This window comes from Engystomops pustulosus, chromosome 6 (genome assembly GCF_040894005.1).
Source record: "Engystomops pustulosus chromosome 6, aEngPut4.maternal, whole genome shotgun sequence".
NCBI classification, from domain to species: Eukaryota; Metazoa; Chordata; class Amphibia; order Anura; family Leptodactylidae; genus Engystomops; species Engystomops pustulosus.
The window spans coordinates 44,301,328-44,373,416 of NC_092416.1; the positions used below are offsets into that span (position 1 = coordinate 44,301,328).

Sequence of the window (72,089 nt, forward strand, 5' to 3'; positions counted from 1 at the left end):
CTAACAGTGTAACACTGCTACATCTGTTGTAGCACTGGGAGCTGCTTAGATTAGTAAGCTGATCCGAGTGCCTTTTTCTGGGTGACAGGTCCTCTTTAAACCCAAAATTCTGCTATTAAAAACTACATTTAGACTACATTCACGCGGTCATTTGGGGTACGTATATACAGTCGACATATACACTCCCTATATACGTCCCACATAAACGGCAATGGGCGCACAGCGCCGCACCCACGCGTGCAGCACCGTACCATTCCATAGCCGGGAGAAAAATAGGACAAGTCTCTGTATGTCCATGATAAGCTCAGTCTCTGACTCTATCTACATGCTTCAGTCACAGCCTTAGTCATGACAGGCAAAAAATAAAAAAGTTATTCATTTTTTTAATCGAAAGTAAAATGGTAAAAGCCCATCAGAGGCAAGAGGTTAAAATGCCCCCCTATACCACATGATAAAAAGTTTACAAATTATTTGGGATAAGGGGTTTGTGGCACCTGAGGCCAAGTTCACACGTGGCATTTTGGTTACGTTTTCAAATGCAATCCAAGGGATCCACTCGGGATCACATGTTTTGGTAACATTGGGGCAAATTTACTAAGCTGCGTGCGCCAGTTTTCTGTCAGATTTTGTACGTTCTATCTAGTGCAAACTGCTTTCACAAGTATTTAGGAAGTGCCTTTGCCAAATAAGTGTCACACAAGACCCTTTTGTGTTGCAGCTGCACTGGTCTTCATGTGACACAAATTTATGCACTGAAAGGGGGAGTTCCGGTTCTCAGTCAGACCGTGCGCCACATTTAATATGCAAAGTCCAACAGAATTGTGTTGCATGTCCCATGTTGAAGGTGCACAAAAAAAAAGTGGTGCACTCTGTCAGAGCAGCGCAGAGGGTACCATATTCATGAGGAACGGGCACCAGAAATCCTGAATCTGGGGTCCTCTGCACACTACACAGGCAAACTGCATATTCCCAAGCGTTAACTAAACATGAAGGAAAAGCAATCTTACCTCAACATGCAATCGCAGGTTTAGCTTTTGAGTTGCGTTTCTAAATGCACCAAAATGTAAAATGCTTGAAGAGTTAGCAAGCTTCCTACATGCTGTTTTGAGTGGTGAAATAAATAAAACAGGGTGATATGTGCACCCCTTCCCCTAAAAACGCGGCAGAATTAGGGCTGATCCTAATGGGAAATATTAAATGCACCCCATAAAAAATAATAAGAAAAGTTTCCAACTGCTATGGAAACATCTATAATAAAACCTCCCAGCCATGGATAGAGCGTAAAATCGAAAAATATGTTCCTCCAGTGAAAATACCTGTGATGCTTATACCAAAAATAAAGACCTGAAAAGAATTTAGCAAGTACATAAATATATCCCTGCAATAAATAAACCAAACATGTAGATACCAATGACTAGGATGCACACAGAAATATTTACCAGCAATGAATAAACAGCACATAATAATATCCTGCGCTTATAAATATAGATCAAAAATGAATTTGTACAGATAAAAACAATAATAGACAATAAAATTAAAAAGTTGTGGTTCCTATAAGGTGACAATGCAAAAGGTTTATTTCTAGAGATGAGCGAGCACTAAAATGCTCGAGTGCTCGTTATTCGAGACGAACTTTTCCAGATGCTCGAGTGCTCGTCTCGAATAACGAGCCCCATTGAAGTCAATGGGAGACTCGAGCATTTTTCAAAGGGACCATGGTTCGGGAATAAAATGTGTTAATTAATTGAAAAAGAATGTCTTCTGATAAGTTAGCAGATGTATGCAAACATCTGCAATCTATTCTTCACTGTTCCGCGCGTATATTATCTCCCGACAAGTTAGCAGATGTGAAGAACAGTGAAGAATAGGATCATTTAAGTGAAAAACACAGTGAAGAATAGATTGCAGATGTTCGGCACATCTGCTTACTTGTCGGGAGATACGCTGTCTCCGTGCCCCGCTGTCTCCGTGCCCCGCTGTCTCCGTGCCCCGCTGTCTCCGTGCCCCGCTGTCTCCGTGCCCCGCTGTCTCCGTGCCCCGATGTCTCCGTGCCACGCTGTCTCCGTGCCCCGATGTCTCCGTGCCCCGATGTCTCCGTGCCCCGATGTCTCCGTGCCGCTCCGTGCCGCTCCCCGATGTCTCCGTGCCGCTCCGTGCCGCTCCCCGATGTCTCCGTGCAACGATGTCTCCGTGCGGCTCCCCGCCGCTCCCCGCTGTCTTCGTGCCCCGCTATCTCCGTGCCCCGCTGTCTCCGTGCCCCGATGTCTCCGTGCCCCGCTGTCTCCGTGCCCCGCTGTCTCCGTGCCCCGCTGTCTCCGTGCCCCGCTGTCTCCGTGCCCTGATGTCTCCGTGCCCCGATGTCTCCGTGCCCCGATGTCTCCGTGCCACTCCGTGCCGCTGCCTGATGTCTCCATGCTGCCGCTGCCCCATGTCTCCGTGCTGCCGCTGCCCCATGTCTTCGTGCTGCCGCTGCCCCATGTCTCCGTGCTGCTCCCCGGTGTCTCTGTGCTGCTCCCCGGTGTCTCTGTGCTGCTCCTCGTTGTCTCTGTCCTGCTCACCGTGTTCTGCAATGTGTTCTACACACATATATATTGTTCTTCACATACTATTTTGTTCGCACCGTTCCGCGCGTATCTCCCGACAAGTAAGCAGATGTGCCGAACATCTGTAATCTATTCTTCACTGTGTTTTTCACTGTGTTTTTCACTTAAATGATCCTGTGGTCACTGTGTTCACTGTTTTTATTCTATTCTTCATTGTTCTTCACTGTGTTTTTTTAATTAAATGCTCGATCTCGAGCAGGAGAAATACTCGTCCGAGCAACGAGCCGTTTCGAGTACCTTAATACTCGAACGAGCATCAAGCTCGGACGAGTATACTCGCTCATCTCTATTTATTTCCTTTAAAAATAAAATCATTATTCAAATGAGGGTAATTTTTTTTTAAATTCTATCCCTGTATTAGTTATTAATAGAGATGAGCGAGCACTAAAATGCTCGGGTGCTCGTTATTCGATACAAACTTTTCCCGATGCTCGAGTGCTCGTATCGAATAACGAACCCCATTGAAGTCAATGGGAGACCCGAGCATTTTTTCACTAAAAGAACACATTAAAAGAACAGCCCAGAATAACACATTACTAGAGATGAGCGAGCACTAAAATGCTCGGGTGCTCGTTATTCGAGACGAACTTTTCCAGATGCTCGAGTGCTCGTCTCGAATAACGAGCCCCATTGAAGTCAATGGGAGTCCCGAGCATTTTTCAAAGGGACCATGGTTCGGGAATAAAATGTGTTATTTAATTGAAAAAGAATGTCTTCTGATAAGTTATCAGATGTATGCAAACATCTGCAATCTATTCTTCACTGTTCTGTGCGTATATTATCTCCCGATAACAGATGTGAAGAACAGTGAAGAATAGAATAAAAACAGTGAACACAGGATCATTTAAGTGAAAAACGCGGTGAAAAACACAGTGAAGAATAGATTACAGATGTTCGGCACATCTGCTTACTTGTCGGGGTGATACGCTGTCCCGGGATCGGCTACTCTTCTTCCTCTGAAGTCTCCCCATGCTGCCCGATGTCTGTCTCCCCCGTGCTGCCCGATGTCTGTCTCCCTGCTGCCCGATGTCTGTCTCCCTGCTGCCGTTCTGCGCGATGTCTGTCTCCCTGCTGCCGTGCTGCGCGATGTCTGTCTCCCTGCTGCCGTTCTGCGCGATGTCTGTCTCCCTGCTGATGTTCTGCGCGATGTCTGTCTCCCTGCTGCCGTTCTGCGCGATGTCTGTCTCCCTGCTGCCATGCTGCCCGATGTCTGTCTCTCTGCTGCCGTGCTGCCCGATGTCTGTCTCCCTGCTGCCGTTTTGCGCGATGTCTTTCTCCCTGCTGCCGTTCTGCACGATGTCTGTCTCCCTGCTGCCGTTCTGCGCGATGTCTGTCTCCCTGCTGCCGTTCTGCGCGATGTCTGTCTCCCTGCTGCCATGCTGCCCGATGTCTGTCTCTCTGCTGCCGTGCTGCCCGATGTCTGTCTCCCCGCTGCCGTGCTGCCCGATGTCTGTCTCCCTGCTGCCGTTCTGCGCGATGTCTTTCTCCCTGCTGCCGTTCTGCACGATGTCTGTCTCCCTGCTGCCGTTCTGCGCGATGTCTGTCTCCCTGCTGCCGTTCTGTGCGATGTCTGTCTCCCTGCTGCCATGCTGCCCGATGTCTGTCTCTCTGCTGCCGTGCTGCCCGATGTCTGTCTCCCCGCTGCCGTGCTGCCCGATGTCTGTCTCCCTGCTGCCGTTCTGCGCGATGTCTTTCTCCCTGCTGCCGTGCTGCGCGATGTCTGTCTCCCTGCTGCCGTTCTGCGCGATGTCTGTCTCCCTGCTGCCGTTCTGCACGATGTCTGTCTCCCTGCTGCCGTGCTGCGCGATGTCTGTCTCCCTGCTGTCGTTCTGCGCGATGTCTGTCTCCCTGCTGCCGTTCTGCGCGATGTCTGTCTCCCTGCTGCCGTTCTGCGCGATGTCTGTCTCCCTGCTGCCGTTCTGCGCGATGTCTGTCTCCCTGCTGCCGTTCTGCAAGATGTCTGTCTCCCTGCTGCCCTTCTGCGCGATGTCTGTCTCCCCCGTGCTGCCCGATGTCTCCCTGGTGCGCGATGTCTCCCTGCTGCGCCCGATGTCTCCCTGCTGCCGTTCCGCGTGTATCTTCCGACAAGTAAGCAGATGTGCCGAACATCTGTAATCTATTCTTCACTGTGTTCTTCACTGTCTTTTTCACTTAAATGATCCTGTGTTCACTGTGTTCACTGTTTTTATTCTATTCTTCATTGTTCTTCACTGTGTTTTTTTAATTAAATGCTCGATCTCGAGCAGGGGAAATACTCGTCCGAGCAACGAGCCGCTTCGAGTACCTTAATGCTCGAACGAGCATCAAGCTCGGACGAGTATACTCGCTCATCTCTACACATTACAGATGTTTACAGATGTTTTCCTTGTAAGAACACATTGAAATAACACTATTCTTCACTTTGCAGGTGTTTGCGCGTGTCTTCCGCTAAGTTAGGAGATGTGCGCGCACATCTGCAAAGAGAAGAATAGAATAAAATCAGTGACAACAGTGAACACAGGACCATATAAGTGCAGAACACATTGAAAGAACACTATTCTTCACATTCCAGATGTTTGCGCACATCTCCTAACTTAGCGGGAAACACACGCGAACACCTGCAAAGTGAAGAATAGTGTTCTTTCAATGTGTAATGTGTTATTCTTCACTGTAAACACTGTTCTTCACTGTCTTTTATTAATTTAATGCATATACTAGAGCCGGCGAGATACTCGTCCTAGCAACGAGCCGGTCCAAGTATGCTAATAGTCGACCGAGCAGTTTACTCTGACGAGTATACTCGCTCATCTCTAGTTATTAACCCAAAGCAAAATCCTTTTCTGTTATTTTCATTGCCGGATAAATGCATAAATGTTTTATTACAAGAAAACAATGCCAGATGTGTGGTTTTTTTAAATATACGGTAAGGAAAGGGTTAATAATAGTTCCTCAGAAATATATATTAAAGAGGACCTGTCACCCATAAAAGGCATTAGGATCATCTTACTAAAGTAAGCAGCCCCTTGTGCTAAAACAGATGTAGCAGCGTTACACTGTTAGGCTATATTCACACTGCCGTTGCCCGCCCGTACCGTACCGTAGCGGGCAACGGCAGTGTACGGGGAGAGGAGGAGGAGGTGAGCGCAGCTCACCCCCGCCCCTCTCCATAGCAACCTATGGCGCACGGCCCCGTATTACGGGAAAAGATAGGACAGGTCCTATCTTTTTCCCGGGTACGGAACGGTACGGTGCCGCACGTGTGCGGCACCGTACCGCTCCCGTAGGGTGCCGTGCGCCCATAGGAGTGTATGGGGGACGTATATCGGCCGTATATACGTCGGCCATATATACGTCCCCCATACGTTCGTGTGAATATAGCCTTAGCGTTATCGGAACCCTCCCCCCTAGCAGACGCTGGCCGCGCTGTACAATAGAAATGCTGGACCACACTGTAAGCGTTCCGGCGTATTCATGAGAGGGCTTATGCCATAGGCTGGCGGTGACTGGCGGGCTTCATGTAGCAGTCACCACCTCCTAGTCCCGCCCCCTCATGAATATGTCCAACTGCTTACAGCGCATTTCTATTGTACAGTGCGGCAGTGTCTGCTAGAGGGGAGGGTTCCGATAATACTAACAGTGTAACACTGCTACATCTGTTGTAGCACTGGGAGCTGCTTAGATTAGTAAGCTGATCCGAGTGCCTTTTTCTGGGTGACAGGTCCTCTTTAAACCCAAAATTCTGCTATTAAAAACTACATTTAGACTACATTCACGCGGTCATTTGGGGTACGTATATAGAGTCGACATATACACTCCCTATATACGTCCCATATAAACGGCAATGGGCGCACAGCGCCGCACCCACGCTTGCAGCACCGTACCATTCTGTAGCCGGGAGAAAAATAGGACAAGTCTCTGTATGTCCATGATAAGCTCAGTCTCTGACTCTATCTACATGTTTCAGTCACAGCCTTAGTCATGACAGGCAAAAAATAAAAAAGTTATTCATTTTTTTAATCGAAAGTAAAATGGTAAAAGCCCATCAGAGGCAAGGGGTTAAAATGCCCCCCTATAACACATGATAAAAAGTTTACAAATTATTTGGGATGAGGGGTTTGTGGCACCTGAGGCCAAGTTCACACATGGTATTTTGGTTACGTTTTCAAATGCAATCCAAGGGATCCACTCGGGATCACATGTTTTGGTAACATTGGGGCAAATTTACTAAGCTGCGTGCCAGCCCCCAGTTGTATATAGCCAGATAGCCCCTAGTTATATATAGCCAGCCAAGCCTCAGTAATATGTAGCCAGCCAGCCCCACTGGTGTATAAGCAGCCAGTCCCATAGCATATAGCCAGCCATTGCCACCTTCATAGTATACAGCCAGCTCCCAGTAGTATAAAGCCAGCCATTCCTATATTATATTGCGAGCCAATGCCCAGTAGTATATCGCCAGCACCCATTAGTGCATAGCTACCCCTCAGTAGTATATAGCCAGCTCCCTGAGGTTCAAAGCCAGCCCCTCGTAACATATAGCCAGCCTACCCCCTATCCCCAATATATATTCAGCCACTGCCAGCCCCCAGTAGTATATAGCTAGCCCTTAGTAGAAAGCTAATAAATACCAAAAAAAGATAACCCAATACCTAATATCCAACTCCTACTACTAGTCAAACACATAGAATACCAATGGAAGTAAATAGGATACCCAAATGAATATATAAATTTGCAATAAAGTTAAATACTCAGTTTACAATAAGCAATATACGTCTTTATTTAATCAGTCACCACAAAAACACGGTTAAAAACTTAACATAAAAACCACAAAGGTGTGGCGGTGGTCTGAAATAACACAATACATAGTAAGTACACTCAAAGTATCGAACAAACATCAGTAAATACAATTAGGCTGTAACCAGTTCCATTACCCACCAGGGCGTAGTATGTAGCCAAAACAGATTGTTTGGGATAGTAACTCTGACCACCGCCACAGGGGGTGTGCTGTGGTATGGTCAGTGTCCTATATATATATCCCTCAACCCCAAATGAGTGGTACCTTGGGGCCAATCAAAAGTGCAGTGTGCTTCTTACCAGGATGAACAGCAGGTGTACGAAGTAGCGCATCACCGCGGTCTCCAGACACGTGTCAGGAGGCGGGGCCACACTCCGGAAGACGCACAACGTGCATACCCTGCGCGTCATCGTGAACCGGAAGTGCGGCGCCACCATCGAGACCCGCGCATGCGCCGAAGTGATGCGCATCCCACCGCCATCTTGGAAGGGAAAGGTAAGGGAAAATGATCTAAAGTCATCCTTATATTGTTTTAGACAGTATAAAGCTGTCCAACCCCATAGTATATAGCCAAGCCAGCTTCCAGTAGTTTTTATCCAGTTCCCAGCTCCTGAGTTGTCGCAGGCGTCCTCTCACTCTAAGACCCAGGCGGCGCAGGCAGAAGTGCACCTCTGTCATTGTGATAGCTGCCTACGTCTAGCAACCAGAAATATGTGGATCTTAAAGATACATATATCGCTCCTGAGAGACAGGACGTAAGGCGAGGGTTGCGCCCAAAGCGATCGCCTACCTTTGCCTACCCCACGTCACGGCCCTGGCTGCTTGATTTGTGATCTTTCTAGCATCATAAAAAAAACAAAAGGACACTTATAATATGCTGAAATATGGTAAATGTTATTTAGTAACTAATTTGGGTAGTAAAACTATCAGTTTTAAAAACAGAACACTTTGAATTTCGAAAATAGCTATTCACATCTTTTTGTCATAAATAAATGCCAAAAATATCGACCAAAATTTCCCTCTACCTCTAAGTACAAAATGTCACGAAAAACACGTGGGTTATTGTAAATGGAGCTTAATGGACCTAATATAGAGACAAGCATATTGAATAATTTCTCCTCTAGTAAATTTTTCAGACAAACAAGTAATTGGGTTTTTCTTATAGGTAACATTTTTTAAATTAATTGATAGTTGATACAAAACTGTGCCAATTATTCCCATTGCTGTAGGAGATAGGATGAGACCTATATCATACTCTGCCCACTGTACTTGAGTTTCGCCTTGTCATACACTTTTGTAACATGGGTTTTTCAGGTGTAATGACTTTGAGTCACTTAAATTACTGTTCACCTTTACCTACAGTATAATAATAATCCTATTTCTTCACAGTAGGATCAGCACATTCTCATAGTATGAGAAACATGAGGAAGTATGGAGGCGAAGGGCGAGCTATCATCCAGAGCCCTGCCCTTTTTACATTCTTACAGCAGCTGGTTATAAAAGATCCCAAGCACTTGGAAGAAGCACCAGCTGCTGAGTGACTACACAGAAGACACAATGTCCATCGCCAGATCTACCTTTCTTCTCCTGCTTGGAGTATTCTTCACTCCATTCTGTGCAAAGGCTCAGAGTGTGTGCTCACTGTCTTCTAGTGTTAATACTAATAACTACACATTGAGTGTATCTTCAGGGAATCTTCTGAACAATTCCATCTATACAGGTGAGTGAAACCTAATTTTGCCAACTCCTTCTATAAATACTAATCTGTAGGGGTGAAAATGGAGATTTACATTTAGAAGTTCAAATTGCACCAAATTTTTCCGAATTGTAGTTTCCATCATCCGTGCCAATTATATGGCACGGAATGCACTTAATATGGAAGTATTTATGTTTGGAAACTGTGTCCACTACGCTAACACATTACATGATAGAACATTATACTATCAGGTCCCAACATTGTGTGCAGATGTGAGTGTAGTGGATTCACTCGGACTACATCTATATGGAGAGCCAATGTCATTGGACCAGTGATGTGTAGATACTGGAGATCTCTAAGTATCTCTTAGAGAAAAAAGCTGTCATCCAATTTTCAGTGGCCACTTTTTTGCCAATGTGTCACATCGATAAGATGGTTCCATAATGTAGTATGCAAGGTAGAACTCTAACATAAATGTGACTAATAATAATATTCTAATAATAATAATAAATATTTTTTTTGATAAAGCGCCATCATGTTTCCGTAGAACTTTACAAATCATTGGAGACAAATACAAATATAATATTATGTTACGGAGTACAAACCCTGTTCTATATTTTTACCATTAAATAAGTTTTCCATGATTTTTACATTCCGTTAATATCATTCCTGTGGGGTTCTATCAATTGGCATCACCACCGATTTCCTAGGAACACTAGTGTATCGATATAATAAGGTGATAGTTTCACTCACTGTGTAAAATCAGCTCCAACCTGGCATGGCTACTGCACAGTTGAATTGGTTGAGGAACCAGGCATTGGACCCTCGCCCACCTGATTTGAATCATCTAACCTATTAATCAATATAAAAATAATGGCAAATTGCTTTTGAAGGTGTAGTCTCAAGTTTAGAATCATCGATCACAAGAACAGGACCCTCAGCTCTCCAGTAACTGATGGAACAGCATGACAAGCATGTGTCCTGCTGCCCCACCCATTAATTAAAACTGGATCCCCGTATCTGGAGAGCTGCAGGCTCCGTTATTGTGATCGTAATAGTCAGCCCCCACTGATCTAAACTTGGGGCTACCCCTTTAGTAAAGCAAAGAGAGTGGTCAGTGTCACTAACGTTAAATTATTATTTTTTTTTTACAGTCACGCTGTCTTCAAACTCAAATACAACTGTTGAGGTTCTGTTCCAGGTTATTCTTAACAACAATTCTGTAGGAACCTGGTCAGCTGCAAGTATTTCTAACAACACATGTACCAATGGATTTGGAGTTTCTTTCACATTTTCCAGTAACTCATCCCTTTCTGTCAACTGGACTTCGCCATCCAATCTTGATGCAACTACTCTTACCATCAGGTAAATGATGAGTTTTGGTTTTTAATATATATATCAGTCTTATGCAAAATAGGGAAATATAAAAATCCTTTATTTATTTACAAAGATTGTATAGAGACAAAAATCTTGGAAAGAGTAAAATTTTTGATGTCTTTGTTGAAAGATAATAGATATTGTCCATTATTAGCTGGAAATTAGGTAAGGTCTTCAGGCATGCACTACCTCTACCGCATTCAACCAGGCGGTTTGGGATCCCCAAATCTTAAGTATTAAAGGGGGCCAACCATTTGGACTGGGTAATATTGGAATACTCCTTTAACAATTTACAAAAGTGGACACATTTTAAATTGTATAGAATATTAAAAAATTTTCACAAGAAAAATGTTTTCCTGTCCACCAAAACTTTTTTTCAAATCCAAATTGTTCAAATGTGATCACACAAATAAAAGTGATTATCCACAGTCCAACTTTAAAGCACATTTCCTGCTGAGAATGTTCCAAAATTCTAGCATAATTGGTAGCCCAAAACAATATGCCTTTCAGCTTCCCCAACAGATTAGTATCGGTTATTTTGTCCCATGCATTTCCTTATTCAGGTCTAATACCGCATTAGGTGCAGACATTTCTGAACAAGTCGTTTTTTTTCCAATCCACCTAGTTGAACTTATGATAAAATTCAAAGATAAAAATTTTGACTTCCCACTTTTGTCATTAGAGGGCGCTGGAAAACTTTCTGCATACTGTCTGGTTCTTAGTTTTGCACCTTCCGAATTCAACAGCTAAAAATACATTTATGTTAAAAGTTCACTTTAACATAAGTTGGTGGACATTCACTTTATGGAAACATATTCGTAATTATATATAGTTAATAACAGCCACATATTTCAATTCTTACTTTTATGTGAAATAAATACTTTTATGTCCAATCAAAAGCATTGTTTTCATTTTTTTTTCATTTTATTTTTTTTCAGTGCTTTTATAAATGAAAGCAATGGTGTGTTCAAGACTGAGAAAACATTGAGTGCTAATAGTACAGGTACGTAAACGTTTACTTTTCTACAAATATATGCAGAATGATTGAGATTTATAATCTATTGACGCTAACACTGGGGCTCAGTGGTCAGCACTAGTGACAAGCAGACAATCGCAATGTTCAGCTTTACCCCTCCCCAGATAACACCTGTAGTTGTTGCCACCAATCTTAAAATGCTGCTGGCAAAGCCACCAACAGCATGTAAGTGCTGTTATTTGCATGGCAGTGGGGTATCATCGCTCCCCATGACGTCATTGGGGAATGCTGATCCTCTGGAAAATAAACGGTGGCACTTAAACAATAACAACTGCGATCATCCAGCCCCCCCCAACCCAATTAATCAATGTGTGCCTAATCAGTTAGTTCTTTAGCCCCACTGTGGACAAATAATACTCTTTGCGCAAACTCCAGATGGTAAAATAAAAACCCAACATACACTGTCATATCTGTCAGATTCCTTAAAGAGGTATTCCCAGGAAGACAGCATTCTTAAATATACTCAGGATATGACCATAAACTTCTGACTATGGTCCGCAGATTCCTCTGGCATGTATAGCTTCTCTTGTACTGTAGAGGGAGGGACAGCAGGCAGAGAGCACTGCAGACAGAGGTGCTTCTTGACCAGCAGCATGTAAAGGAGACAGCAGCAGCTCTACAAACAAGATAAGGTCTTGATCCGAGGGGAGAGGGTGCATAACAGTTCTGACTATGATTTATTGATTAGGTGAAGTAGCAATGCTGAGTGTTTCAGTGTGTTTTTTATGAATCACAAAACTCTGATCTGTCTCATCTCTCTTTTTCTATGTGTCAGATTCAAGTAGAATCTTCAGAAGCTAAATGATAGTGTAGCTAAACCCTGTATCTAGAGCACATCTAAGCACATTGTCAACCCACAGAATCTCATAGCACAGAGGAAACATGAAGTGTCTGATCAGGTAGTGCCTTCCCACAATGCTGAGTTTTATACAGACTATGAGTGATAGGCCCAAAAACAACAATAAAACTGAGTAAAATTACAAAGTAAAGGGGCTAAAAATGATCTTTTTTGTGTAAACATCACTAGGGGATTAAAATTTGAAAACTTTCTTTCATGGGCAAACCCCATTTCTGTCATGCAACAGATCCATGCTGAGTTTGCTTCCCATTTTTTGGTATCTATGATAACATTGAAAAACGGAATGACTACCGCAGTTCTGAGCCTGAAGAATTAAAAGAATGGATAATATATATTTATATGTGGATTTTCATTTCTAAATATCAGCTTATGTACATCTTTTTATTTCACATTGCAAATTGTCTCTACAGCTGCTACAAGTGCTCCAGCAACAACAGACGCTTCAGCTACTGCAAATTCTATAAATTCTACAAGTGCTCCAGCCACGACAAATGCTTCATCCGTTGCCAGTGTTTCGGCTACTGCAAATTCCACAAATTCTACAAGTGCTCCAGCCACTTCAAATGCTTCATCTGTAGCCAATGTTTCAGCTACTGCAGATTCTACAAATTCTACAAGTGCTCCGACCATTGCAAATGCTTCATCTGCTGCCAATGTTTCAGCTACTGCAAATTCTTCAAATTCTACAAGTGCTCCGACCATTGCAACTGCTTCATCTGCTGCCAATGTTTCAGCTACTGCAAATTCTTCAAATTCTACAAGTGCTCCGACCACTGCAAATGCAACAGTAGCTTCAAACACTTCAAATTCTACAAGTGCTTCTAATAATGCGACTACTAGAATTGTTACTACCGCTACGACAAACGGAGGCCATACCAACAACCCTAGCTCTGTGGTTTTTGCTTTTTGCCTACTTATGATCACCAGCAAGTTATTGTCTTAAAGAACAGAAGAAAAAAGAACATTTGATGACTTTTTCAATAACAAGTGTATATATTCTTCATGTATTTGTCAAGTGATGCAATAATATAAAATGACATCATAGTGCAATCATGTGACATCTAATGATACAATATCCCATTTAGAATGGGACATAGTTTGGGGGTGCTTGCGGGCAGGCAGTCCGGTGGCTACAAGCTGGCACAGGCCATCTCTCTCCTTTAGCTAGGTTAATCAAAACTACATCTATGGCAATGAACTAAATACTAGCTGCAGGTAGTGGAAAGTCTAGCCAATATTCTGAATAAAAACATGGAAAATATATAGTAGAATTAGCACTAAGTAATCCGTTTACAAAAAAAGCTAAGGCCACCCAGATTTCTCCATTTTTAACTTTCAGATGAAGTATTAGGCCTGTGTCTTGAAGTGTGATTGAAGCTGTGGTAGCCTACTACCAATAGCTGTCTTTTAGGGGCGTAACTAGGAGAGACTAGCCCTATAGCAAACTTGATGAGGCCCCCATTTCCCTTCAAATAATATAAGTTTATACAATCACATTTATGCACTCATATACACACTCATAAAGTTCTACACTCATACACACGTCTTAATTCTTACACACATACATACATGTATATACACACACAAATGTGCACTGCTACCTTAATATTATGCTGTCTACTGTACATCATAATATGTTTATAATGGTGCACATCCTCCATTCTTTTGTGAGAATGACCAGGCCCCCTGACAATGTAGGCCCCTTAGCAGCTGCTATGGCTGCTACCCCTGTAGTTACACCCCTAGTGTCATCCACTCATTGCTTTACTCAGGGTTCTAAATCTAAGATATGTGTATAGAAGATGTAACTTTTATAAAAGTTTCAAAAGATTTGAAGTGTTCTGTTTTTCCTGTCTAGTTTTATAGGGTGTTTAATGGGGAATGTTCCTTAAGTATGACATGTTATGCATGTATGATACATGTATAGATTCACAATCATACATGTTTAGGTGCAACATGTTTTTGTTCTATATTTAAAAGAGTTTGTATGTGTATATCTAAGGCAGGAGCTAAATCATTGTGATAGTGGAGGCACTGAGGAGCATTGAAGTGCAACTTGCCAAATGTGCTTTGTCTGAACTGAGCTCAGTGCTTTTTTCAATCTGCTCAATGCATCTCCTATGGTCAGCAAGTTTCCAGACAACCCCAGAATAAGTAACTTAAGTAATTTTTTCGATTCATGTATTTTTTTAACTATAAAAAGTTTTTGGCTATAGGACATCTAACTATCCCTTTGTCAAAATGAAATATTTTCTTATAAAATGGAAAACAATAAAAGTTTACAAAATATAAAGTGATTTTGTGTGCATATTTAAAGGGAAAATATCTCTCTAAAGCAATAAAGACTGGGATTTTTATAATTAAGAACAAAGTCGTCTTTCGTTTATGCAATTTCATTTTTCGATCCCCATTTTCAAAAATCCATATCTTTTGTTTTTTTTGTGTAGATAGCTTTATAAGTTTGCTTTCTGCATAACAAATTGTACTTCCTAGTGATGGTAATATTCTTGGAAACTTCCAATTTTTTTTTTTTTTACAGTTTTTACTGTGCACTTTAAAAGATACCTTCCCTTTATCCTTTGGGTTTTATTATGTTTTAGTAAATTTTAAAAATGTAAATCATTTTTTACATATTCTTCATTTTGCCAAATTCTGAGGCCAATAACTTTTTTCTACTTGGGTGTACGGAGCTGTATAAGGTGCCATTTTTTGCGGGATGGAATGGTATTTTCAATGCTACCATTTTTGGGGCTGTATTATTGTTCTTCCCAATTTGTAATTTTTTTCCTACAGTTGATGGAAGATATAATTTTATCGCCTGTGAGGTTTGCAGTATGAAATAAAGCAATTTATCAAACAATTTACAATACGTTTTCCAATGGGATGCATGTTTTAATATGTATTTTTACTGGATTTACCAGCCTTAGTACCTTTCTGCCCTGGAAAAAGGCAAAAGTGGAGGAGAAGTGTCTAAATGGATGAGAAAAAGACACAACACAATCATTTTTCATTTTTCTCTGCTGCAAAAAAAGGATGGACACATCTCTCCATCATGTGTGATAGACATTTTGATGCATGCTCAAATGGGGAAACAGCAGGCTGCAAGAGTAGAAAGGTGTATTATTGGGGCATCCCACAGAATAATAGCCATTGGGGTCCGTAGCTGCATTATCCGACTTTTCTGGGATTTTTGCCGCTGTGACAGGTGTTTAACTGGGGATTGTGACGCACGCAATCGGATTGTTTTTGCGACTTTTATCGTATTAGCGACTTTTTTTTTTGCAAATTTTTTTGGCGCTCTTCAAGTGCACCTCGGTCTGCACCTTTTGCAGTGTGCCTCATGTATCTTAACTTTCCAGAAGTTCCTTGCGACTTTTCCCTTTTTTAACGGCTTTTTTGCGACTTTTTAGGTGCAAATGAATTTTTTTTTCATGGACCCGATTTTAACATGTATATTGGAATTATTTCACACGCTTTAAATGTTTAACATTTTGCACAGTAACCTCTTTTGTCCAAACTCTTACATTTTTGCATTTTTTTTTTATTGGTTACTTCAAGGGTGAGGTCACATGTAGCGGTTTAATTGCGTTTTTAATGCATTTTGAAACTAATTACAACAGCTGAGGAAAGGTGATTTGCCTTATTTCATTACTGTTAACATTTCCGTCGCGTGCATGCCATCGCCGATGCGCCACAATCCGATCGCGTGAGCCAAAATCCCGGGGCAATACAGGTAAAATCAGTGCAAATCGGAAATATTCGGGTAACACGTCGGGAAAGCGCGAATCGGGCCCTTAGTAAATGACCCCCAAAGTCTCAAAAAGAAGCCAAAATTTGCACCTGCCCGGACAGGAAAAACTGAACATGTATCACCAGTAAAAAGACAGGATCATACATAAGGTGCAAAAAGTAGCCGCCAAAAGTCTCTAAAATTCACCTAAGAGAGACCAAACTATGATACATGTGGCCCACTGTGTTTTCAATAATACCATTCACAGCCATTGCTGGAATATGTAGGAGGGGAAAAATTGCCTAACTAACTTGCAGCATTGGTGCCTATTTCAGAACCACACCAGGATTCAATTATATTTTTAGAATGACCCATTTTATCGCAAATACTGGTAAAGGCCTGGATTTTATACTCCTTGGACAATGCAATGATTCATTTGAATTTAATGATGAAGAGGCGTGTCACAATATTACTAGTCTGGTCCCATAAAAGCGTAAAACTAACAAAGAGGATCTGTTCTTATTACACATCCTGAGAGTCTTGGGAAATGAGCTGTAGAAATTTTACTAGTAATTATTAGTTGTAGGTTTCACTGCCTGTGATGCCGTAGTTAGTATGGGGAAGTGGGAATGATTTATAGTATTTTTTATTATATTTACTTATTTGTATAAGTGTTTTATAAGTGTCTGGAGATGATAATCTGAGCTAAACACTGATCAGTGGACAATATCTGTGACAATCTCTATGGCTCTGCTGCCTTTTCTTGGTGTATGTCCTCTCCGTTTTTGAGTGGGTTTAATCCGTGTCCTCCGATTTCCTTCCACACTCCAAAAACAAACTGGTAGGTTTATTAGATTGTGAGCCTCATCGGGACAGGGACCGATTTGGCAAGCTCAGCGTAGTGCAGCGTAATCTATGTGCACTATATAAATAAAGGAATTATTATTAGACACAATTGAGTGCAAGTTCCAAGCATCATAACAAGCAGAAGCAATAATTATACTCTGCTACTGTCACTGCCCATTCTCATCAGTGGCTTCAATTACACCGGTGAGAGCTCCTTGTCCATAAATCTTGGTACCAGGGGTCACGTTGTTTAGATGGAACAACAGTTACATACTATAAATTCACTGTTACTCTTCATCTTACTCTTACTCTTACTCTTCATCTTAAAATATATTACATGGAATACAAGCAAGTTACAGCAAGTGACAAACCCTATAGGGGACTTTTATTTTATTTTGTGGCTTGTAGCTCCTTAAAAGTTTTACTCTATCTTCAGATCCCTCCTGTTTGCAGTAGAGGAAATCCTATAGTTTCCCACCCATCAACAGAAGAAGGTGGCATAGGATAATAATACTAAAAAATTTCATTTTCCATCCCCCCCCTCCCACAGAGCATGTTTTAGACCAGGGGTCCCCAAACTTTTTACATAGGGGGCCGTTCATTGTTCCTCTCAGACCGTTGGAGGGCCGGATAAATAGCAGTACATGTGACCGCATCTGTAATACACTGCCCCCCCAATTAATTATTTAATATACTGCACCCCCTTGTGAACTATTTTATATACTGGCCCAATGAATTAATTAATTGGGACAATTAATTATTAATATACTGGGACCCCTCTCCATTAATTATTGAATATGCTGCCCCCCCTATTAATTACTAGACTGACCCTCATAATTAATTATTACCTATACCCCCACCATTAATTATTTCCTATGCTGCCCCTCCACCATTAGTTATTTTATATGCCCCCCACCATTAGTTATTTTATATGTCCCCCCCCACCATTAGTTATTTTATATGTCCCCCCCCACCATTAGTTATTTTATATACCCCCCCACCATTAGTTTTTTTTTTTTTTTTTATTTGCCCCCACCATTAGTTATTTTATATGTCCCCCCACCATTAGTTATTTTATATGATGCTCCCATAATGAATTATTTCATATATTAGGGCCCCCCGCTGGCACAATGTTTTTACTGCTGCTTAAAAAAAATGTAAAAACCCTGTACTTACCTCTGGCTCCCGCGTCTTTTTTCTTCTTGCGGCTGGCGGACAGGAAAAGGTGCGCGGCCACGTGATGACGTCATCACGCGGCCGCGCATGCAGGTTCAAAGAGCGATGTGCGCCGGGGTGGTTTCCCGGCCACATCGCTCCACCTGCAATAATAATGCTCGAGCGTCCGTTTCCGGCCGCATCGAGCACTATACTGTGACGGGCAGGAGCTTCCTGTCCGGACGGAAGCCCCTGCCTGACTGCTGGAGGGCTGCCGGGGGCCGCATAGAAACGGTCCGCGGGCCGCATGGGGCCCGCGGGCCGTAGTTTGGGGACCCCTGTTTTAGACAAAGTGGGGACCTGGGCAAAACTAAAGGTGGAGCCTCAAAATAAAAATACTGGATGTGACTGTTCATACAATAAGAGGGTCCTTTTAGTTCTGCACAATAACACATATGTGCAATCTGTAATATGTAGGAGAATATTATAGGAGACAGACAGATGATAAGTAGATTGATGATAGAAGATAAATATAAAAGATGATATAGATTTATAGATGCAGAAATATAAAGCAGATTATATATAGATATCTAGATGATAAAAGGTCGATAGATATGAGAGATAGATATAATAGAAGACAAAGAGAAGATCAATTGATATAGAAGGGAGATAGATAGGTAGATAGATAGAGGATGTATAGATTGGAAATAGACAAATTATAGGAGATAGATAAATAGATGATTGATATATATGACACAGGAGATAGACGATAAGCATCTTCATCCGGGCATTCAACCAAGGGGTATTAAAGGAGCAACACATCCTATGCCCAAAAAAGTCCACATGCAGGGGGCCCCTTTAGGAGAGGGGGCCCTGGGCAAAAATGTTCAGTTTGACACCCCTAATGCCAGCTCTAGTATGAATGATAGTATTAGAGTACCTCTATTTATAAAAGTTTTTCCAAAGCAAAGCAAAAAAAGATACAAACTGCTATATTTATGTACAGAGCCTGGGTCTGTATTTCTTTACAAAGCCTGATTTTAGTGCTATATGTCTGTACAGAGCTTGTTATTTTTCTGTATTTAAGGTAGACATATTGTTCTGGTGCCATATTTCTGTATGGAACTATGATCTGACTATATTTTATGAACTTAGCCTGGTTCTGGTTATGAATTTCTAAAAAAAGCTTGGTTCTGGTGTTGTTTTTCTATACAGAGTCCTTTTCTAGGGCTAAAATTCTATACAGAGCTTGGTTGCATTGCTTTATTTATGTACAGAGCCTGGTTCTGAACCTGTATTTCTCTACTGAGTTGGGTTCAAATACCATAATTATATACTAAGCATGGTTCTAGTGCTTTATTTACGTGTCAACCTTGGGTCTGCTACTGCATTTATATAGTGAGATTGGTTTGGTTGCTGTATTTATGTAATAAGCTTGGTTCTGTTTGTGTGTTTATATGTTTGAAGAAATGGAGGGCACTTTTTTTGATATTCACTTTGCAGGGTATATAACCTAGAAACTGTCCTGGGTTTCATACATATTCCAACACTTATTTGGTGCCCATCACTGCAGTCCACCTGCACCTCCCTTCTTAGGTGGCTTTCTCAGTAGCATATGCTATGCCAAGGATATATTCCCTTCTTAGGCACCTTTCTATTCCTCATCATCTTTTGCCTAAGGTTCGACTATAGCAGAGAGGTGCTCTCGTGTTTGACTACTCCATTTCTGACATTCTGGCATCGTCGGAAAGTGACATTTAAGCTTTTGTTAACAAAGAATATTCCTTGACCTAAAGTGATCTGAAGATTTCTTATGTTACATGTTGTATCCAAAACTGAGAATCAGATTGAATACTTTACACTCTGATTCTTGGTTTACCCCAAAACTAACAATATTGCAACCCATTGGGTTCACATCTACTTGTTCCCGTACAGTAGTTATACTTATATTGCCATTTGATAATCATCTATAATGGTGGTCACTTGGATACCACTGTAAACTACTGTATAGCTTCTCCATACTGAAAACTACCCAGTAGGAATTGAATGCTGGAGAGCTGAAATAATAATTGCACACGTCATACTCTAGATAAGGGCTTCTGCTGATGTTTTTTGTTGAGTTAATGAATGACCATTCTTTAAATCCGGCACTTCCATAATTGAGTGAGTCAGCCCTGCCCTTAATTTGCATTGAAACAGCTGAATAAAAGATCCAAGGTTTCCGAGTCAGTGCTTTTCCAGTGCTGGTGTGCTCTCATTACACAGGAATAATCTCCCCATCACAAATGGCACAGAGTGGATTTGCTGCTCTCTTCCTTTTCCTTGGGCTGGTGGTTTCTGATGTTTATGGAGAAAATGCCACCATTTGTGAAACCATATTGAATGCCACCTTGAGCAGCGCTAACCTCACAGATTTTAAATTGACCGTCTCTCCTACTACATTGTTAAGCAAAACCGATTACACTGGTAAGTTTACCTGTAGATTCTTCTAGAAAAAAGGGAAATCTTGTAGAACTTGTATCATCTTGATGCGTCTTGTTATACAATAAACTTATAGGTGTAGTTTATCTAAGACATTGCAAATACATGTTCTTCAATAGGAAAATCAAGTATGTTGCACAGGTGCAGGCTGGTACTTGACCATCAGATACTGATTTTGTAACATTTAGGGGAAGTGCTGTATTTGTAGAGCCAAATGTTTCATCAAGATCCTTGGGGCTGTATTATTTGTACAAAGTGATGATCTATTCAGCTAAAACAATGCTGTAAATTTGCCTACAGTTCTAAGTAAAAACCACATCGGAGTAATGCAAATAACAGAGCTACTTGTGCTACACCCAACAAAACCAAGTTTGCCTAAATATCAGTATTGAAATATGTTACTATTGTAATTGTTTTACAGAACATTTGCTTAATTCTACATAGAATTTAGATACATTTTGGAAGTTTTTTTACACATATGTTGAAAGAGTAATATTTTCACTTTTCAACATTAATTGTGTTGGCAAAAATGTTAGCAAATTTTGCTTGAGTTTTGAACATTTTGGCACACAACACAAACCAACCCACAAAGTACAACAACATTCACGGCTTTCTCTGCCTTGTGTCTTTTTTGAAGAGCTGCATATAATTGTGTTAAAAAGTTAACAAAATTTTGCATGAGTTTGTGTTAAGAAACGGTTGTATTTTGACGCAGGGTGGAGTTGGAGTGCCATAATTTGTGTTCCGACATTTGAAATGTTGCACTTCATAAATTTCACACACCCTAATACGCCATAGAAAAGAAGACAACTTTACAAGACAAATTTATTGGAGTATGATACAGCTATCCCACAAAAAGTCCGAGACATTGGGACTTATTTACTAAGGGTCTTGCGGCTGCATTTTCGTCGGGTTTTGCGACTTTTTGGGGATCACACGGAATCAGATTTTGACACATCAGCGCTGGCTTTCATGTGACAGAAATCGGGTGGCAGGCCGCCGGGCGATCCGACAAACCGTGGGATTTAAATTTGAATTTGTGTCGCAAGATCAAGCACTTACATGCAGCGGGAAGAAGAAGGTGAACTCCGGCGGACCAGATCGTGGAAGCGACACATGCAGGATATCAGGCGAATGCACGTAGTGAGCCACGGCAGCTGTGCATTGGAGTTGGGGAACTACCTGGGGGATCGTGCAGGGATGGGTAAGTAAATCTGCCCCATTATGTGCAAAGTTTTTTTTAAAAAAACTCACAAATAACACTGCACTATATTGCAATGCATACTATGAGTATGATGAAGCTATCAAACCAAAGCATTATGTGCAATGTTTTAAGTATTTTCCATTGCATTTCATCTGCTGCTTTTATAATAAGGTTCCTCAATGGCACGTCCTTGATTTCTCTGATTATCAATTTATTTATCTTGTTTTCGGCCATCTAAATTGTTTTCAAAACTTTATGGTGACGGGAGTACTTTGTCATTGAAAAGACACAAAGATATACAGAGATCTATTTCACTAGTGGGTTCACAGTTGCCAAACCAAAGACACCCATGAGCATATAGCTTACATCTAATCCAAATGTATCGGGGGGGGGATACCAAAAACATCTGTCTACCTAGTAGTACTTCTATTTTTACTGGTATAAGGTAGTTTCATCAGAATGGAATGTAGTAACGATCAATCCCCACCCAAAAGTTGTAGTTGTGGTATGTAGCAAAACTTGAGGGTACAGTATAGAGTCGGAAGCATAGATCTGGGGTATAATCAGGTTAAACATTAAAACAAACATTGATCCTTAGTCAATTATTATGTGGTATGGCAGATGAAGTTAACAAATGAAGACGGATGTCATGTGGATGTAATGTTCCAGTTACAGTTCTTGGACATAATGGTTTGCTGTACTAGAACTTTAAAAAGGTTTGGTATTTTCATTACATGTGGCTGCATTTTTTGTTAATATTGTTGTCAATGGCTCCATTTTAGGGATCCTTAAGAATGGATGTGATGGTTCAATTTTTATTTTATTTTTTTTTTACAAAGAACTGTAGACTGAAACAGAAGCTGACGTACTTCTGCTCAGTTAAGGGGAAACAGAAGCATGGTGGTACTCAACCATGACACTGGTATGAGCAAAGCCTTACTGTTGGCTGAGTAATAGTTTGTTTTACAGTTATCTCTCCCCATTTCCTCACACACATGCATGATTGACTTTGCCAAAAGTAATGTGAAGTTATTGGAGAGAAATGCTGCTCGAGGCATCTGGCACTGGCTTATCTTTCAAGAACATGAAGATGTTGATTTCAATTGATCCCATACAAACTCCTATAATTGGGAGAGAGCCCCATAGTCAGTCGAATCCTGCAAAATTGACAGATCCATATGTGCTTAAATTCCTGATTGATCAATTCTGTTTATAATAATAATAATAATAATAATAATTATCAATTTATTATCAAGACCAATTGCTCCTTAGAGGGACATGTGTGCTACAAAAGGAACATTTTGCGACAAACGCCAAAAAAAAACTATATTATCAGATTAAAAAAAACAACATACATAGACTCGCTTGATGAATTCAGATAAAACAAAAATGGAAATTGTAATGATAAATCCCCCCATATCAATCCCCCTTATTATACTGTGCTCTCTATTATATAATTATATGCTATCTATTCTCTTACACAGGACTATGTTCAGTGAAAACTCATGTTTAGTGGCTCGGAGTGCTACTGCATTTCAACCTTAAAGGGGTTCACCACTTTACCCTATGTATTTTGTAATGTGTGTGTCAGCGTGGGGGCAGGATATTAGGTAATTTACCAATATACATCTATTAAAATTTCTGCCCTGCTTTCTTGATATGTAAAGTGAAGCCTCTTGTCTTTTACCTCATCAGCCAAACATTCCCGACCATAAAATGGCTGCAGATTTTATCTGTCCACGAGCAATCACCCTGCCAGGAATACTATATTCATGAATACTATAAGGTCCTGGCAGGGCAATTGCTCATGGTCAGATAGAGATCACATGACCCTACATCTGCAGCCATTTTATGGACAGTAATGTCTGGCGGATGAGGTAACAGACAGGAGGCTTCACTTTACATAACAAGAAAGCAGGGCAGAAATTTTAATAGATGTAAATTGGTAAATTACCTAATATCCTGCCCCTACACTTACACAGACATTACAAAAACATGAGGCAAAGCCTATAAAATATGAAGTACACAAAGAATATTAATTTTCATTTTATTTTATTATCCAAGTAACTTAGTGACTACACAGTAATTAGCTTTTCTAGGTTACTGCTCACCTAAATATACATGACGTTGTTTACTTAGCCATAAAATCTTCAGTCTTATGAGATCTGAAATAAAACTTACTTAATATGGATTTGGTTGTAAACCTCAGCTATCAATTAATATATTTTTAGACACATGAGTAAAGGCAGTCCCCGGGTTAAGTACAAGATTGGTTCTGTAGGTTTGTTCTTAAGTTGAATTTGTATGTAAGTCAAAACTGTATTTTTTATAATCGTAGCTCCAGACGTTTTTTTGGTCTCTGTGACAATTGGATATTAAAAATGTTAGATTTTCAGAAGAACCAGGATTAACAATAAATCTTAATTGCAGAGACATTTAATAACTATTATAGCTGTTTATTTTAGCCTAGGGCTAAAGTAGAGTAAATTACCAATTACCAGAGGTCTGTTTGAAACTAGGGGTCGTCTGTAAGTCAGGTCAGGGGCTTCCTGTATAAGTAGAGCAATTCTACAGGTACATAACATGCCCAATGCTAGCCATTAGCTGTACAAGTTCTGAGCTCTTCGGGCAGCTATGGGGAGAGCAGATGTTTAGCAGCAGACACACCCAGACCGTGTTCTTCTATTATATCTACCCTTTGCCAAGACTTGAATGTTGTTATTGCTTGGTTTTCAGCTAAAGAATTTATTCTTGTCTCTAAACCCGTTCCTGATTTGGCATAGATCCATGAAAGTCATGTTCACACAGCACCACCCCTACATTATGGTGGTTTTCCATGCCATGTACAAATACTAAGGATTCATGCAAGGCAGAAACTCGGCAACTGGGTTCTACCTTACTCACAGCCTTTATGTATAAGAAATAACTCGTAGTATGACTTACACCGGTTTACCTATTCATGGTATTGTGACTTAATTCCTCCCAATTTTGAGGATCTTATAGACCTTTTAGTTTGCACCATTTTGGAGCATTGTATAGTGGGGTAATTTATCATTATTATTTGTCTTTGACTTGGTTGTCTATTCCATTTCCATTCTTAGTTTAACTGAATTCATCAAGTGAGTCTATGTATGTTATTGTAATTGTTTGTCGCATAATTTTGGTGGGTAGTTTTTTGTGTTTTTCTTGAAAGATTTGATTTCTATGCCAGGGGGTGACTGGAATCAGTTTGCGCCAAAACATGTGCATGAACAGAAAGTCGCAAAACGTAAATGAAGCCTAAAAAGCATGGAATAAGCAAAGACAAAGTAATGAATTTGGCGCAAACAAGTTCTAGTTAAAAATCCCTTTCAATAGTTCTATTTCTGTTGACGCAATTAAAAGGCGCAAAAACAGGGTAAAAACCCACTTGTGCCAAAACAACTCCAAAAATAGACAAACGTACTAATGTTAAATTACTTCTTGATATCTATGACAGAGTTTCCTCCTCTGAAAAGAAATGGTGAAGGTTTATATTCAGTTACGGCAAAACAACCCGGAGAATCTTCTTAAAGGAAACCTACCACTTGAAGTGGCAGGTTTCAGAAGAAAACACAGAACACCAGCTCAGGCTTATTCCTGTTTTAAACCGCGGTATCTCGGTTTAAAACACTTTTTAAACTTTATAGCCGGTGCAGGGAGGTACGTGCTCGGCGCTTACCATGCGCGCGACCGCGGGCCCGGCTACATAGGAAGTGAAGGAGAGCCGTGCGCATGGTAAGCGCCGAGCGTGTACCTCCCTGTGCCGGCTATACAGTTTAAAAAGTGTTTTAAACCGCGATACCGCGTTTTAAAACACTAACAAAAATAAGCACCGGCACCAGCTCAGCCTGAGCTGATGCTCGGTGTTTTCTTCTGAAACCTGCCACTTCAAGTGGTAGGTTTCCTTTAAATTAATCCAAAAAAAGGAAGATATATCAAGAGACATGTTCTCTACTCTTTTTAAAGGGGTTGTTCAGGTACGGGCCCCATGTAGGGTAGAAAGTTACACTTTCCTCTCTCCTATATTCCAGTCCAGCATGGCTCCTCTGGTCACTGTCGGCTTGTTTTGGTATAAAGAGACTCAACAGTGACGTAACATTAACAACATGCTCCTAATATGCCCTGCATTAGTCTGTAGCTGATGCACATTATTGATATGACATTATCGCCGAGCCTCTGTATACCAACACAGGTCATTGGTGATGGGAGGCTCTGTACTGGACCCGAGAGCTGGAGAGATGTAATACTAAAAAACGTTCAATCCCAAACAACTCCTTGAAAAGTAAGAGCATTAAATTCACTTTGACATTTGGCTCATGTTCTTCCAGTCTATGCTCCAGAATAGAATAACTGAATAAACTGCTGTATGCCCTTTGAGTTTTGAGAATTTCTGTAATAATGTATATTTTAATACAGGACCCAACTTAAGGACACAGGACTTATAGACAAGCCCTTGTTACAGATGCACCTGTCTGGATGCTCTCCTTTAGTCCCAGACTGCGATGATCAGCTGTAAAGTGTCTGTAATTAAGTTTTATTGATAATCCTTGTTCTAATAACAGCAAAAAATTTTGATCCAATTGTCACTTGGCCAAAAAAAATGTTTAATATATACTTTGAAAAATACTTCCGACTTACATACAAATTCAACTTAATCTTTATTTAAATTATGGTTGTACCCATGCCAGAACGTTGAGTGCTATATAATATCCGGAGAAGTGCTATTGATAGCCCATCGATACCGATGCGATACTTTCAAGAAAAGAAAACAGGATTATCTGGATTCAATGTTTGCCATTTCACGGGTGTTTACATTGCATTTAGAAACGCAATGCAAACATCTGGGGGCGGGGCTCAGCCCAATCACATGTGAGTTTCTAATGAAGCTCATTGAATCAGTAATGATCAAGGTGAAGGTTGTCCTGGTAAAGAGATCTCTGAGAAGATCTATCTCCATATATCAGTGCATTGAGCTTGTGTCACAGTGTAACTCTAGTTAGATTACATCCTCCCATGTTACAATCAGTAAGCCCATACTCTAGTGGATAGAGGCTCTGTATCTCTGTGGGAGGGTATGATACTGTACTGTATCTCTATGGTAGGTATAGAGGAGGTTGTGAGTTCCAATCCTGTGCTAAAAAATAATTTAATTGATTAACATGAAATAATTTAGAGACCTTGGGAGACATTTATCATACACTGGTGCTCGGCGCCAGCGTATGATTGCCCCAACCCTGCATGTTCTCAGCTGGATACATCAAGAGGCAGAAGCCTGGTGTAGAAATAAACGCAACCGGCGACAGTGCGCCGGGACAGTAATGTGCCTCCCGACCGTCCGCGCCCTCCGCTCACGCCCCTTCACGCCCCACTGGCGTGAAGGTGGCGGAGAGGTCTAAATAGTCGCAAGTGCTAGCAATAGGCTTGCATTTGCAATTATTTCACGGCGTCTGCGCCACGTCCTGATAAATATGTCCCCTTGTATCAGGGGAAGCCCTGGGAGATGTACAAACACCATATATGAATGGATGATTGTATTTTTACCTGACATATCTATTCAAAGGATTCCCAGACCCAACACATCTATTCAAAGGATTCCCCAAGAGACAGCTACTAGCAATCTATATAACAGCAGAAGTCATTCAAAATTACAAAATCCCAGTATTGAACCATTCTGAGTATCAAAGTATCGAGGTTGTGATACATCATGCAACCCTTATTTAAATTGTACCGTCTTATTCCATAGTGCTTTACAAATGATGAGAGATTATAAATTCTGTAAGGCTTTGGAAGGCCAGGTCCTACTGCTAGGTCCTGCTCTCTTTCAAGAAAAATGTCGGGCGTAGAAAACAAAGGGTCTCAAATATTTTATGCTAAAACAGTTTTACTTATACCAGAAAAGTAAAAGCAGAACTTTCAGTATAGAAATGAATAAGCCCAATTTGCATCAAGCAGATTTACCCTTTTAAAGCCCAGAGAACATAAGGCAACATAATGTACCTCCCAAATTTCGCAGATATATGATAATGGTTTAAGGAAGAATTGGACATGTTGAATTCTCACAGTATCTAGCCTTTTACTTTGTTCTACTAGAAAAAAATAATTGAATTACGGTAATTTAATTGAGCGTGGATATATGGGATACACAGTTCTTATTCAGTGTATATCCATGCAATATAATAACATCTCTTTAGAGTAACATTTAACATTTGCTTTGTATCTTTTATAGTTAGTCTGGAAGGAACTGGCAATTTCACCATCTTCTTGCAAGCAAGTTCTTCATCTAACCCAGTAGGAAATTGGTCTCAAGATGTTACTACCTGCAAAGGAAGTCCTTTATTCAATGAATCTTTCCCAAATGGCAAAAGCATCAACACAACATGGACTTCCCCAGAAAACGTGACAAGTGTTACTATTAGGTAAGTGGTCAGTGCCTATCAATGCAGACTGTAATATACATAGCTCTCCTCTCTGTTTCACCTGGTACAGCCTGTATTCTGCAGTAAGCCATATTTTATTGATAGACACAGTGGGGCACATTTACTTACAGTGCCGGTGGTGTTCAATAAAATTGCATTTTCAGTCTATAATGCTGGATGTGGCGATTCACTAAGATTGTGCCCCCCCACTCAGGTCTGACAGAGTTAACCATCTTTTTTGCGGTGCATCTTTAACATACAACATGCGGCACAATTTCAAAGTTAAATACGGCGCATTGAAGCCAGGGGGCTGCGCTACAAAAGTTTAACGTGCGCCACAATCCCAGCGCAGACACTTCTTAAATACTTGTGCAAGATATTTTAGCCATAAAGAATGTGAACAGTCCGATTAAAATGCACAACGTGACGCTTAGTAAATGTGCCCCAGTATCTACCACAATACAATTGAGGTGGTCAAAGTAAAAAAAAAAATATATAAACACCAGGACTAAATTATTAATACGCCAACAGTATCAGATCAGTTGGAGCTTGTAAAGGTCAAAGCAGTTAGATAAACACATCTCTTCACTGCCATCTAATCACAGTCCTGTGCATTGTATTGTGGTGGTGCTAGGTATTGCAGCTCAGCTCAGGCCATGATCGGCCATGCAATTGATGAGCACAGGTCTATGAAGCAGAAATGACACTCACAAGAGGGCCCCTGCCACTTTACAGAGCTGATTGGACTCTGATTTGACCACTGATATTGCTGAACCAAATGGATATGGCCAACTGTTCTGTCCTGTGGCAATCAATCGAATTGAGAAAATCCTTAAATTGAAAGTTCACTGTTCTAGGATTTAGGTTAAACATATTTGGGGGAGTGTATTAATACTGATGATTTAAACGCAATTCTTAAAATTCCTCTCGCCAATGCTCCTCCACACTAATAAGCCAAAAGTGGCGTGATGTGCGGAAAACGGCTCAGAACTGGGCTGATTTACAGAAAACAAAAAAGGCATAGTAGATCTCCCCTACTTTGTTGAATGATTATGTAATATGTTTTATCAATATTTAGAGCTATTTTTATAATACAAATCTTCAAATGCCCTATGTATCTCTGGGGAAATAGAGATATAAATTTATAAATAATGAAATTTCACCTCCTATAGTGCAGCCGAGACACATGATAAATACATGTGCAAGCAGTTTGCAGTGAAAAGAACATGCAAAGACAAACAAAAAACTGGTACAGGGGCTTTAATAACTGTTGGTCCAGAATGTTGAAATTTCACAGCATCAATAGCCTATATAAGAAAGAAGCAATGCTCCATCTCTATAAAGAGTAAAAATGAAATATGTTGAACCTAGTAAGATCCAAACAGATGTTCAATATCAGATATAGAATTCTTTGCCCTAAGCTAATATAAAAGCAAATCAATGGTTTAGAACGTGCCACAAATGTCCCAATATACTGCACAGAATATACAATTTTAAGTTGCTTGTATTGAAACTGATAACATTTTTTGTTTATTCTTTCAGTGCTTATATACAAAATGATACAGAAACGTTCCGACTAGAGAAAATATTAATCCACGGTGAGTTACAGATCATTTGTAAAATTGCTCCATTAGTCTACTATAAAAACGAAAATATGTAAAAAGGGAGTAAAAACTACAAATCATGGCTCAGTGTTCCAGTGACTCATAAAGGTAGCATGAACCACTAGACTGGAGTAACTGGTGAGAATAGGTCTCATCTCACTTACTGTAGGATCCTTGGTTTCCATTTCTATGTAGCGACTTTTGCCAATTTTTTTCATTGGGTATAAATATTCCATCTTGACAAACAGACAAGCTGTTGCCCTTAATCTTTTAGTGTGGTCATATGAAGATATATCTGTAGCAGTTCAATATATCCAAATTTCCATAGTTTAACATAAGAAAACCATTGAAATTACTGTAGCTAGAGGAAATAGAACTGATAAAAATCCTTCGAAATTAGAATCTCCATGAAACCATAGTGTCCTCTAAAAAGTAAGAGACATCTGTAGATGTATCATTGTTATTGCTGGTCCTACAGAGCAGGATTTTGTCTGTAGTTAAGGATACTTGTGAAACCAAAGTTAACGGGTAGTCTGTGGGGAACGGAATGGGGAACGGGAGACTGATTGCAAATAGATCCCCGTTTCTTTTAGAGAAGACTATGGTTTGGCTATTATCTCAAAATATATTTCAAGAAGCTTTCTTGGGTCATAAAAAAAATTATATACATGGTAGCTAAGCTCTGGATATGATAAAAATGTTCTTCCTCCTGGAGGAGGCCTAATTTTCTGAGAAGCATTTCAAATAAGTGTCCATGTAGGGCTGCCAAGCTTCTCGTACTCATGTCTTTGTTTAAAGCGTCCATTGGCCTCTTACGAATTTGGACATCTAGCAACCTGCTTCCAAACCCCCTGCACCTGTTCCTTTTATAAAACAGCTTATCTCACAAGAAGCGGGTGGAGCACATGTTCCCGTCTCTTGCTATGTGTGCTTTGTTTTTGGTTTGTTACCTGATTTTATACCTGTTGTGTGTCCTGACTGATGCTGCTGTGGTATGTTTTTAATTTTTGTTCCGATTTAGATCTCTCTGGTATTGTCTAGTTTTGTGACCTGTCTTAGTCTGTACTGGTTGAATACTGTTTTTTAGTCTTAGCATGTTCTGGTTTTATTCTATTTTGGATCCCAAAGACCTGCCTTAGCCCATTTCAGTTTTAGGCTTCCCAAGGATCATTATGATGTTTCCTGTATTGCTTTTAATGCCTTGTTGCCTGTGTATATAGTCATACCTGCTGTGCTATTTGCTTGTGCCCTCAAAGCCACACATGTTCCCTGCTCCTCTCGTGTCAGATGTCACCTGGGACTACGCCAGGTGAAATTCGCCAGATGGCTTGCTACAGCGTAGTCCAAATGCCTGTAATGGGGTAAAATAATTACTTACTTGGATAACTCCTGTACAAATAGTCAAAAGTCAAACTGATTTGTACCCTACCCACTCCTCACAGCTCTCTGAACACCAGTAGAGGACCCTACATGGAGCAACAGTACCCCCATAAACATAGTAGCTCTAGACATGATAGACAACTTCATATAAGGCCTTTTCCTCTGCTAGGTACATTTCGTATCCATTCTGCATTTCCTGAAACAGAAATAAAGTGATGTTAATGTCCAGTGCTAAATGCTACTATAAAATTAATTATCTTAAACTGCTATTTAAATTTTTTTTCAGTCTCCAACGAAACTACCAGTGCAACAACTGTGGGTAAGTAAAGCCTTCTATTCTTATATGATGTTTTTTTTTTATAAAACTTGATGCAATAGAATGAAACATTAAAAAGCTATTGGGGTCAGTGTCTCAAGGGTTAGGTTGACTTGTGGTAAGTATATACATATAGACAGTTAATGTGTGTAGCTATTAAACTGTTCTAATTTGCATAATAGGAAGTTAGAACATGTACCTAAGGAAAGGAATGTGCGAAATAGGAAGTGCGATTAGTCAGACATTCTCCATGCGTAAAATCATCTTAGATTTTCCGAAGTCATATTTTTAAGTAATGAAAAATCACTTATAAATGTCATAACCTTATTAAATGAGCTCACCAACTTAATAATATAGCAATGCTCATTGTCTGTCAACAGTCCTGAATATGTGGATTCAAGGTGAATCATCCTTTAATTATTACAAAATATATGATTTTCATAAACCTTGTGGTGGAGCTGTAACTATAAAGTATATGATATGAATTAAATGAAAATTTCAAATTCAACACAGGATGTGTGCTATGGAAATCCCAAACATCAATCAATAAATAAAAATATAATTGTTAAATTTTCATGCATTTTGTTTTCTACTTTACAGCAACAACTTCAGCAACTGTTACCAGCCATACAGAAAGTACTCAAACTGCCAAAGGTATTTGTTATCTGAAATTATAAATCCCATAAATACTATCTTTTCATTTATTTAATATTTCTCAAATGTTGAAACATAACTCCGATGTCATAACGATAGAATAATAATAATAATAATAATAATAATAATAATAATAATAATAATAATAATAATAATAATAATATTAATAGTAATAATCACTTTATTTCCCTCAAAGAGGAAATACAGTTATTACACTCTACTCCTTTAAAAGAAGAAGCATATTGATTTTGACCAAATTGTCATATTTCTCCTGTATCTGCCCTGAAGCTGAGTCAAATTAACGCTGCCCACAGTTCATATGATGCCTTGTGTTTTCTAATTAAAGAAACCTAACCATCAAGAATAGAGTAACTGAGGTATTCATGGTGGTAGATTTCTTTACCTCTTCTAAGCCAAACAATGTCTATATCTAACATTTCCCTCCTAGCTAACTAGCTAAATTATTTTTTTGTTTATGTAAATAAACTTCAGAGGCTACTGGGGTATGCCTGGCAGAGCGCTGAGAGCCAAGGCTACTCCACGCCTCTGTAGCCTATGAAGTTTTACCTCACAGCATGTCCCTACAGTGGTCTGCAGCCCATGCTCATGCATTCGGGGATGCACCGGTAGGTGAGACTTTTGAGGCTACAGGGGTGTAGAGTAGCCTTAGCTCTTGGTGCTCGGCTGGGCTACACCAGCTTATTTACATAAACAAAAATTTTTAGTTAGGGGTAAAGGTTAGAAAGACAATGTAGGGCTTAGAAGAGGGAATTTAATCTTCCATCAGGGATACCTCAGTTAGTGTATTTCTGATGGTTGGCTTCCTTTAAGAAAATAAGAGATTCCTACAAGTGAATCCTACAACGTGCACAACAAAAACTCCCGAACATGCACACATTTGGGGGATGCAGCATACAGCCAGATGCTGTGCAATGCTTAATGCGAATGAGCAATCCCAGCAAGAAGGAGGAGGAAATAAATCATGGGAAATGTAGCATTTCCACAGAGCAAGGCTAGCAGTGGGTCCGAGCAAGAAAGCACATCAAATACAGACAAAGCACAGGGCGGTTAAGATAATAATGATTATATACAAAATATGAAGAGGGCTTGAGAAAGGCATAAAGTAATCCCCTTTGAGATGTCAAGATATGAAGAGGATATAACATGCTAAAAAATTCCCTTTATACAACCCCTTTAAAGGAAATCAACCAGCAAAAAAAAAAACCCCTACACATACTCACCTCTGCTTCCTTTCATGCCAAAGGATTCAGTCATCTTAACATGCCAGGATCATCTAGAAAAGAAAGTTATAATTAGCAGCACAGAGCATGGGGACAAGATCTCCAGCACTTTGGTCTGCTAATTATGCAAACCCTCGCAGAGCGCCTATGCTGGGAGCATGGGAAGGTGAGATGAGGTCTCCCAAGAGGTGTGAATTCAGGCCTCTTGCATGAGGTCACCTCCCACTCCCAGCATTAATGGGCAATAGGTTATGCAGTCTAACAATATGATAACACCAAACTATACTTTCCATTTTGAAGTCTGTGCGTGATTTAGGCCACTGCTTATTTGTATTTAAAAACATGTTTGTCAAATTACTGAGTAATATCTTTTATATAGTTTCAGTTGCCACATCGGCTGATTCTCCTACAAAGACCACCAATGCGGGTCCTATAGAACAATCAAGTCTTCTGTCTATGGCTCTAAGTGTGATCCTCAGCCTGCTCCTGATTCCCAATGAGCGTCTCTCCTAATGCTTTACATGCAACAAGATATTCCGTGGACTTTTAAAACAATATAAATGTATCAATCATTAACAAGATTTACCTGTTTCAGAAAACTGATGTATAATATGCTACAAAATCTAAATGTTATAACAATAGGAATTTAACAAGTTCGAAGGATTGAAGTGAAAAAAGTCGTGTAGTCTTTTAGAAGGAGAATTAACCAAACCCAAATGTTTTCTTATTGCACAATAGCATCAGAGGATTTATCTAACTTTATGGCAATAAATCTGATCCCTTCAATCAGTTTGAAAAAATTAAAAAGTTCAAAAATGTTTGCCCTGGCATGGCGCCTGCTATAGTACCTGCCCAAGTCATAGAACTTATTTGCATATCTCTGTTAGTGAAATGTGGGCGTGTTTACCACTTTGTAGGAATGTTAACCTATTTTGAATGTATTTCCATACTCTTCAACCTTTCTTTTTTTGTAACAAAAAAAATGGAAAATGTTGTAGCCAAAGAAGAGTCAACAATTTCATAAAGGAAATTTTGAGGATCGAGAGTCAAACATAAACATATTTCATAGTAGGGGGATTTAAATATCATGAAACATGTCTACTCCAGGCAACAACCTAGTAGATGACTAAGTGGTTGGAGTGGTTGAAAGGTCATTTCCTGTTTTTTTAGGGTAAACAGGAAGTGTAGAACAGAATGAGATCTAGAAATATCACCCCAAGGGATTCAGTCATCTAATTAATACATGATTTTTTTCTCCCATGTTCTCACATGTATTTTGTGGGTCGCAGGCGTTGGTCCATGTGTCATTGTTTGTGGTCCATCTGAATTTGCTTGTCTCTCACTCACCCTGCCGATGCCTATACTAAGTGACTGCCCAGGCCGTAAAGACTTGCCCCATCTTTCGTTGTGCAGGCATATGGGCATCCGGCACATTCATGGCACAGTGATGCAAAGTGCCTTATACCATATCTTGAACGTTATAGAAGTCACTGGAGCTGTGTGTTACCCGCTGTGCGACTAACTCACAGCCAAACATTCGTATTTCGAGGCTTAAATTTGATTCAAATTGTGTTGAAATTGTATAAACTAGTTACAATATGATACTATGTTATAAATCAAAATGCAAATATTTGCCATTTCTAATTTCTGCACAATTGATATCAATGTAATATTGCTATAACTATACAGTTAATTGCAAGTTGAACTGAATTTGCATATTTGCTTAAAATGTAAGTTTTGTTTTCTGGTCCTGCCATTGCCTTGTATTATGTCTCTGCTTGGTTAAATATTAAGCTAGGTAATGGTCTCTGTGTTAGTGGGAGCAGTGGATTTGTGTGCATTCCTGGTATGATCGCTAACATAGTTAGCTAGTTAATATTTAATTTTATTTAACCAATAAAATATATAACCAGTGAGATATAATATGTATTTCTCATGCTCTTATATATTGTAATAAAGAAACCATCAATTATTAGGTGATTTATAATTTTTTCGTAGATAATGTATCTAACACTGCCAGTCCGCTTTGACGTGAAGCAATTTAGAGTTAAAATGTAACCATGCATCGCTAATGTGGTGTACAGAAGGAAATTAATACACTGACCCCTGTCTACCTCAGGGACTCAACATGCGCTCAATGGCTTGAAAAGCTTTGGAAGATTCCAACTGGGCAATAGAGCAGAAATTGTATTTATATTCCAGACTCCGAAAAGGCTTCAGTAGCCATCACAAACCCATAAGTAGGGACACAAAGTATAAACATCTTGTGACGTTATCACAAAATTGTGTTTTTTTCAAACCTGGTCTTCTTGTGACACTTATCAGGAAATGTAGCACCAGGTCAGTTGCAGAATTTTCAATTCCAAGAACCCCCTAAAAGATTCCCCAGTCACTTATTTAGGTAGGAACGAAAAGTATGTCAATAATCATTGTACTATTTCTCGCCTACTATTATTTCATCCCTATGCTACCTATAACTATGTCTAGATTCTATAGTTCAAAATATCTTCAAAAAGACTAAATTCTTTACATTTAGTATCTTCAGAGCTAAAATCAATTAATGCAAGGAAAAAACAATTAGCACCTATTCTATATGTAAAATATTTTCATCAATATATATTTTGGTCTATCCATTATAAAGAATTTGCCATTTTTTAGGGAACAAATCAAAGCTCAATTCTTCTGCTTTTCTTTGGACACATCTTAGAGAATGGCGGATAGCTACTGCTGTCATTCATACCAGAGCTTGGGAATAGAACATGGGCAATTTTAGAAAAAATAAATAAATAAATAAAAAAAATCTGTGTTGTAGAGGACTATAGGGGGTTATATACCATTTTCCAGGAAAATTGGAGCAACATCATTTGGTCCCAAACAGAATCTTTTGAAAAATCTATTGAATCATGGATTATTCTCTCATCTCTACTGATTAATGATCCTTAGTTATCAATGTATGTCTATACTTTAGATATTCTGGACTATAGATGGAGTGTTTTAGATGGAGGTCCACAGGTATGATCTATACTTAAACCACATCCGTAGACTGAATGAGCTAAATGTATTAATACAACTTCAATCTCTAAGATTTTAGCCGAGGAACAACATTTCTGTGTAATGTAATGTAGCTGGGGGACTAGAACAGATTATTTAGGTCTCTGGGAAAAGAAAGTTTTGCCGCACCCATGTCATTTACAATATACACCCATAAGTTATACAAGGACAGAATTTATTTCAAATAGAGGTTGGTAAAACTTGGATGTAAAAAATAAATGCTGCCGCTCTTCTTGTATTCTATAAATCCTGTACTTAAATGAAGCACTTATAGCATATCATTGTGTAAGATGTGCATGTTTATTGACTGTATTGCATTTGCTTATACCTAATTAAACATTTATACTCTTACTATAAAAGTTTCAGTTTATTGAGCCCTTAAATATTACATATGCCATGACAACAACAAGGTTACTTTTGCTGACGAGTTAAATGTAAACTTTTGTTCCCTATTGAGATTTATTTGCAAGGTAAGAGGTTGACTATGGTGTTTTTACACACAAACATTTTCCAAGATAAAATCACAGTGTAAGGGGTCCAAAGAATTAAGACTTTTCGCAACTTTTGCTACTTTTTTGAACGTTAACATCCACTCTCCAAAGATAAATCAGGCACAACACTGGAGAACTTGGTTGCTGTAAACTTAGCTTGGCGAGTGAAATAAAATGTAAAAATGCACCCAAAATAGTCACAAGAATATAATAAATTAGTGCTTACAACTTGCAGCTGCATGTAAGTAAAGGCCAGTCAGTTAAAGGAAACCTGTCAGCACATACCCATAAAATCAACTTTGTTATATCACCTGGCATACAGCCAGATTCCAGCAGTGAGTTAGAGGGAGCCTGTCCTGCTCGGTCAAGTCCAATGACCCCTCTTCAATCCTCATTCATTTCTACTCCTCCCAATGAACCATATCTCCTTCTCACCATTCAGCACTTCATGTCATGTGAGTAGGCTAATGTCATCAAAGAATCTTTACCTAGTAACATTTGTAAAATCCACATCATTTATGTATCTGATCACATGAAATCACAAGATGCCTTCACGAACTTCTACTCCTCCCATCCTTTATGGAGGCATGCTGTGACTTCATGTGATCTGATACATACATGGGGTAGATTTTGAAAATGTTAATGGGTAAAGGACCTAAGATGACCTCATACTGATAACACCAGTATGTTTAGCTAGTTCTAAAACGTTTAAACTAGACTACAAATTTAGTGGCTACAATTAGCATGACAGTTATAGTTTTCATTGAGGGTAAAGGCTTTGGAGGTTAAACATCTGAACAGGAGCAACATTTCTTGTGGTTTAAATGTAAGCAGAGGTATACAGTGTAGTACAATAGTCTATCTATGAAAATCAGTCCAGCTACTGTCATTAGAAATGGTGCACAGTTCAAAGTTCTTGAGTTTAGGGTGAAAACAATATATTTATCTCTTCAAGTTTAAAACTCAGATCACATATTTCAGATGTCATGACAGTACCAATTTCATATAGTTGCAGTTTTATAATGATTTGTGAGAGATGAAATTCACCCATGCCTATGTATGTAATTTCATCTCTGTGAGGTTATCTCTAGTCACCATGAAGCAGTTACAGGCTCCTTTCTCTCAAACCTCAAGGTGACAGGTTGACTGATCGCTCACCTTAACTGATGTGATTCATCTGTTCAAATTCTCACACCAGCCACAAGGCATCTCAGTACTGAGCATGGGTAAGGTATAAAACTGGATGACCTGAGATACACTTCAGCAGTATCCATCATTACTTTATAGTAATTTAGAACATCTACAATTTAGAACATCTTAGATATGTTCACTCTCCAGTTTCACCTACTACTTCTGAATCTATTCCTGAGCTACTCCTCACTTGTCCTACAGTAGGTTCATGGTTGTCCTTTCTTGAATCTTATTAGATACATACAATGAAGTGCATAATAGAAACAACTCATAAAAACTAATACCTTTTTGATATTCTGACCCAGTTGTCTAGTTAACATGATGAGGCCCATGTCAAAGTTTCTCTGGCCATTACACTTGCCCAGTTGTCCAAATTACAGTGCTGAACTTTCTTTGATGACTGTTTACCTATTGACCATTGTCATAGTAGGATCCAGGTTCCAGTAGGCCCTGGGCGACAGAGCCTCAATAGGCCCATTGGCAGTAAACTTACTGCATTAAAAATTCTGAAACAGTGTCCTGTTCCCTAAAATATTCCATAGTTTATCATACCAAACAGCTACCTCATGGTTATTTTATATGAAGCCCCCCTCTATGGATTCAGCCCCCCCTCACACCCATGGATTCCTAATGTAAAGCCTGATGTGGGCCCCTCCCAGCAGTTGTGGGCCTTGGAACTTGCCCAGGTAAGCCCAGTGCTGGCGCCGGCCCAAACTATTGTGCAGAGATAGATGTTAATATAGTAAAATTCAATGGTATAGCAGGTTCTGTGAAGCTCTAAGGCTGAGAGGCATAATGTGAAAAAATAATTGAACCTACAAGCTTCAGAGCGGCACACAGAAGAGAAAAGGGGAACAGGGAGAGATAAGAATGATTTTTACCCATCCTGATACTTCTGTCCCTGTTTCAGAGTTCTTAAAACTGAGTGGTATGCTTATATGAATTATAAGTGACCCTTTAAATGTCATATGCATTATAAGGAAGAAGTATTATTCTGGGTCATCATAGCCGGCTGTGGCAGTTTTAAAGATGTTTAGAAGTAATCATTGACAAAAAGTGACATCTATAAAGAAGAATGAGGAAATTAACTCATAGGATTTAAGAAGGAAGCAGAAAAGGTTCACTAAAAATTACCCTCATACACACAGAAAAAAACATGAGTCATGTGGCATCTCTTTTGACACTGATTGTTTTTCATTTTTCAAGAATATCTTTTTCCATTGACTATGGAGGTTTATGTTTTATGTAGTTGTAAATTAATAGCTTCATATAATGAATGTTTTCTTTTTTACTTACTGAGCTGTGGAATATTTGTGGGGGGAAGTAATTTGTAATTAGTGATGAGTAGACCCATATTTGTTTGGGTTTGGTAGAACTTGGCTAAACCCAAACTTTAAATTTTGTTCTGGTCCGGGTTCAGGTACTAAACATGAAACACCCCCCAATATCACCAGTGATGGGTGTTTAACTGTTTTAAATGCTTTTAAATGGAGCAAGTGTGCTGTATCTCCTCATTGGGAGTATGACGGCATAGGGGAGTGTTAATGCTTCCCAAAACGGCCCTGGATCAAATGCCAAGAGTGACTTTTGTTGCAGCTAGAGATGAGCGAGCACTAAAATGCTCGGGTACTCGTTATTCGAGACGAACTTTTCCCGATTTTTTTAACGAGCCCCATTGAAGTCAATGGGAGACTCGAGCATTTTTCAAGGGGACCAAGGCCATGACAGAGTGACAGAATGAAGCTAGATAGCATCTAAAACATCCAATAATTGACCCTGACACTATAGGGGACGGCATGCAGAGGCAGCGGCAGCAGGCTAGAGAGTGTCATGGCGACATACCCTAAATGGACTCAGGCTTCAAACCAATGGGTGGCAGAGAGGAACCAAAGGAGGTGAGCAAGAAGCGCTCAAATAATATCGGTATATGATAAAAGTTTGCCAGTATATTTTGTGGATTACACAGCAGGGTGGCGACAAAGTTAACATGGAAGCCATGAAAACAACCCAAAATTCTGCCTGACACAGCTCGTTTGATAAGGGGACCATGTATGGAGGCAGTGAACTAGTAGTAGATTAAAGGTGCTGCAGTTAAAACTATGTTAGTTGGATCTTGGCATGGAGCTGGCGCTCCGCTGCCAGGCGAGCTTTCGCCAATCCAAGCCCCTGTCTCTAGGCTACTCCCCAAACAGCACTTCTAAGAACCTTTTGTATAAGATCAAGTGTAGTAGCGTTCTTATAAGTTTAGGATATGCCGGGTGAGGGGAATGTAAACAGATGCGCAAGAAGCGCTGAAATAATATCGGTTAATCATAAAAGTTTGCCAGTATATTTTGTGGATAACACAGCAGGGTGGCGACAAAGTTAACAACTTTGATGTGGAATCCATGAAAACAACCCAAATTTCTGCCTGACACACCTCGTTTTATAAGGGGACGATGTATGGAGGCAGCTATATGGACGACTTTTGGAGGTAGCAATGGAGACAACGTGTGGAGGCTGCTATGGAGACAATTTAATTTGGATAGTGCCTGTATGTGGCAGTCCAAAAAAGTTTTCAAACCAGAGGAGCAGGTAGGTGGCCCTCCAGAAAAATTGAATAGATTGAGTGCCTGTATGTGGCACTCCCAAAAATTGTTTAAAACAGAGGACCGGGTAGGTGGCCCTCCAGAAAAATTAAATGTATAAAGTACTATAGCTAGAGCCAGTGGGCCCTGTCAAAAAATAGCCAGTTTCCTCTGCTTTAGTGTACAAAGAGGAGGAGAAGGAGGAAAATGAGGGGGAGGAGGAGTGCATAAATTATTCAGGTTGAGCTTCCTTCACCTGGTGGAGATTGGAAATTATGAGAAATCCAGGCTTTATTCATCTTAATAAGCGTCAGCCTGTCAGCGCTGTCAGTCGACAGGCGTGTAAGCTTATCGGTGATGATGCCACCAGCTGCACTGAAAACCCGCTCGGACAAGACGCTAGCGGCAGGGCAGGCAAGAACCTCCAAGGCGTACAGCGCCAGTTCGTGCCACATGTCCAGCTTTGAAACCCAGTAGTTGTAGGGAGCTGTGTGATCATTTAGGACGATGGTATGGTCAGCTACGTACTCCCTCACCATCTTTCTGTAAAGATCAGCCCTACTCTGCCGAGACTGGGGACAGGTGACAGTGTCTTGCTGGGGTGACATAAAGCTGGCAAAAGCATTGTAAAGCGTACCCTTGCCAGTGCTGGACAAGCTGCCTGCTCGCCTACTCTCCCTCGCTACTTGTCCCGCAGAACTACGCACTCTGCCGCTAGCGCTGTCAGAAAGGAAATACTGTTTCAGCTTGTGCACCAGGGCCTGCTGGTATTCATGCATTCTCACACTCCTTTCCTCTCCAGGGATGAGAGTGGAAAGATTTTGCTTGTACCGTGGGTCCAGGAGAGTGAATACCCAGTAATCGGAGCTGGAATAAATTCTTTGAACGCGAGGGTCACGGGATAGGCAGCCTAGCATGAAATCTGCCATATGCGCCAGAGTCCCAACGTGCAAGAATTCACTCCCCTCACTGGCCTGACTGCCCATTTCCTCCTCCTCCAACTCCTCCAACTCCTCTTCTTCTGCCCATACACGCTGAACAGTGAAGGTCTGAGCAATGCTCCCCTCTTGTGTCTCGCCAACATTCTCCTCCTCTTCCTCCTCATCCTCCTCCACCTCCTCCGATATGCGCTGAGAAACAGACCTGAGGGTGCTTTGGCTATCAACAAGGGAATCTTCTTCCCCCGTCTCTTGTGACGAGCGCAAAGCTTCCGACTTCATGCTGATCAGAGAGTTTTTCAACAGGCCAAGCAGCGGGATGGTGAGGCTGATGATGGCGGCATCGCCACTGACCATCTGTGTTGACTCCTCAAAGTTACTCAGCACCTGACAGATATCAGACATCCACGTCCACTCCTCATTGTAGACTTGAGGAAGCTGACTGACCTGACTACCAGTTCTGGTGGAAGTTGACATCTGGCAGTCTACAATCGCTCTGCGCTGCTGGTAAACTCTGGATAACATGGTTAATGTTGAATTCCACCTCGTGGGCACGTCGCACAACAGTCGGTGAGCGGGCAGTTGGAGGCGGCGCTGCGCTGCCCTGAGAGTGGCAGCATCTGTGCTGGACTTCCTGAAATGCGCACAGATGCGGCGCACCTTCGTGAGCAAATCTGACAGATTGGGGTATGTCTTGAGGAAACGCTGAACTACCAGATTTAACACATGGGCCAGGCATGGCACATGTGTCAGTCTGCCGAGTTGCAGAGCCGCCACCAGGTTACGGCCGTTGTCACACACAACCATGCCTGGCTTCAGGTTCAGCGGTGCCAGCCACAGATCAGTCTGCACCGTGATGCCCTGTAATAGTTCTTGGGCGGTGTGCCTTTTATCGCCTAGGCTCAGCAGTTTGAGCACCGCCTGCTGTCGCTTAGCGACGGCACTGCTGCTGTGCCTAGAGCTAGCGACTGATGGCGCCATGCCCACGGATGGTAGTTCGGAGGAGGAGGTGGAGGAGGGGTGGGAGGAGGAGGAGGCATAGTAGGCCTTTGAGACCTGGACCGAGGTAGGCCCCGCAATCCTCGGCGTCGGCAGTATATGACCAGCCCCAGGTTCAGACTCGGTCCCAGCCTCCACCAAGTTAACCCAATGTGCCGTCAGCGATATATAGTGGCCCTGCCCGGCAGCACTCGTCCACGTGTCCGTGGTCAGGTGGACCTTGTCAGAAACGGCGTTGGTCAGGGCACGGATGATGTTGTCTGACACGTGCTGGTGCAGGGCTGGGACGGCACATCGGGAAAAGTAGTGGCGGCTGGGGACCGAATACCGAGGGGCGGCCACCGCCATGAGGTTGCGAAAGGCCTCGGTCTCTACTAGCCTATAGGGCAGCATCTCCAGGCTAAGCAATCTGGAGATGTGGACATTAAGGGCTTGGGCGTGCGGGTGGGTTGCACTATATTTTCTTTTCCTCTCCAGCGTCTGGGGTATGGAGAGCTGAACGCTGGTGGATGCTGTGGAGGATCGTGGAGGCAACGATGGGGTTTTTGTGCCAGGGTCCTGGGCAGGGGGCTGACTATCAGCTGACACAGGGGAAGGAGCAGTGTTGTGCACGGCCGGAGGTGAACGGGCTTGGTGCCACTGATTCGGGTGTTTAGCATTCATATGCCTGCGCATACTGGTGGTAGTTAAGCTAGTAGTGGTGGAACCCCTGCTGATCCTGGTTTGGCAAAGGTTGCACAACACAGTCCGTCGGTCATCCGGTGTTTCCTTAAAGAACCTCCAGACTTCTGAAAATCTAGCCCTCGCCGCGGGAGCCCTCGCCACGGGAGCTTCACTACGTGACACATTTGGCGCTGATGCACCTGCTCTGGCCCTGCCTCTCCGTCTGGCCCCACCACTGCCTCTTCCAACCTGTTCTGCTATAGGACTCTCAGCCGTCTCAGAAGCACTGTGTTCACCCGGCCTCTCAACCCAGCTTGGGTCTGTCTCCTCATCATCCTCCGATCCCTCAGTCTGCTCCCCCCTCGGACTTCCTGCCCTGACAACAACTTCACCACTGTCTGACAACCGTGTCTCCTCATCGTCGGACACCTCTTTACACACTTCTTCCACTACGTCAAGAAGGTCATCATCACCCACAGACTGCGACTGATGGAAAACCTGGGCATCGGAAAATTGCTCAGCAGCAACCGGACAAGTGGTTTGTGAGTGTGGGAAGGGTCCAGAAAACAGTTCCTCAGAGTATGCCGGTTCAAATGCCAAATTTTCCTGGGAGGGGGCAGACTGGGGGGCAGGAGGCTGAGGTGCAGGAGCTGGAGGAGTGCCGATTTCGGTGACATGGGTGGACTGCGTGGAAGACTGACTGGTGGACAAATTGCTCGAAGCATTGTCGGCAATCCACGACATCACCTGTTCGCACTGTTCTGGCCTCAACAGTGCTCTACCACGAGTCCCAGTAACTTCAGACATGATGAACCTAGGGAGTGTAGCTCTGCGGCGTTCCCCTGCTCCCTCATCAGCAGGTGGTGTCTCACCCCACCCAGGACCACGGCCTCTGACCCCTGCAGTAGATGGACGCCCACGTCCCCGCCCTCGTCCTCTACCCCTAGCCCTCGGGTTAAACATTTTGAAAATGAAAGTTATATAACTTTAATTTTTTTTTTAACTTTTTTTTGTGTTTTTTTGTGTTTTTTAGTTTTTTTTTGTGTTTTTTAGTTTTTAAAACCAAACAATGCTATCCTATTGCTATGGCTATTTTCTAGCCAAGTATATGCACTGCAGCAAGGACAGCCACCAGCAGATCAACCAGAAATAAAATATATATAACGCTATTGTAGGCGTAAGTAAGCCGTTTGGATTCTCCTTTGGCTATTTTCTAGCCAAGTATGAAAGCACACTGATGAGATGACGCTGAGTTATGAAAAAATAAACGTAAAATAAAAAGGAAATGGCAGACTGTGCCTAATTGAAATCCAACCCCTAATAAATTTTCCCACTTCGGTCTTTGCGATGGATATGTGCGTCACTAAGCGCTAAACACAGCGGTCGCAAGTCTCACTCCAAATTCCTCACAATTGGCTAGTATATGCACTGCAGCAAGGACAGCCACCAGCAGATCAACCAGAAATAAAATATATATAACGCTATTGTAGGCGTAAGTAAGCCGTTTGGATTCTCCTTTGGCTATTTTCTAGCCAAGTATGAAAGCACACTGATGAGATGACGCTGAGTTATGAAAAAATAAACGTAAAATAAAAAGGAAATGGCAGACTGTGCCTAATTGAAATCCAACCCCTAATAAATTTTCCCACTTTGGTGTTTGAGGTGGATATGTGTGTCACTAAGAGCTAAACACAACGGTAGCAAGTCCCCCTGCAAATTCCTCACAATATGGTACTAGCTGCACTACTAATGCCAGCAAGCCCAGCCACAAGCAAACAAAAAAAAAAAAAGTATAACGTTATTGTAGCCCTAAGAAGGGCTGTTGGGTTCTTGTTGAATCACTCCTGCCTAACAGTAATCTACTAGCACCCTAACGCTGTCCCTGACCAGCAGCAGCTCTCTCCCTAGCGGCATCCAGACACAGAATGATCCGAGCAGCGCGGGCAGCGGCTAGTCTATCCCAGGGTCACCTGATCTGGCCGCTATCGACGTGTAAGGGTACCACGTCATGCTGGGTGGAGTGCAGAGTCTCCTGGCTTGTGATTGGCTCTGTTTCTGGCCGCCAAAAAGCAAAACGGCGGGAGCTGCCATTTTCTCGAGCGGGCGAAGTATTCGTCCGAGCAACGAGCAGTTTCGAGTACGCTAATGCTCGAACGAGCATCAAGCTCGGACGAGTATGTTCGCTCATCTCTAGTTGCAGCGTTTAAAGAGTTAACATCCATGATGATGCCAGCAAAAATCATGGGCATAACTGGTGGTTGGTTGAGCCAGACCCAAAACAGAACCTCATGTGGACCTAAACTTCTGATGAAATTCAGGGTGCGGTTCAGGGGACCCGATCCTCCATAGTTCAGCCTAATAATCAACATTAACCAAGTGAAACCTTCTTCTGGCCACTACTGATGAAGTTCAGCACAGTGAACAACATTAACCAAGTGGGTCTTCTTTTTGGCATTCCCCATTTTGCATAATCTCACCAGTTCACCTTTAATAAATAACCTCCAAGGTCATATGAAAGTAAGCGGAGGTAAACTAAAGATTCACTCCCCCTCCAGTAACTATATGACCACTCACTTGCTTGCATATTGCACTATAATAAATCACTACTGAATGTGATATCTGAAGGATTAAAAAAAATTACATTTCTACGATATTACACAGTAGAAACATAAATCAGACAATGTTAAACAGCATAAGGTGATCAAATTGCTCAATACTGAATAAAAATCTGACCTACTGGAGATTTAATCTGTCTAACGTTACACCACCGATTTTTTTGGTTTACTTTTTAACACAAAAACAACCACTTCAAAATCGAGGTGTCTCTGGCTAAAGTGACTAAACATTGTCGGTCAGACATTGCAAAATGACCATTCTCAGCCTGAAACCTATGAGTATGTCACAGTATATGTCCAGATACTTATCTTTGCTAGTTTTGCTTTTGTTCTAGCTCTTACATGTGGTCTGAAATAGAGAGCCCTTGAAATGGAAAACAAGAGTGTTTGAAGAGTTTTGCAGAATAAATAGACTCTGGGCGCGTTCACAAAGTGCAACAGCTGCAGTGAATACAGAGAGAAACCAAATCATTCCGAGAAAGACCTAGCAAGATAATGTAGCAGAGTCACTGAACTGCAATATCGAAACCGCATGACGTGTTACTCATGAATAGAAACCTAAGCCTTCAGCAGGATTGTCACACAATGACATTGATTTTAATTACTACATTATGACCCAATACTTGTTGTAACAAGCAGGACTGGCTTAGACAAAAGGTGCCCTTGGGCCAAATTAAGGATGGTGCCCAAAATGCTGGAAAATCGTACTAACAATATAGGTTCATTCATTCAATTCAGTAGGTGTAGTAAATGGTTATTCAGCACTGATGTCTACTGACTAGGGCATTAATAAATCAAGGGCGCTATCAGCTCAGCCTTATACAATCTCAAACATAAAATAATCTATGGTATATAAAGTTATCAGATACTAACTCCAGTTATCTCTATACAGTGATTAAATATTACCTCCATACTGTAACCAAACAAAATGCAACCAAGACTAATAACAAATATAGCATGTTTACTACCATAGCCATATAGAGGCTAAAAACTATTAAGAAAAATATTACCTTTTTGGTAAAAAAAAAGTTACACAAAGACCAAAATTACCACCATACATAGTGACCAGAACTCGGGCTCGCTCCGTTGTTTTCCCTTGTATCCTCATTCCCTGTTGATGTCATCAGGGAGTGACGATCCTAAGGGAAGATGATGGTGTGCATGTGCCAGTACCGTGGTGGTTAAATATTTTTGAGCAAACCCATACATTCGTCCATAATCGGGGGTTCAGGTTTGTAATCTGTTACCTATACCAAACTTTGCTTTAAGGTTTGCCAAAACTCGACAAACCCAAACTTGAACGGGTCCATACTAACAGTGACTAAACAATGATATAGCCAGTTCAGTATAGGTATATTGTACACCATGTAACTTATTTTAGTAAAGATGATGTATAATATGATTGAGGTTTCCACATTCACGTTTCCAATCTTTTCCACGCAGGCTGAGCCCCCCAGAAACACTTCACCCAGAAAGTAACAATTAACAATTCACTTTCCGGGCATTTTTGGATCTTCCCTTTTCAATCTCCTTACCTTTTACCAAACTACAAACACTTGTTATTCTACTAATCACCCTAATTCTGTACTCAATGCCACCACATTACTGTATCTTCATGAATTGTCAAAACAACAGTAATTGTTACACCCCAAATAATGGAGAAACTCAGTATGCAGCCCTAATATAATAGTACTATAGATAGAGACCCAAACTTAGTAGTGTCAAGCTGATAGATTCCAATAATGTGCAGCAGACATTAGTTGTGCCATACTAGATAATGGCATACTACTGTCTACAGTAAAGAATTACCTTATATACTGGAATATAAATATACATTTGCTGAAAAAACTCAGCTTATACTCAAGTCTATTAAAAAAAAACCAAACTCTGTACTCACCTTTCCAAGGCCCCTGAAGGTCCTCTTCTTTCTTCTGATGCTCTTTCTCTGGGTACCTCTGCACTGCCATTGCACACACCATAACGTCAGTCACTTGCTAACAACATAGTGTGTGTGCTGATGGAATTGGAAGAAAGAAGAAGACTTGCGGGGGACATTGGAAAGGTAAGTACAGAGCTTTTATTTAATAAGCTGGGCATACCTCGGGCAGTGGTCTGGCTATATACTAAAGGGCAGGGGGCTGACTATATACTATGGGGCTGGATGGCTATACACTGGGGGACAGTGGCAGCTGGCTGTATACTAGGGGGCAGGGGCTACTAGTTATATACTGGGGGGCAGGGGCTCCTGGCTATTTACTATGGGGCATGGTCTGGCTGTCTATATACTGGGGGCATGGGCAGGCTGGCTATATACTGGGGGCATGGGCAGGCTGGCTATATAATGGGGGCTTATGCAGGTTGGCTAAATACTGGGGGGTAGGGGGGTGGCTGGCTATATTCTGAGTGATATCTAGAGTTTTAAAGATAAAACAGAGCCCATATATCGAATAAGCTCTATTACACATAGGCTCAGAAAAGTATCTGTTGAAAATGAGGAGGCTAATAACTTATAATATGATACCTGCTATACAGATTATTGCCACAAGGTGGAAAGTATTGTCTGCCATAAATCAGCGTGAGGTGTGTGAGGGGAAAAATGTATTAATGTATTATGGGTTGATTATGGCTAAAGATCATTAGCACTTTAAGAAAGATGGAAATATTGGCAGAAATCCCCTTATGTAATACCACTATAGACTATGATGTATTCCCTTAACCTGTTATGCTCCTATTGTTTTCTAGCCCAAATACGATTTTGTGATTTCAGAATTTATAGACAGCTGATACACAAGGCTATACATGTGTATGCATGTACATGCTTCTATGCAATCTACTTTTGTATTTTGTTAATTAAAAAATATAAGTACCATATATATATATATATATATATATATATATATATATATATATACTGTATGTGTGTTTATGGGGTGCGTATCTGTGTATATGCTGTTTGAATGTATATGGTGTGTATATGCTGTACAAATGCATATGCTGTATAGATTATATGTATATATGTATTTGCTCTATGCGTGTGTATATTTAGTATATATTGTAAATCCAAAGGAGAAGAGCAGCACTCCGTCTTCGTTCGTAGAAACAAAGCAGTGTTTCTGCTAACTCAATGTAGCCATTCTCAAGAAGGGTATATACTGTATGTGTATGTATATATACCGTATTTGTGTATGTTTAACGTATGCTGTGTATGTAATGTATATGTACTGTATGCATGTATGATGTGTATATACTGTATACTGTATATACTGAGATCCGCCTGAGTTCACCATCTTCTCGCCGGGGCATGTAAGTGTTTGATTTTGCGACACAAATCGTTTTCTAAATTCTGCGGTTTTTACGAATTCGTCGGGTGTTCCGACGGCAACGCCCCCGATTTCTGTCGCATGAATCGCATGCTCCAAAATCCCGTCGGAATTCGGCACAAAATGGAAAAAGTTGGGAAACCCAGCGGAAGTGCGGCCACGGAGCCCTTAGTAAATGAGCCCCTGTGTGTACATATGTATGTACTACACAGCATGTGTGCAAATTTGATGTGTATATAAGATGTGGGTATGTGATGTATATATATTGTATGTGAGTATAAATGTAAGGTTGTGTACATTCTGTGTGTGTATGTACTGCATGAGTTTGTATATACTGTATGTATGATTGTATAAATGTATATATAAGTACATACAAGTTTGTGTATGAGTGTATACATTTATATATGTGTGTAAGAGTCTACAAAAGTGTGTTAGTGTAGAACTTATGAGTGTGTATATAAGTATATAAGTGTGTACATGTGTTATGGAAAGTATTCAAACCCATTTATATTCTCCACTTGGATTTAAAAAGTAATTTTTTTTGCTCATAAAAGGGGTTTTCCCACGGATGAAAGTTCTCAAATTTTAATCCCCTAGTGATGTTTATACAATAAAGATTATTTTTTACCTCCTTACTGTACATTTTCACTCAGTTTTACTGCTGTTTAGATCCTAAAACTCACTCATTGTCAGCGTAAGATTCGAGATTGTGGGTGGGGACTCCCTAAGCAGACACTTCATGATTCCTCTGTGCTGTGTGAGATGCTGTGTGCTGATAAAGTGTTTGCAGAATTTGTATTATCACACTGTGTTGCTGGCTGGCAGGAAGTGTGTGTGAGAGCTCATCTTGGAATGCAGGGGGAGAAAGGAGAGAGAGAAAGGAGCAGAGAAGAGAAGAATCTGCCATGCCTGAACCTAGGCAGATGAAGATTTACGGAATCCGGAGCAACCAAAATTGTGTACACTAGGGCTGATAGAGACAGGTTTGACTTACATCTGTGGAATTAAATGATGCTCCACAAGACAGTCCTAGTACAAATACAGAGCAATAAATGGAACCCTACCTTATCTTATCATTGGAATAGGGAAAGCAGCATATACAGGAAAAAAGATTCATAGGAAGCAAATTAACCTCTCAGTATGTTTGGAGGGATGGATAGAAAATAAAGTAACTAGCTGAAAGCTTCACATCATGAGAACAGACAAACTTCAGCAGATGTTACCCCTGGCCATGTTCAGATCCAGGACCCCAGTGATAACCAGAAAGCGGCTATGCAGCATGGTATATCTTACCACACAAAGAGAGGGATTTTCACCATTATTAAAAGATTATACAAATTAAAATGTGACTAAACATTTAAAATCTTTCTTAGAGTGAAATAAAAATGAAATTAAAGGCAGTGGGGGGGGGGGGGATAGAGAACGGAAGGTTTTACATGAATATCAATGTTTGGAAGGGCAGTTTCAGTTGTGCTTCCATGAATCACCTTTCACTAAGGCTACATGCACACAACTATATGCTCCCCGAGGACGTAACACTATGTGGGATTTAGCTCTTCTCACCCTTCTCTCTACATAGAGGCTGCAAAATTGGCCAAGTAAAGGACATGTCAGGGCTCGGTCACGGTGTGGTAGGACACAGGTTGCTCATCTCACCAGAACCAGATGCCATAGACCTCTATTTTGTCATAGACTTCTATCTTTGGGGAGTCCCAACCAGTGGTTGACTATATGTACCATGGGCCCTGGGCTGATAACTAGTGATGAGCGAGTATACTCGTCCGAGCTTCATGCTCGGTCGAGTATTAGCATACTCGGACCGGCTCGTTGCTCGGACGAGTATTTGCCCTGCTCGATAACGAGCATTTAATTTAAAATGCGATCTGCGATCTGTTCCGGAGACACGCGTGCAGAACGGTGTTCTCCGCAATAGTATTTGAAGAACAATATGTGTGAAGAACACATTGCAGATGTTTGGCAACATCTGCAAGTTGTTCTCTACACATATTGTTCTTCAAATACTATTGCAGAGAACACCGTTCTGCACGGGTGTCTCCGGAACAGATCGCAGATGTTCCCGAACATCTGCAATCTGTTCTGCACTGTGTTCTTTCACTGTGCTCGTTCAGTTTGTAATTTTACTGAAAAATGCTCGGGTCTCCCATTGATTTCAATGGGGCTCGTTACTCGAAACGAGCACTCGAGCATCGGGAAATGTTCGGCTCGAGTAACGAGCACCCGAGCATTTTAGTGCCCGCTCATCTCTACTGATAACAAAACTTATACATTAACATAGCCTGGAATTCCTCTTCACTTATCCCCAGCATCATGACATGCCGATATAACATATGTCAGGAAGGGCTTTTTTAATTTTTCACTTATAATGGGGGGAAGAACATTTTGAACCTACTACAAAATATGTTAGGGCTGCACTTTGGTTTACTATACATGGACCCATTTCAGAGCACAGAGTACTAAAATGTAAATACTATGGTTGATCCCTAATATGAAGGGGGAATAGTTTCTTGTGCTAATCTTTTATCTTTTCGTGACCTGGTGGACATGACATTTAGTTATATATATATCATCACATCACTTCAACTGTAATAATATCTAATATTGGGCGTAGTTGATTCATTTAATAGTAAGGGAAACCACAATTATTCTAAAATTAAGTAGAAATTCTTAGAAAGATTATTTTGAATAACTTGAATTATTTTAAATTCCGAAGAATTGAAGAACGGTAAGTGTTCAGACATCTCCCTTTAGTTTTTTTCTGAATAAACTTACATTTATAATATTAACAAGTTGAAGCTTTTTTTAAAGGGAGGGGAGAACGTAAGCGCAGTCCTCCTTCTCAACCAGTGGTCATCCAGGGGATGGTCATTGAGGTAGTGAAGTGCATATGGAGTGCAGGGGGCACCTCTTAAGACCTTCTTCACCTCTGTAGCGGCATCAGCCATCTTATTTGGTGTAGTCTGCATCTCAGCCAAGGAGAGGAGCAAACTGGACAAACTAACAAGGAAAGTCAGCTCTGTCATGGGGGGTCCTCTTGGCACATTACAGGTGGTAGCTGAGAGGAGGATACTGTGTAAGGTGAAATCTTTGCTGGAGAATAGCTCCCATCCCATGCGTGAGACTCTGGTGGCACTGGGGAGTACCTTCAGTGACCAATTGCTACACCCAAACTGTGAAGGGAGCGTGTTGGGAAGCTCCCGCTGCGATCAGGCTGTTCAACCAACAAGGCCCAAATGGAAGTAAGCTTTGCCCCCCCCCCCCCTGCATAACCAGTCCCTGCAGGTCTCATACATAGACTGAATATCAAACTACCACTCATTGCTTGTCTTCTTATCATTTTTTTTCTCTTTGTTCATCTATCTCTTATACTATTGTTCTGTCATTGTTTGTGCTCTACTCTCTGTACTTTCTCTGCTGCTGTAACATTGGGAATTAGGATTATCTTATTTTATCTTAATACACGGGAAAGTTATATAGTCCTTATGGCTCATGAGATGCAAATGGATGTTAGGGTGTGTTTTGTATCAACTATCAAACGGTATGGTACCAGGAGATGCACCTTGCACTGTAGCCCCCTGTAAAGCTTGTCAGAGAGGTCAAATCACACTTCTCCTGCAGTGGACGCCCACCAAGACAATGGAACCCTATTAGTGATCTGGGCTTACCTGGGAGGAGATGGTGGAGCTTTGCCTCCAGGGTTAGGTGATGAGCAATGTCACAGTTTGATTTAATTTAAAGGAAACCTACCACTTCTGATGGTAGGTATTAGATGTAAACACCGGGCACCAGCTCAGGGTGAGCTGGTGCCGGAGCTTACCTTAGCTAGTGTTTTAAACTGCTATATCGCAGTTTAAACACATTTTGATTTACAGCCCCGAGGTAGCTCCATAGGAAGTGCCGGAGGCGTCACGCACGCACAGCCGCGCGCAGCGCCGAAGCTGTTTACATCTAATACCTACCATCAGAAGTGGTAGGTTTCCTTTAACTCAGTTTATGTAACTTCCCTTTACTCTGTAGTATGGTTTTTGTTACTAGTCATCCTGCCTTCCCTCCTATCTTCCAATGACATAAGGTTTTGCCTACGATTGGGCTAGAAGTGGAAATGCATCGCTGTGGATAACCTATACCATCTAGTTGCTAGTCAGCTCCTGACTGAGGATATCATAGCAGTCTATACCCAGATCTATTCAGCTAATAATGAAGGGAAGGGAGTGTCAGAGATAGGAGGTGGCGACGGTACATTTTGAAAAATAACAATAGGAAACAATATATAACATTAACAAAAATGTATTACACATTTTCCAATGGTTTTGTATTAATGGGGTTACATCAAGAAAACTTTAAAATTTACCTGGGTCCCATCTGCATGGTAAATAAACCAAATCTTTACCGTATGTTGGATGTAACTCATTTATGAACTTTGGCATAAAGATTGGCATCCATCCATCCAACATTAAAGCAAGCTATGCTAGATAACCTGCCAAAGTGACCCTGGTCCTGAAATTTGGTCTACAGAAGTCAGTGAATAAAAAATTGTGATAATGAGACTAGCATTTAATATTTCGGTATTCATGAATAGTGTGTGGAGGTGTTGCCAGCTGTTAGCACCTGACATTTTCTAGTGTTGGGACACCTGTGGATGCTATATATAAGGTTAAGTGATAGTATGTATACATAGGTCATGTAAAGAAATAAATACATTTTTCAATATTTTTTTTTTTATAAAAATTGATAGATGTATCAGCCAAATTGGAAAAATACATATTGATATTTGTCCCATCCCTTGGATCGTGCCGGATATTCAAGGAGGCTCCGGCATCTGGATATATGTCTGGCGAGGTGGGTGGGAGACACCGAGGTCTGGTGAGCACCATGCGTCCATCAGATCCAACTTGGGCCAACCCACTCCATGGGGAGGCACAGTGCAACTCAGGCCCATGTGGTGTGGAGGGGGACTCAGTCACAAGCCATGATATTCCATAGTATACAAAGAAAAATAAAGACATGCACTCACTGACTAAAATACAAGGCCGTTTTATTCAGGCCATGCAACACAAGAGAGCATGCCAGAAACACAGAAATGAGAGCGAAAGGCCGTTTAGTGCAAACAGCGCTCCCTCTGGATTACACAATATGAACAAGAGGAAGTGCTGTTAGCGCAAAACGGCACGTCGCTCCCTTGACTGTGTGTCTGATGTGCTCTCTTGTCTTGCAGGGCCAGAATAAAAAGGTTTTGGATCTTAGTCGGTGAGTGCATGTTTTTATTTTTCTTTGCATATATATTTTAGGACTATTGTTTTGAAATCATGCTAGACCAGCCTTCCGTGCAGGAATTTCTTAGCACTGTGTTCACACCTAGCCACTTGACTGGACTGTTTTGCTGGAGGGCAACTCTTGTACATCCCACCCATAGTCGAGGAGAAATGACAAATACACACATTGAAGGAAATTAGATATCATGAAGAATATAATGTACCTCAGGAACGTCTTGACCTTTCAATTTTTGTTTATATAATCCCTCAACAAGGTCATCTGATCAACAAAAATAGGAAGAAAAGTACAACACGATAGGTGTGCCAAGGAATGTTAATAGCAGTGAGCAGGCATACATTACGAAGAACACACTTAGAAATTTTTAACGGAATGTTGTGTTTCAACTTGTTAATATTTAACTCTATTGTTCCGTCAGGTGCCCTCAAGACAGGACACAGTGGTGGTCTACTCACACAATCAATGACTGATATTATTCCTAAATTCGTTATCACTTGTCATAAAGTATGTGGATTCATTTTCTTTGACCCACAGTATAGAAAGAAGGAGCCTATGTGGTTACCTCAGCCGCATTTCGGTCTATATGATGATAGTTTACAACTCAGATGATGCGTTTTTCTTAACCTAACAGCAGTAACGATAGATGTTGAATCTTCTTCATATTAATTTGGTCGGGGTCTCGTTACAACAATGAAAGCATCTTGCATGTCAAAAAAAAACTAGAAATGATGGGCTTAAATGTAAAATATTCAAAATGTGCACAATTATAACTATAGTGTCTAACATAATGTTAGGGACACCACAAACCTAGAATGAATACTACCACTTTGACAAATGTAGCCCTACAATGTTGACCTAGATAACTACATTGACAATCTAAAAGTTATTACAGCCTAATCTGCAAAGTAATCAAGATTTCAATACAAAGACAATGGGGCAGATTTACTTACCCGGCCCTGTCTCCTCTTAGAGGAGGATTCGGGTTCTGCCGAGATTCACTAAGGTAGTGTGCCCGATGTCCACCAGGTGTTGCTGCTGCGCTGAAGTCCGTCGGAGTTCACTGAAGTCCGCGATCCTACTCCTGGTGCAGGTAAGTGTGTGTCAAGCGATATCGGAAATATGCGCAAATCGGAAAAAAACGGGAAACTCGACGAAAATGCGTGAATCGGACCCTTAGTAAATGTAATCATTAACACATACAAAGCTTTGTCCTTAAAATCTACATGTCATATGATATACTTGTTCTTACACTACACACTTTTGTGTTTACTTGAGCAAGAAATCCTCAAATGGGAAATTCCTATCAATGAGATGAAAATACACTAGAAAATTCAGTTACCGTGAAGCATGCAGAGTGGTTATAAGTATATAGTAAAGATTCACAGGGCATCGGTGCTCCTTCTCTGATCGATTCCCAAAAGAAAATTATTGACATGCCAAGTTTATCAAATGTCATGCAATTTTTGCTAAATTTGGTGCAAATGCAATCATATGCATCAGCACATTGGGTCAGATGTATCAAGTGTGGCGCTCGCTGTTGGCCCCACCCTCACATAGTGAGCCCAGCTTAGTTTTATGCTAGGTCAGACCTGAACTGCACTATAGATTGCACCTGAACCTGCCGAGACCCCCCTCTCCGCTCATGTGGCATAGAGGATAGTCCTTATTCCTGGCTCTGGGATGGGAATTTTGTCTAAATCATGACTTGTATGCCAGTATTTTGGCATATAAGCTATGATACATCACCCCCATAGTCTGGTTTCTTGTACTATTTTTTGGGACCTTTATGTCTCAGTTGAACCAATAAAAAGTCTCAACTGAGACCAAAAAGTTGCAAAAAGTAGTACAAAGAAACCATACAAAATGGTGATAAATTCCCCTCCCCCATTTGTTAGGTATTCTGTGAAGGGACCCCAGTGGAACACTAAGGGGCACATTTATCACAGCTTTTATGCCTGAAAACAAGTGTACACACTGTGATTTTTGTACGCAGACACTGAGAATTTGCACTTCTACTCGATGTATGCCATATAGGTGTGGAGTGGTCGGTGCTACGGTGTGCAGTGAGCCGGCACGGGACTTTGCTGCCCCGTACCTGTGCACTGCCTATAACCTGTCAGTAGTTCAGGCGCAGGCTATATTTTCAACAGAATAAATACAATTTATCCTCCTGGTACTCACGAATCTGGAGGCTGTCTTTTTAGCTCAGTGTCCTGAGATTCCGATGTTGGGAGAGGTATTAGCGTCCTCTTCTAATGTTGCTTCTTCGACGCGACGTATCTCCCCAGCGTCTCTAAGGTAAAGCGGTGGTTCCTGTGCTACTGCATATTCCTCACACCGGGGAACTTCGTCTCTTTCACGATCGTTCCGCTCCCCTTGTCTCCTCTCCTGTTTACCACTCCTGTTTTTTTAAATTAAAAATACTCACAAAAATCCAAATGTAAAAAGGCCTTAAGTATAAAAACACGCTCGGTAACGCATGCCTGACTCTGAGTTTCGCCTGGAATGGCTTCTTCCGGGGTAGGCTATATTTTACTGTCAGATGTGACGTAGTAGAGCTCCGGTGGTACAGCGCATCATTGCCAGCCGCCCAGAAGGCCTAAGTCTAAAGGGGCCAGCATCATAGGGTGGCACAATTAACTATGCTAAATGTTCCCCTACGTGCCTATCCCGAATAAAGTCCTGGAGTTTTTTGCTGGTTGTTTCTGCAGGTGCAGGGCCTCATTTAGCACCAGCTTATAATAAATGTGCCCCATAGTAGGTATTCATTTAGCAAAAAACATCCTGGTAATATTGGTAACAATGGACTTACTGGGGCACATTTACTTACCTGGTCCGTTCGCGATCCAGCGGCGCGTTCTCTGCGCTGGATTCGGGTCCGGCCGGGATTCATCAATGCAGTTCCTCCGCCGTCCACCAGGTGGCGCTGCTGCGCTGAAGTCCGCTGGAATGCCTCGAAATACACCGGCCTACCCAGGATGAAGGTGAGTGAAATTTTCGCGACACAATTTTTTTTTTTAAATGCGGCGGTTTTTCCGAATACGTCGGGTTTTCGTTCGGCCACGCCCCCCGATTTCCGTCGCGCGCATGCCGGCGCCGATGCGCCAAATTCCGATCGCGTGCGCCAAAAACCCGGGGCAATTCAGGTACAATCGGCGCAAAACGGAAATATTCGGGTAACACGTCGGGAAAACGCGAATCGGGCCCTTAGTAAATGACCCCCACTGAGATAGAAGTTAACTTGATAAATACCAGGAAAGGTGCTGTTGAATTAACTATGATACCACGGGAACAGGGCCGCCCTCCAGTAGTCCCACTGCCCCCCCATCCCCGTGAACACACTGCCCCCCTCCTCCTGTATACACACTGCCCCCCCTCCTGTATACACACTGCCCCCCTCCCCCTGTATACACACTGCCCCCCTCCCCCTGTACACACACTGCCCCCTGTATACACACTGCCCCCTGTATACACACCGCCCCCCCTCCTGTATACACACTGCCCCCTGTATACACACTGCCCCCCTCCTCCTGTATACACACTGCCCCCTCACCCTGTATACACACTGCCCCCCCTCCTCCTGTATACACACTGCCCCCCTCCTCCTGTATACACACTGCCCCCCTCCCCCTGTATACACACTGCCCCCCTCCCCCTGTACACACACTGCCCCCTGTATACACACTGCCCCCTCTATACACACCGCCCCCCCTCCTGTATACACACTGCCCCCTGTATACACACCGCCCCCCCTCCTGTATACACACTGCCCCCTGTATGCACACCGCCCCCTCTCCTGTATACACACTGCCCCCTGTATACACACCGCCCCCTCTCCTGTATACACACTGTCCCCTGTATACACACTGCCCCCCTTCCTGTATACACACTGCCCCCTGTATACACACTTCCCCCCTTCCTGTATACACACTGCCCCCTGTATACACACTTCCCCCCTCCTGTATACACACTGCCCCCCTTCCTGTATACACACTGCCCCCTGTATACACACTTCCCCCCTTCCTGTATACACACTGCCCCCTGTATACACACTGCCCCCCTTCCTGTATACACACTGCCCCCTGTATACACACTTCCCCCCTTCCTGTATACACACTGCCCCCTGTATACACACTGCCCCCCTTCCTGTATACACACTGCCCCCTGTATACACACTTCCCCCCTTCCTGTATACACACTGCCCCCCATCCTGTATACACACTGCCCCCCCTCCTGTATACACACTGTCCCCTGTATACACACTGCCCCCCTTCCTGTATACACACTGCCCCCTGTATACACACTTCCCCCCTTCCTGTATACACACTGCCCCCTGTATACACACTTCCCCCCTCCTGTATACACACTGCCCCCCATCCTGTATACACACTGCCCCCTGTATACACACTGCTCCCCTCCTGTATACACACTGCCCCCCATCCTGTATACACACTGCCCCCTTCCTGTATACACACTGCCCCCTGTATACACACTGCCCCCCTCCTGTATACACACTGCCCCCTGTATACACACTGCCCCCCCCTCCTGTATACACACTGCCCCCCTCCTCCTGTATACACACTGCCCCCCTCCCCCTGTATACACACTGCCCCCCTCCCCCTGTACACACACTGCCCCCTGTATACACACTGCCCCCTCTATACACACCGCCCCCCCTCCTGTATACACACTGCCCCCCTCCCCCTGTATACACACTGCCCCCCCTCCTCCTGTATACACACTGCCCCCCTCCTCCTGTATACACACTGCCCCCCTCCCCCTGTATACACACTGCCCCCCTCCCCCTGTACACACACTGCCCCCTGTATACACACTGCCCCCTCTATACACACCGCCCCCCCTCCTGTATACACACTGCCCCCTGTATACACACCGCCCCCCCTCCTGTATACACACTGCCCCCTGTATGCACACCGCCCCCTCTCCTGTATACACACTGCCCCCTGTATACACACCGCCCCCTCTCCTGTATACACACTGTCCCCTGTATACACACTGCCCCCCTTCCTGTATACACACTGCCCCCTGTATACACACTTCCCCCCTTCCTGTATACACACTGCCCCCTGTATACACACTTCCCCCCTCCTGTATACACACTGCCCCCCTTCCTGTATACACACTGCCCCCTGTATACACACTTCCCCCTTCCTGTATACACACTGCCCCCTGTATACACACTGCCCCCCTTCCTGTATACACACTGCCCCCTGTATACACACTTCCCCCCTTCCTGTATACACACTGCCCCCCATCCTGTATACACACTGCCCCCCCTCCTGTATACACACTGTCCCCTGTATACACACTGCCCCCCTCCCCCTGTACACACACTGCCCCCTGTATACACACTGCCCCCTCTATACACACCGCCCCCCCTCCTGTATACACACTGCCCCCTGTATACACACCGCCCCCCCTCCTGTATACACACTGCCCCCTGTATGCACACCGCCCCCTCTCCTGTATACACACTGCCCCCTGTATACACACCGCCCCCTCTCCTGTATACACACTGTCCCCTGTATACACACTGCCCCCCTTCCTGTATACACACTGCCCCCTGTATACATACTTCCCCCCTTCCTGTATACACACTGCCCCCTGTATACACACTTCCCCCCTCCTGTATACACACTGCCCCCCTTCCTGTATACACACTGCCCCCTGTATACACACTTCCCCCCTTCCTGTATACACACTGCCCCCTGTATACACACTGCCCCCCTTCCTGTATACACACTGCCCCCTGTATACACACTTCCCCCCTTCCTGTATACACACTGCCCCCCATCCTGTATACACACTGCCCCCCCTCCTGTATACACACTGTCCCCTGTATACACACTGCCCCCCTTCCTGTATACACACTGCCCCCTGTATACACACTTCCCCCCTTCCTGTATACACACTGCCCCCTGTATACACACTTCCCCCCTCCTGTATACACACTGCCCCCCATCCTGTATACACACTGCCCCCTGTATACACACTGCTCCCCTCCTGTATACACACTGCCCCCCATCCTGTATACACACTGCCCCCTGTATACACACTGCCCCCCTCCTGTATACACACTGCCCCCTGTATACACACTGCCCCCCTCCTGTATACACACTGCCCCCTGTATACACACTGCCCCCCCTCCTGTATACACACTGCCCCCCTCCTCCTGTATACACACTGCCCCCCTCCCCCTGTATACACACTGCCCCCCTCCCCCTGTACACACACTGCCCCCTGTATACACACTGCCCCCTCTATACACACCGCCCCCCCTCCTGTATACACACTGCCCCCCTCCCCCTGTATACACACTGCCCCCCCTCCTCCTGTATACACACTGCCCCCCTCCTCCTGTATACACACTGCCCCCCTCCCCCTGTATACACACTGCCCCCCTCCCCCTGTATACACACTGCCCCCTGTATACACACTGCCACCTGTATACACACTGTCCCCCTCCTGTATACACACTGTCCCCTGTATACACACTGCCCCCACTCCTGTATAAACACTGCCCCATGTATACACACTGCCCCCCCCTCCTGTATACACACTGCCCCCTCCTGTATACACACTGCCCCCCCTCCTGTATACACACTGCCCCCTGTATAAACACTGCCACCCTCCTGTATACACACTGCCCCCCTCCTGTATACACACTGCCCCCCTCCTGTATACACACTGCCCCCCCTCCTGTATACACACTGCCCCCCTCCTGTATACACACTGCCCCCTGTATACACACTGCCCCCCTCCTGTATACACACTGCCCCCCCTCCTGTATACACACTGTCCCCCTCCTCCTGTATACACACTGCCCCCTCCTCCTATATACACACTGCCCCCTGTATACACACCGCCCCCCCTCCTGTATACACAATGCCCCCCTCCTGTATACACACTGCCCCCCTCCTCCTGTATACACACACACACCCATGTTCTCCCCCTTCCCTGGCCCCTGTCATGTCTCCCCCTCACCTCACAGATGTAGCTCTCTCTGTGTGTTCACTGCTTTCCCCAGCAGGTCATGTGACCATTGCATCATCAAAGGTCCTTCAGCCTGTGGGACAGCAGTAAGTGCAAATGCTCTCATCGCGATCTGTGTCCGGATGACACAGAACGTGATGAGAGAGGGAAGGAATCTCCCAGGCAGCGGGGCAGATGTAGTACTGACCCGGGGAGATCCGGGGGCCCGAGTGGGCCCCTCCAGTACTCGCCGGGCCGACGTGGAAAACTTTTGTTGCTCTCTAGGTATGTGATTAAAGGAATTTCAACCGGTTTAACCACCCCAGATATCTCGTTCCATCTTGTTCTTCATATGACCTGTGCTCAAATGCCTTCTAGTTCATCCTGGATCCAAACAGGTATAGCAGTTTGTTTTGGGTGTTTCATCATCAAGTTTGAGAAAATATTGTATTGTTTTAAGTTACTACAATCATTGAAGGTTTGGATGTTATTTCAGTCAATTACTTTACGTTGATTAACTGAGGTTTGTCCTTGTGGACTTTAGTTTTACTTTTTTATTTAACCCCTTTCTCCTGCCAGGTTTTTGAATGTCAGTTTCTCACTTTCATAGCCCTCTTTCTCTTTTCCATACTCTTCCATTAAATAGCGACACCATTTAATGTTCTGAAGTTAGAAAAAAAATTCCAAAACTGGTGGAATTGGAAAAAGGAAGTAGTTTCACTTTTTAGTTGTGGTCTTGGTTTTTACAGCTGTCACTAAATAGTTCAGATGCTCTTTATTCACTGGTTCAGTACAATCATGGAGACACTGGGGCTCATTTACTAAGAGTCCCGCGGCCGCATTTTCGTCAGGGTTCACGACTTTTCGGGGATCGTGCCGTAGATTGTGTCGCAATCGTGCCGGCTTTCATGCAACACATATCGGGGGCGGACTGTCGGACGATCCGACGGATTCGGACTAAGCGAGGGATTTAACATTCAAATTTGTGTCGCAAACCAACCACTTACATGCACTGGGAAGAAGAAGGTGAACTGAGCGGGGAGCGACACATGCAGGATATCGGGAGCAGGATCTACGTGGATCGCGCAACAGTGCATCATCGTCGGGGAACGTAGCTCAGGGATCGCGACTCGGACAGGTAAGTAAATGTGCCCCACTCTTCTGTTATGTTGTAATACATGGCATGGTCATATTCTAACACCTATAACTTTTTCATAGATTCGTGTATGGAACTGGGCACATTTTCAATGTTTTAATTGATACAATTTTTATTAAAACATTTATGGATGATAAAATGGCGAAAAAGCCTCAATTTGAGTTTTTTTTCCTGTCACTTCTTTCACCACATTGGATAATCGTTCTTATGATAGTTTGGACATTTTGGAAAGTGGGAAAAAACTGGTATATTAATGATTTTATATTTTTTCATTTATTTGCAAGGGTAAGGGGGGTGATTAAAATTTATCCCTATTTTAGTTTTTCATATTTTTTATTTATAACTTTTATTTACCTTTATTTTATGCCCTCTGGAGTGTTTGAACACTAGGTGGTCTAATTGCTTATACAATATCCTGCATTCCAACCATGTACATAGTAGACCGGCAGACTGTATTCGAGGCTGTGTGGAGCCTCTTATAAGCTCCCAGCTGTCATAGCACCGATGACGTAAATGGAGATACCTACTGATATCAATATACCGGTGTCTATGCATTGGAGTTAATTAGGTCTGTAGTTGGGTCTGACTTGGCACTTAGAAGGTTAACTGCCACATTTGGTCCCAGCACAAATCACGACAGTTATTGACAGGCGGCTAATGTAGTTGTCACCCAATTGTTGATTGGCTATAACATTGACTCATAGCCCTACTTAAGGATTCCACATTGCAGATAGCTGAGTATTATGGTGGGAAGAGATCCTATAATAAAGTATAAGGTTCAGCTCACCTTCCAGAGAGTAAAGAATATTGATGCACAGGATCAGCTGTGTTGGAATCAGAAGTGTATAGACAATGGGTTGATCCAGCAGCCGATAATAGGTGGTTCCCCTGGGAAAAATGAAAACATTTTTTAAAAACGTATTTTTATTGAAAGTCCATTTAAAACATTTTTGGCATGCCAAAGAAATAAAGAAAAGAGAGCTTATGCATTTCAGACCATATGGCCCTTATTCATAGCATAAACTTAGTAACAGTGCCGCTTGTTTAAATAACTCTGGCGCATGCGTGTAGGTTCTGCCTACGTCATGGAACACCTGAACGAGACAGGCTAGTAAAATTACATTGATTTCCGAGGAGAAGAAAACAAAACTTAGTAAAAATACATCTGGTCAGTTTTATTGTTTATTGTTAACCCCAAGGGATATCTGGTTTGGAGATTTAAAATACAAAATGTCTCCCTGGTTTGTAAAGCACAAGTCCAGTCTCCGCCTCTTTTTGGGCAGAAAACTTTCACTATGGCAACGGGGTGTTACCCAAATATGTGTCTTTAAAATGTTTATATGTACCCGAAACTGATTTGGGTATATCAGTAGGTATGACTTCATTGATGTGTTCCCTAATTCTTGTTTTTAGTGTTCTGATGGTACTTCCTATGTATTGTAGTGCATGTGATTAAATACAGATAATTGCAGTTCAGATACATTTTTATTTTGTAAAAAAGATTTGTAACAGTAGAAGTGTGCAACATCCCCGACCAGGGCCTAGCCTTTTATTGTTGGCCTGGAGGCAGCCGGGGCCCAGAATACCGGAGTGGCTGCCTATTACGGCCTAGGGCACGCTGTGGTCACGGTGCTTGGTATGGGGACCGGAGGGCTGACCTACAGCCTGGCAGTTGGTGTGTGCAAGAAATATGGAGAGAGGCTGATGCAATGATTTCTCCCTGGGGCAACCACTGAGGTGTCTGTATGATGAATGGATGGATGGGGAAGCACCTGGTGGTAAGCAGCCTGGATCCAGGGATTAGATGGAGGCAGCATTGTACAAATCAACTTACAGTTCTTTATTCAACAGCAGGCAGCAGACAAACAATTTCAAGTGTCAGCATCAAAAGTGGCCAGCTGGAAGAGTCATGGAGAGCTGGTCCACAGGAATGTTACACGCAGGCTGGCAGTAGCTTAAGGCTGAGCTGGTACAGATGGAACTAAGTCTGGGTGATGGATCTCAGCTCTGAGATAAAGTCTCTGGACTTGCCTTGGGTGCTAGGCAATGGCCTGAGGCACCTGTGGTTCCTGGTATTATGATACTTGCTATGGCAGCACTGACATGTCCTGCTCACTCTGACTAGACCCTGCAGACTCACACTTAAGACCTCAGACCATGAGGTCTAACAGCTCCTGACATGGAGAGGGCGCTTTTAGCAACTACCACCTTGGCTATGTGTTGGCAGGGGTGTTGCAAGTGTATTCCGTTGATTTTTGCATGTGTGTACATGTAGTGCATCTAGCTTGTCCGCATTTTGTATTGCCTTTATATTTTAACCACGATTGAGTGCTTTGAGGGTTGTAGAATAAGTTAAGAGCTAGCAAGTTGCCTAAAGACATTGGGGGTCATTTACTAAGGGCCCGATTCGCGTTTTCCCGACGTGTTAACTGAATATTTCCGATTTGCGACGATTGTACCTGAATTGCCCCGGGATTTTGGCGCACGCGATCGGATTGTGGCGCATCGGCGCCGGCTTGCACGCGACGGAAATTGGGGGGCGTGGCCGAACGAAAACCCGACGTATTCGGAAAAACCGCCGCATTTAAAAACCGAAAGTGTCGCTTGGGAAGCGCTTACCTTCACCTGGTCCGAGGTGGTGCATTCCGGCGTGTTGAGATGATTTTCAGCGCAGCAGCGCCACCTGGTGGATGGCGGAGGAACTACCTTAGTGAATCCCGGCCGGACCCGAATCCTGTGCAGAGAACGCGCCGCTGGATCGCGAATGGGCCGGGTAAGTAAATCTGCCCCATTGCGTTTCTATCTACAAAGCGGCAACCCTCCTGTAATATATCATGTAGTTTAGAATCTTAGTATAATTCATGAATATACCTTTTAATGATTTTAACCACCTCATGATCATTTCTGCTATAGGTAGTATAAAAAGTATCAGGAAAATAATCAGATTTAGCTTTAACAATTTTAGGGTGTATTAATTCCTGTCTGGTTTTGCGTGATATGTTATGCATGTTGAATTTTAGTATATTTGTATTATCTTTGTTGTAATCTGTGAGCAATAATTTCAGTTTCTTGTAAATCTACAAATTATTTTAGTGCGGATAAATTATTCTTTGGGTAAGTTTTGTATGACATGAGAAGGATGCAGTAATGAACTGCATGATAAGCCACTAAGGGTACTGAAGTACTAAAGTACAGTAAATTACCAACATCCAGAGGTCCGTTTGTAACTAGGGGTCATATGTAAGTCGGTTGTTCTTAAGTCAGGGACCACTTGTACTTAGTTTCAGGTCTAATAATGAAATTTCAATAGAAGAAAAATGTAAGTAAAATGAAAATTGTGTTCTTTATTATCTCACACATTGGGGCAGATTTACTTACCTCGCCCATTCGCGATCCAGCGGCGCGTTCTCTGTTCTGGATTCGGGTCCGGCCGGGATTTAAGAAGGTAGTTCTTCCGCCGTTCACCAGGTGGCACTGCTGCGCTGAAAGTCATCTCATCGCGCCGGAATGCACCACCTCGGACCAGGTGAAGGTAAGCGGTCCCCAAGCGCCACAATCCGGGGGCAATTCAGGTACAATCGGCGCAAATCGGAAATATTCGGTAACACGTCAGGAAAACGCGAATCGGGCCCTTAATAAATGAACCCCATTATTATCATTATCATCATTATTATTGCAAGAGCGCCAGTGTATGATAAATGTCCCCCTGTGTGTTCACCTCAACGTGATGCTGTAGATCTCAATAGGGGCCGTGATTTGGCCACATATTGGGGCAGATTTACTTACCCGGGCTATTCGCGATCCAGCGGCGCGTTCTCTGCGCTGGATTCGGGTCCGGCCGGGATTTGATAAGGTAGTTCCTCCGCCGTCCACCAGGTGGCGCTGCTGCGCTGAAAAGCATCTGAAGGCGCCGGAATTCACCGAGGCCGGCTGAGTGAAGGTAAGCGCGTCCCGAGCGACACATTTTCCGTTTTTAAATGCGGCAGTTTTTCCGAATACGTCGGGTTTTCGTTCGATCACGCCCCCCGATTTCCGTCGTGCGCATGCCGGCGCCGATGCGCCACAATCCGATCGCGTGCGCCAAAATCCCGGGGCAATTCAGGTACAATCAGCGCAAATCAGAAATATTCGGGTAACACGTCGGGAAAACGCGAATCGGGCCCTTAGTAAATGACCCCCATTGTGTGGCCAGATCACAGTCCCCATTACAGTCGTGTGTTAACATTTAGCTACCAAATTTTCAATATCAAATTTGCCCAGCTTGTCTTAGAGGTGTAGTTGACAATCAGCACTTTTCTGCACTTGCACTTTATTCATTGTTACCATTTGTTGCCTCGTTATATTGACAGCTGTGGGGGTTTTTTGTTTGGCAGACAGGAATTTATTTCTTGCGAATATATGTACTCATTTGTATTGTGTTTTGTGGTCAACAATATTGATACAGAATAGGCATTTCTCTTTGGCACCTTGTATACGCCTCTACACCTATTGTTAGGGGTGGTGGGTGGATTGGAGCCACTGTGCTTCGTCCATGCAGTGTGTTCTTTTGTGTACTTATGTACTTTTAATTGATTTTAACTCTTGTGTAGTTGTAAGTTTATGAATTAATAAAGATTACTTTGTACCTTATTTTTGGTCCATTATAGCACACTTCTTTTTTTCTTCCAATTTCTAGTTGCTTAATTGCCAGTGTGTGGACCAGTGAATACTAGAGCTGTGCACGCCCCAATAGTCTGTTTGGTACAATATCAAATTTGTGTCATTTTAGTCCTTCTACCAGGACTGCAGGTCACCTGTTTTAGGGTCGGGTCAGATATGGCAATTATTTGGCATAATTACACAAAATTATAAGCAGTCCTAATTCTCGATGGCTGTAGCATTCTCAGTAGCAATAATCTCAGGATTTGACCTTATAGGGAGCACCTTCTGCTTTATAAGCTTCTTACTGACTCTGTGGATAAGTTACATCCACAGCCACAGTACTGAATATCAGAAAGGGGAGCACTACGTGTTCATTATTAAAGACATAATGATATGATATTCTTTTATTAAAAAGAATAAAAGGCAACAAAGAGGAAGAAAGAGATCATGAGGACCACAATGATGAATTCCTGCCCTATACAGTATATAATGAACAAAGCAGTAAGAGCCTACGTATGTATCCCAGACCTAGACTCCAGCTAAATAAACATGTGATGGAGCAATGTGTAGACTCCATAAATATACAGTTGTTCTGTATGTAACCCACCTGACCTCCGGAGATCTTATTATTGTGTTTTGCACGTTGACTTGAAAGTCAATAGTAAAATTTCACATACTGAAATGTTTTTTTATCTACTTGTTATTATTATATGTGAAAAAAAAAGCCTGGAAAATAACAATATACGGCTGAAGAGAGCGCAGACAAAGCGGCCCAAGTGCCTGCTGTCAGTATACCATAAAAGAGATCATATAAAGTATAATATAAAAGAGAAGTGAAAACTGTACGCTTCAGGACAGAAGTCCATCCGTTGTTAAGGCAGGATTGATTTCCAGCACAGCTTCATCGCAACCTGTGTGACGATCATTAGCACAGGCGGAAAACAGAACATACGAGCAGGTGGCTTTATTTATTTTGGCGTTTTGTACATAGGGTGATAAAATAAAAGAGCTATTAAGCAGCCTGACAGTCGCTGTGGTGCATTATAAGTGGCACAATGGCCGGCTGTACGAAGGGGCAAAAGAATATGAGCTTTTGTTGGACTAATAGGTTGAAATTCTCAATATAGGGTGAACTGATGTACAGTTTAAGTTATCAGCTTCCATGTAAAACCTGCATTCGGGTCTATTACTTCAACATTACAATGCATTGCCATGTTACTGCTTAGGACTAAACATTTACTACAATTTATCTCTTAGTATTTCTTAAAGTGAACCTGCACTTGGAAAATGCATATTATAGAACAGGAGTGTCAGGATCCTTGGTAGTGGATCCTCTCTGTCACCGCGAACGATGACGTACGCCGACACCTGGGAGCGGAGTGTAAGTGGTACACGGTTTTCACCAGAGCCCGCCACAAAGCAGTTGGACTTGCAGCGCCGTGGTAACACCAGGTCATTCCACAGGCGCGCCTTTGTCCATGGTGGCGGCCAAGGTGTAGTACAGAATTGTAAGGAAAACTTGGGACGGGCCGCAGGGGATTGAGGTCACAACGGAATATCAGAATAATCGCCAAGGGCTTGGAATACAGCTTTCTCTTAAGCATGGAAGCACAAAGAGGGGTCACAGGAAGAGGTTGAGCATTTATAGGTTGCTGGCCCTTTAAATTTCAGATGGCTGGCGAACATGCTCTAAGAGACGCACACAATGAAGCGAGGAGACCGTTGCTGGAGCTTAGCTAGATAAGTGAGGAAGCCGTCGAGAGGTGGCACGCGGAGTCATGCGCCTCCGACCCGAAACATGGGTCGCAGAAGCACCTGTGACAAGGAGGAGCTAAGCAGATTGATATATTGTTTTGTACATAACATTTATTATAATTTTTCCCTAATTCTTTTATTTCTCAGCTTCTCCTGCTCTATAACATTCCATTTGAAGATACAGTAGTACATTTTGTACAGTCTGTTAAATGTGTTGTGCACTTTCAGCAAATAATTGATACTGTTTGTGTTTCTTCATGGTTCTCTAGATCTCTGCTTGCTGTCCTTCTATAGGAAGTTTCATTGTGTTGTTCCAGTGGATAAAAATCTGTCCCTGGTCATGTGATGTTGATGGTATCATTAGAATTGCAGTGTAAAATGGCCTCTAATCTCCATATGTGTTTTCAAACTGTCAGAAAATCCATGATGGTTCCATGAGCTCCCAACATTCACCAGTCGGTCACCAGCCCAACATCATGCTGGATGATTGATATTTGCCCAAAAACACCAAGAATGGCAGATTGAACATTGTCACTCTGTGCTATCCATTGAAAAAAGCATGTTCATGTGACATGACTGAATATGGAGACAACATGGAGAATGTTCTGCTGCCAGTAACATACTCTAGTATGACTAGTTTGGCAGTAGGTCAGTAATGGTGTGATGGTGGGAATTTCTTTGGAGGAGCACAGAGCCTTCCATGTGCTAGCCAGAGGTACCCTGACTGCCTTAGACCCATTGTTAGACCATGTGCACAGTGGGCACTGGTGCCCCTTCTGATGCATGACATTGCTAGGTCTAATGTGGCTGTAGTGTGTAAGGTGTAAGCAGTTTTTCCAGGTCTGGTTCCTGATCCTTCAGGAAAACATCTGCCACCTCATGAGTGTGCCGAAGTTTTTTAGGGAGGTCATACAGGCACATGGAGGCCACACACTACTGAGCTTCAAGTTCTTGCCCGCGGCAAGCGCAGTAGCTCCTGTTCCGGTACAAGAGATGCACCCGCAGCCTGGAAGCTCTAGTCATGTTCAGAGCCCCCCTGCTGCAGGCGCGGCACAGACATGACATGATTAGGAGCTACTGGGCATGCGGAGGGCAGCAGCTATTGTGCTATTGCAGGGCTTGCATACTGCCAGAGATGCGCCCAAACAAAAAAAGACAAGGGGGTAGGCGGATCTGCAGGGACTACTGGGGCCATGGAATAGACTTTGCCCCTGGAGCTCTCTGAGGTTACTCCATGCCTCAATAGCTCCTGCAATTAATTTGCATAAAGAAGAAATAAAGTTTATTCTAGCAAAGGCTGCATAGCAGTTTTAGGTAAAAACTGTTTTGGGAAGGGGCAGGGAGGGAAAATCTACATAGGAACTACTTCAGAAAGCAGAGATCCCAATGGTAGACTTTTCATGTGACAGGTTCATGCCTTATAATGATTTGACCACTGTTTCCTGATACAGAGATCTAAATCTCCTTAAAGGGAACCTGTCATCCGGAACAGGCACAATATACCTTACTCATTCCCACACATCCCCTCTGCATCCTCCCCAAATTTTTCCTGCCTTTGTCTATGATGGCTCCCCTCACTGGTATGTGCCTGTGCCCATGCCTGCTTGGTCCCACCCATTGTGGGCTGCGTGCAATGGTGAGAAGACCTTTCCCACACAGTGCTCACTTCTAAATTCACCATGCAGTGAGAGGGTCAGCATTCTCATAAGGACAGGAAGTAGACAGGAAGTGGATCTCTTCTATTTACTCATTTGCATATCAGGAAAACAGCTGTAATTAAGTTTCAGTGCCTCAGTTTTGGTGTTATTGGGAGGACTTTTAACCCTTTACCAGCTGGAATTACTGGTGTTAGGGGTAAAATTCTGTTGACAGCTCTTCTTTTATAGATTCGCATTGTCATTAGTTGCTGCTGGAAGAAACTAGCTTTACTGTGTTTTATTGGGTTCCCAATCCAGGAGTTTCCATTGCCAAACAAAAGGACATTGGGGCAGATTTACTTACCCAGTCCATTCGCGATCCAGCGGCGTGTTCTCTGTGGTGAATTCGGGTATTCCGGCGATTCGCTAAGGCAGTTCCTTAGTTCCGCCGGAGTTCGCGTTCCATTGCCGGGCGAAGGTAAGCTCGTGCCCAGCGACACTTTTTTTTTAAAAATGCGGCGGTTTTTCTGAATCCGTTGGATTTTTGTACGGCCACGCCCCCAATTTACGTCGCGTGCATGCCGGCGCCGATGCGCCACATTCCAATCGCGTGCGCCAAAATCCCGGGGCAATACAGGGAAGATCGGCGCAAAACAGAAAAATTTGCGGAACCCACCAGAAAAACGTGATTCGGGCCCTTAGTAAATGACCCCCATTATGTTATGTTGTACGACACTGCACTACTTTTATAGAAGTGCAGCTCAGCAAGCCTCAGCAACACACCAATGTTTCCACAAATCCTGGGCTTGGTCAGGGCACAGTGTCCCTGCTTCACTTCACATTGTAGAAGCTTTCCCTCTGCTGTAATGTCCTATGTTCAACCCCTCTCATTCTATTTTAATTTTTTTCCAATCTCTCTGACTCTGAAGGAACCTTGTTGCCTCCTCTAAAGTAGCTGTACAGTACGGTAGCAACCCCCAAAAGATACATTATTAATGACTTTTCAACTTACAGCCAGGGCCCACTTAGAGCCCGTTCAGCAAAATATAGTAAATTCCAGGTTGTGTATTCCTTTAATGTGGTATAAAACCATGTTCCAAAAAATATCCTCCTTTTTCTGTTTGTCCGGTTATTGATCTTTTTTAAAAAGTGGTATCTAAGGATATGGAACAGCTTTCCAGATAGGTGCAAGGGGGTACTTTATCATTTGCTGAGATGAAAAGCTTAAATAGATGGGGGACAATGAATGATGTCATTTTCAAACTAGCCTATATGGGGGGCAACGTTGTTGTATGGCCCAAATAGATGTATGAATGGGAGGTGAACCCCCAACTACGTGATGGCACCTGTTCCAGCAGATCCTTGCTCAAGGAGTACAGCAAGGTATTATCAC

General features: G+C 42.4%; 2 protein-coding genes across 2 annotated transcripts; both read left to right on the forward strand.

Annotated features, from left to right (window-relative positions):
• Nucleotides 1-8,860: 8,860 nt before the first annotated feature.
• LOC140134990 (uncharacterized) lies at nucleotides 8,861-14,704 on the forward strand. The gene is made up of 4 exons (XM_072155875.1): nucleotides 8,861-9,094; nucleotides 10,225-10,435; nucleotides 11,386-11,450; nucleotides 12,753-14,704. Exons 1-4 carry the CDS (start codon nucleotides 8,932-8,934, stop codon nucleotides 13,283-13,285), a joined length of 972 nt encoding a protein of 323 aa, XP_072011976.1. The 5' UTR covers nucleotides 8,861-8,931; the 3' UTR covers nucleotides 13,286-14,704.
• Nucleotides 14,705-20,294: 5,590 nt separating this feature from the next.
• LOC140134991 (uncharacterized) lies at nucleotides 20,295-35,365 on the forward strand. The gene is made up of 6 exons (XM_072155876.1): nucleotides 20,295-20,539; nucleotides 28,006-28,195; nucleotides 29,738-29,793; nucleotides 31,466-31,498; nucleotides 32,096-32,149; nucleotides 33,770-35,365. Exons 1-6 carry the CDS (start codon nucleotides 20,359-20,361, stop codon nucleotides 33,901-33,903), a joined length of 648 nt encoding a protein of 215 aa, XP_072011977.1. The 5' UTR covers nucleotides 20,295-20,358; the 3' UTR covers nucleotides 33,904-35,365.
• Nucleotides 35,366-72,089: the final 36,724 nt, after the last annotated feature.

What these genes read in the sequence shown, in the direction of transcription:
- LOC140134991 (XM_072155876.1), top strand. Translation starts at nt 20,359, where the DNA reads ATGGCACAGAGTGGATTTGCTGCTCTCTTCCTTTTCCTTGGGCTGGTG. An exon ending in AAGCAAAACCGATTACACTG is followed by an intron (nt 20,540 to 28,005) that starts GTAAGTTTACCT and finishes TATCTTTTATAG; the next exon opens with TTAGTCTGGAAGGAACTGGC. An exon ending in AAGTACTCAAACTGCCAAAG is followed by an intron (nt 32,150 to 33,769) that starts GTATTTGTTATC and finishes TCTTTTATATAG; the next exon opens with TTTCAGTTGCCACATCGGCT.
- LOC140134990 (XM_072155875.1), top strand. Translation starts at nt 8,932, where the DNA reads ATGTCCATCGCCAGATCTACCTTTCTTCTCCTGCTTGGAGTATTCTTC. An exon ending in GCAACTACTCTTACCATCAG is followed by an intron (nt 10,436 to 11,385) that starts GTAAATGATGAG and finishes ATTTTTTTTCAG; the next exon opens with TGCTTTTATAAATGAAAGCA. An exon ending in ATTGAGTGCTAATAGTACAG is followed by an intron (nt 11,451 to 12,752) that starts GTACGTAAACGT and finishes TTGTCTCTACAG; the next exon opens with CTGCTACAAGTGCTCCAGCA.